Source organism: Telmatherina bonti (assembly GCF_933228915.1).
Source record: "Telmatherina bonti genome assembly, chromosome: 5".
Classification (NCBI taxonomy): Eukaryota; Metazoa; Chordata; class Actinopteri; order Atheriniformes; family Telmatherinidae; genus Telmatherina; species Telmatherina bonti.
In genome coordinates this window covers 17,811,740-17,873,603 of record NC_136623.1, presented here as the reverse complement: position 1 = coordinate 17,873,603, position 61,864 = coordinate 17,811,740, and the positions used below count along the sequence as shown (strand labels likewise).

Sequence of the window (61,864 nt, the reverse complement as noted above, 5' to 3'; positions counted from 1 at the left end):
TGTAACGAGTGTGTGTGTAACATTGGGATTGCGAGTAGGAGGGGGGGTTTGATGGCTTGTGTCCAAACAGTTCCAGGTGATCTAATCTGAGTGACCCTGACTTAGCCCAGTATGAGGATGACAAATTGAGGCTGTGAGAGGGGGGTGAACCAGAAGCTGTTACTGGATCTGACCCAGACCTCCTCCACAAATACAGTACATGCATAATTCACACACACACATATGCACACGCATAAGACAGGGAGTGATCCAGTAACCTGATCTAATTCTGGACTTGCCATGACACATAAGGATGAATGAAAAGAGGCGAGAGGATTATTTGTGGTGCACGGAGGTGAAAGTTGATGTAGTTATAAACTATTGTGTTAAATAAATGTATGTTTTACTTATCCTTTAATGCTCATTTCTGTTTTTTAAACTGAGGTCTAATGAGCAGCTTCAAAACAGAAACGTTAATTTGTTCAAAGAAATTCCTAACTTGTTCAAGCTCCACAAATTCAAACATCCCATTTTAAAATAAGCATTTCACATCACCAGTCATGTCTAAATACTCTCTCCCTACTACCATGCTCATCTTTCTCATCACTTTTGCTTTCCTGTGGTAATTTGTGTGGAAGTAACGGATACTGAAGACAGCTACACTAAAATTGTATCTAAACATTTACTATATCTGATCTTTAAGCTGCTGAGAAGCCATTTTCATTCATAAATTCATGAGAGTGCCTGAACTGGCGTCTGGAGATGGGAGAAATGTGCACAACAGAAATCCCAACTTATCTGTCTGCTGAAGAGCAATGATGCCAAACAAGCATCAGCAGCCTGCTAAATGTATTTCATCAAATCTACAATATTGGCAATGCTTACCTGCAAGCTGAACAAAGCATGCATTGTCACCGGCATCCTTTCATTCTTTAGCTGCACCATGCCTTATGGACTGTCCGGGTGTTGTCCAGCTTGTGGTTGGTCTGATGGAGACTTTGCAACTTGTTCAGGTAATGTCTTGCATATAAAGGCTGCAGTCAGCGTGGAAATACTACAGTGTTCTCTAACTTTCTTACTGACATGACAAAGATTTTAGTTGAAAGCTGCAAATTTGAAAATCCAGTAAACACAGAGGGAAAAAGTCTTTATTTGGAGCAGTGCATTTGTGCAGATTACACCAGTTTAATTAGGAAGTATAACAATAAATCATTACTCTCCTTTCAGCTCTGATTACTTTTAAATGTGTCGTTCTTTATCCTCTGAATACTTCAAAGCTTGGTCTGCTGGTAGAGCACAATTTTAAAGAAGTGTACAAAACTCTCCCAATCCTTCAGTTCGTTTATTTGGAGTGTTTTGTGTTGTTTGCAGAGGATGTCGAACAATACCCTTGTTTGTTTTTATTAATATAACTGTTATAGTCAAATAAAACATGACTTAAATCAGTCTGACTTAATCATTCAACATATTTTGTAATTACCTTTTATCTTCTCCAGTATGATAGTTAACAAAATAAAAAAATAAGGCTTGGCAAACATGTCCTCTACCAAGCACCACTTAATTGTAGTTTATAGGATTATAGCTGCCTTGCACTCATGCAAATAAAGGATAACTGAACTCAACTGACAAAACGGGTAAAGGAAACTTTTGTGTATGCTGAGCTGAAGTGTTAAAGGTGACTGCACTGGGTGGGAACAGATGATAGTAAGACAGATGCAGTAGGGAGACAAAGATAAGGGAGGAAAATAGAGGGGATGTGTGGAGACGGGTAGATTGCACTTTGCTCACTGAGGATTGCAAAGCAGTAAAGAGAGGAAGAGGAAGTGCTGTACTGTGCCAATAGGAAGAGTTTGTTCCTCAGTGAGATACAGGAGACAGTGTCAACACACACGCTGTGCTCAATATAGCTACTGTCACACGGCCAGGCATACCTCTGTCTCCTTTCCAACCTGACACCTGCACCTTCCTTAACACCCCTACTGCCTCACTTACGTTCTTCTGTGTCCCCCCCCCCCATATATATACAAGTTGCATTCTTCCTCTCTTTTCCTCCAGTCCTCCCTCACCACCACGTCCATCAATGTCACGTCCTCAGAGCTAAATTAACTGATCTCCTTTCTTATGCTCTTTCTCCCCTTCACTCTCCTCTCCCTCATCATACTGTATATATTACAGACTTGACACCATGCCAGACATGGGTTTAATATAACACTTTCTCTGTGCCTCCCACCCGCTCCCACATTACCCTCTCTTTCCAACTCCCACCACCCTGCTTTCATATGGGCACTGGCCACTTGCTTTTTCCATACTTTACCCACCGCAAAAGGAGCTTTTTGTTCTTGAATAGCTCCCTCATTGCCATGGTAATCCAGCAGAAAGAGTGTGTGGTTTCTCTGTCTAGGGCCTCTCAGATGAAAATAGTAAGTCACGATGGTTTTCTTTTAGTGGCCCTGAATCTAAGAAATCAGTTAGTACAGTTCTGGAGCTGGAAACCATTCATACATGTGTTTATAGTTTTTAAATATTCTAGTTTAGCAACATCAAACTATTTCCTCTTGTTATCTTCTCCCTCTTCTTGTGGGTGCACCTCTTGCTCCAGTGTCAGCCCTCCTGTGGATCCCCCTCTTCCTCTGTCTCTCTTGTCCTCCAACATCATGCTCCCCCTTTCCTTCCCTCCAGCATCACCTCACCGCTCACTGTGGTAATCCCATTACTCATGTGCGAATACCAGCTGGGGGAGAGGGGGAAAGAGGGAGGGAGCATGTGCACAGAGGATAACTGTGTGGAGGCCTCACATCTCAGCAAGACCGTTGGATCCCAAGCATTTCTTTTTTTTTCAAAAGCTCATCCAGTGAGAAGAAGACATTTTTTCCTGACATTGTAGATTGTTTCATTTTAATTCTGATATTTAGATCTTTACACCATTTCTAAACTTTTTTAGATATCATCACAGAAAGCAATACATGCAAAGAAATAAAAGAATATGAAATAAACAAATGTGGTCATGAGGAAAGTGGTCATATATCAATAATCATTTTCAGTTTCACAGGAGTTTGCAAATCAGTCTTCAGATCCTCAGAAATCAATGGATTTGTGTACATGGTAGTTAATTACTGATGGAAAAAGTTAATTTTTTTGGAATTAAAGGTAATGATGGTCAACCAAAGGACATTATTTCTCATCCTGTTTGAAAATATTTAGTTTAAATTTGTCACTTAAGGCTCAAACGTCTTATGAAGTTAGTCAACCTTAGGCATTAAAACTACTGGCACCTCTGAACTTGAGCAGATTTTCACACTGATAGCACAAGCTAACAAAGCTAATTTAGTAACTGTCCTGCATCCTGTCTCCTCTCTGAGCTCTGTCCAGCCATTAAAAATCAGTCTGATATTATCTTTTGACTTATCCCTAGCTCTGTCATTTATCTCTTTCTCATCCTTGCTTCCTTCAGTAATGTCTTCGTGTTTACTGAATTATCCATGGTGCTTGTTCACAATGGTAAGTGATATCTTAATATTTACTTTTTGGTGCCATAAAGTGAAACAGCTGTCAAGTGATGCATTAGGCTAAAAAAAGTGCAGTTTCTTGTCCTTGGGATACTGCAGGGCAATAATAGCTACAGGAATGCGCATAGTGAGTGCAGTGCGCCATCAAAATGAGACTGATGTAGTTTTAAGATTGACACCTATGTAGTATTGCTTTAAAGCAGACCCTGTAACAACATTTATTGCTTGTTAGAAATCTTCATTCACTATTTGACTGACAGACACAAATGTGGAGGGAGGATGAAAGAAATTGTACACCGAGTGCCTGGCCTTGTGCCGGGTTTCACAAAAGGATGTTGGATCATACATTTTGGTCGTCTAGACAAATAAAATCTGCAGCACTTTTCTTATGCTTTAAGATGGGAATGGCCCATTGTCCCCCAATGTCATTACTCACTGAGACGAGGGGATTTTTTAAGTGCCAAAAAAGCACAATTTCAGGAATTTGTCTTGAAATGCTTTTTGCTATCTATATTTTAAGCAAAAGAGGTGAAGCACACCAGTGATGAACTTCCAAATAAAAGCTTGCTCACAAGGAAAAGCTGGGAAGCACAGTCTCATGTCAAAGCCATCTAATTGTAAAATGTATATTTGTGCCTGAGAAGTGTGTGATTTTCAACAGTAGGTGAGGACATAGGGAAACAGCTACTGAATGTAAAGATACTGCAAACTGAGCTAATGATCTCAACTGGACTAATCAGAACTTGTCTATTGTCCAGTCCATCTGCCCTGTGGATACAGTTTTTGACCTGTAAAATGCAATAAATGATATGTGACTTTCTGAGGTAATGCTTTGACTGTGGGAGTTATTTATATACATAAAAAAGTAATTAAAAAGCCAAAAGTCTAAAAATCTTAAGAACATTTGCTGAAAAACACAGTTTGTGCATCGTAAGTCTCAGGAAAGTGGGAACATAAGAATTAACAAATTTACTTTTGTGTCTTAAAGTGTAAACCAACAGTGTTTAAGTCTGGCTATGAGGCTGCAAAAAGGAAAATGTTTTCAGCAGGTGTTGTTCAATCTGAGTTAAGTCACAAACGCCAATATAGTCAGACTATCTGTTATGTTTTGGTCTTTGCAAATCAGACCCATCACATGACCTGATTGTGAAACTTTCTTTTATTATTTTTGCATTGGTTTTTTTTTTGTTTTTTCTCCAGGCATTTGTGGCATTTCTGCATTTGTACAAATGATCCTATCAGGGAAGGAAAGCGGGACGGACGCATGGAATGATATGTGGCTGTGTCTCCTGACTGTTGGACTTACAAGCTTGAAAATAAACAAGTTCTTTGAAGACAAAGAGCCCATTGACTCCCTTATTCCGTCTCACTCTCCCACTCCTTGTTCTCTGCAGCTTTGCTCTTTTTTCCTGCCTCTCCCTCTCTGTCTTTTCTTGCTCTTGCCATTTCGAAGTGATGAAGTTAGGGCGGGTAGGCGGGGTATTAACCGACACCCTGCCGCACTTGTCCACTCAGCTGCCGGCTCTTTCTCTGTTTTCTTTTATCCGGTCTGTCCTCGCCCTACATGCCTTTTAGTCTAACAGCTCATCTTCTGTTTGCTCTTTGCTGTCACACAAAAAATGAAACCTTATTTGACTCACTATAAGTTCTAAGCTCACTCTAAATTCTTTCTAATGCTGATTATGTTGGATCATTTCCTGGAAATCAAGCCAAAAACTCTATAAAAAAAGAAGAATGCAAAACACAAACTAACAAGAAAGTAGAGCATGAGTGTCCATGTGTTCCTGTGCGTCACAAGTATGAATCACCAGATACTCTATGCATATACTGTATTGCACCTCTGTTGGCTGTTTAACACCCCGTCCAGGAATTATAATCCTGCCTGGCTTCCTCTGGTTGTTGAAACCAGGTTGTGCGTGCACATGCATTGCATATGTGAGTCTTTGTGAATGTTTGTGTATCTCCACTGCCTGCGGTGGCACTGGTTAGTGGGCTACCACACCCATTGTCCATGGTAATTACACAGACTCAAGCCATCTGTGTTGTAGTGCCACAGTCTAGAGGAAAGCAGTGTGAGTGTTAGGGCCAACTGGATGGTACCAGTGATGTGTGATGAATAAAATAAGTAGGTTTTAGGTTCTGTAGTAGTATTAGTAGTATGTAATATATATATATATATATATATATATATATATATATATATATATATATATATATATATATATATATATATATATATATATATATATATATATATATATATATATATATATATATATATATATATGTATATATATATATATGTATAAAAAACCAACTCCTCCCTCACCCATCTTCCAGGGTAGGGCAGGTGACTGTTCATCTCTATAGTTTACCAGAGTCCTGGGAGCTTGAGGTTCCTACGCAATATCTTAGCTATTAGTAGGACTGCACTTTTCTGGGCGGAGATGATGTTTCACCAGGTATCTGTTGGAGCCACTTCTTCAATGTGGGGGACACGGCCCCCAATGCTCCGATTACTATAGGTACTACTGTCTCTTTCACCCTCCAGGCCTTGGTACTTCTCCAGTTTCTCATGCTCCTTTTTCCTGATACTTCCATCATTGGGGATGAATACATCGATCACTACGGCTTTCTTCTGCTGCTTATCCATGATCACTATGTCCGGTTGGTTGGCCACCACCATTTTATCTGTCTGGATCTGGAAGTTCCAGAGGATCTTAGCCCTCCCATTTTCAACCACCTGGGGGGAGTTTCCTACTCGGACTTATGAGTCTCCAGTCCATATTTGTAGATGTTCCTGTACACTTTACCGCTACTTGGTTATGTATTCTTTGCCTGCCAGCATCTTGCACCCTGCTGTGAGGTGCTGGATTGTTTAGGGGGCTTATATATACACATATATATATATATATATATATATATATATGTATATATATATATATATATATATATATATGTTGGGTCTTTCATACAGTATAACTAGTTCACTTCACTTCTTAAGATGAAGAGTGAAATGGGGGTGGGGGGGTAATGGTATGAATCTTCAGGAGAGGTGTCTTGAGATCTTCACACCCACCCCACTGTGAGCATTCACATACGCACAAACACTCCAGTGACAAAATCTTGGCTCTCCCTTTCATTCTTCCTGTCTTTCTCTGCGGAGCGTCTGTCTGTCATTTTGATTAGGAACGGACAGAGTCACATAAAGCTGAGAGAGGATAAAAAAAAGGCGGGATAGGAGATAGAGGGAGTTACAGATGATGTGGAACCAATGAGACAAGGCTCTGCTGTGATACGCTGTTTGTCAAGCACATTATCAACTTCACTTCCCAGCATTTAATCTAATAGTTTGCCAGTTTTCATTGTGGATGGAAAAAAAAACATGTCCCCCCCCACACACCACAAACAACTTTTCATACTTCTTTCTGTCTAGCTTTAGACATTTTTAACCAATGCAATTGTATTTTGTTGACTTGTAGGTCCATGTTAATTCAACATTTGTACATAAAACTGTTTATGTTCTACTAACCTTATAGTTCAATCTTATGTTAATGAAATATCAAAACATTTAAAAAGATTTTAATAATACAATTTTTCCTGTTCTTCCTTAATCTGGGATTCCAGCTTCAGGACCCCTTTTTATGTTTGTTTTTTTTTCATATTTTTTTGCCAAATGTTTTTAATAGGTAAGTAGCAGCTTAGTTTAGCAACTCTTTTACTGCAGCCATACTCTTGAGTCATATGTAGTCACAATATGGAAACTTCTATCATTTATTACAATCAAGTCATCAGGCTAAAGAGTTGCGACACAGAGATGGTTTGTGATGAAAACATTTTTTCATTTAACCTTAACTCAGTATTTCATTTCTTAACCTTGACCAATTGGCTTTCGTGCATGTACATAATGTAACAACTGTGCATAAATGAGACAAAAAAAATTTTTTTTCAGCAGGACTTTTAGTGAGGTAGTGGTCTTTTCTCCAAGTGTTTTCACCAAATAAGATGTCCTCATTAAGTTGACAGTGTTCTCCTTTGGTCAGTCACATGCACTAAACAGAAGTGGCCTCTTAAGCTTGTTACATACTCCATGAGAAGTGGGAACTTTGTTCTTGAGGCTGTTAAAAGAAGAAAAATATATCATTCTGGGCTGATCAATTCAACCTCTACAAAAATCTTCATCTGCGACAGGGATTTGATGTTATTTTGTTCTTGTGGCCTTGAGAACAACAAAAAACGTTCTCTCTTCTCGTAGAATATCTAACAGTAGACCTTAGTGTGTGTGTGTGCTTATACGGCAAACCAGTGTTAAGTGCTAATAAATAACTTCACTGAGAGTAATCGTGGTGTGTTCCTCCATTCTAACCGGCTCTTACCTGTACAAGTAAATTTGGTTTTCAGAGGCAAGACTCACATGTGCTTTTTCCAGCTATCATTTGTTGGGTCTGTTACTTCACCATGTGAATGTAACTTGTGGTTTGTAGTAATAGTACAGTTCAACCCATGAAGTATAGAGTCTGCCACTCAAATGAACTGATGGATAAAAGATATAATTTTCTAGAGAGTAGTTTCTAATACTGTTTAAAATAACAGACACCCATCACTGAGCATTATGTGAATCTTGCTAAATTAGTCTACGTTGCCATCTCCAAGATGTACCCCCTGCCCCCCAGACCCAATTCACCCAATCTCTTACTTAGTCTGTACTTACATGCTTCTTTTATGCAGTCTATGGTACTTACACAATGGTACTTGTTTACTGGCTCACTAAGACACATTTACTAAATTAATGCTGATCAGCATGTGTTCCAAAACGTGATTATTCAGAGATTTTGCCCCACATTGACATTATAGCATCAAACAGTTGCTACAAATATGTCAGCTACACATCTATGATGAAAATCTCCAGTTCCTATACATCTCAACAATGCGCTGTTGGATTGGGTTCTGGTGACTGTAGAAGCCATTGGAGTACAGTGAACTAATTGTCATATTCAAAAAACCAGTGTGAGATGATTTAAGCTGTGTGACATGGTGCATTATCCAGGTGGAGGCAGCTATCAGATGATGAGTACACTGTGGTCATATATGGATGGACATGTCACATACAATACTCAGGTAGGCCATGGTGTTTAAATGATCGCTAACTAGCACTAAGGGGGTCCAAAGTATGTCAAGAATATGTCATCCACACTGTTACTGAACCAGCAGCAGTTTACCTGAATCACTGGGCGGGATGGAGCCATGCTTTCATGCCATTTTCACCAAATTCAGGTCACCATGTCAGTGTTGCAGCTGAAGTAAACACTCACCAGACCAGACAGCACTTTTCATCCTTCTGCTGTCCAATTTTAGTGAATCTGTGTGAATTATACTCCATTTTCCTGTTCTTAGCTGAGAAGAATGGTACCCGGTGTGGTCCTTTGTTGTTGTAGCCAATTTGCATTAAAGTTGGATGTGTTGTGTCTTCTGTGATGTTACTCTTCATTCCTTGGTTGTAACCAGTGGTTATCTGGGTTACTATTTCATTTCTAATATCTCCAACCAGTCTGCCCATTCTCCTCTGACCAGATGAAGGCATTTTCATCTGGATAAATGCTGGATATTTTCTCTTTTCAGAGAAATGAGAATAAAAATCCCAGCACATCAGAAGTTTCTGAGACCAGCTCATCTGGCAACAACAACCATGCTATGTTCAAAGTCACTTAAATCTCCTTTCTTCCCTATTCTGGGGTTTAGTTTGAACTTCATCAAGTCGTCTTGACCATGATTCATGCCTCAATGCAGTTTGTACCAGTCATGTGATTAGCTCTTTCTATTAACACAACTGAACACCTACTACAGAGCTCATATACAATGCGTCATTAAGCTTTATTGATCTTGTTTCACATATTGGTTAGTTGTCGAACTAATGCTGATGACAAGTAGGATGCTCTATCGTTCACAATAAGTTAATCTGGATGTAATACTTGTTGCTTACTAAATATGTTATTGCTTACAAAATAAAGTTTTATAGGGTAACAATATTGTAATAGTTTTGAGGCATTTTCCACTCAAAACTCCCCAAAGAAATTAGAAAAAGGTCTTCCCAATGTTATTATTAATAAAACTCTAAACTTATCATTCAATTTTCATGCAATTTGATGTCATAAACCAGAATATTTTATGTTAAATCTTATAACCTCCCGATTGGACTCCTAAAAATTAACTTATTAAGGATAAATGTTCCCAAAAGGCCATCTTTTATAAAGGAAATTAAGAAAAGCACTAAAGGAACATACTGTGTGCGTCATTTTGCCTAATTACTCTATCGGAGGATAATAATTTCTCATTGATGCCTGATTACATTTGCAATTACGAGCTGAAAATTCACACAATTGCTGCGATTCAAAAAGTCTTTTGATTGAGCAAAAACCTACACAAAATGTCCAAGCGTGTGACTGGAACAACGACTGAAGGAGAAAAGGTGGGAGATGATGTGAGGAAGGGAAAGAGATGGAGGCACAGAGAGGTGGCAGAGACTGGAGAGGGAGGAAGAAAAGAAGAGGTGTGAGAATGATGGAGGTTGGACTGATAGACACATGTATGAATGGGTGGTAAAAGATGACAGAACAATGTAAAGCAGGAATGGGGGAGAGAAAACAGGAACAGGCAGAGTGCATGAGGAGGAGATTGAGGAGGAGGAGATCATGAGAGGGACGGTGTTGAGTGAAGTACTGTGTTTATCTGCATTCAGAATGTACTGTGCTGTAGATTTGTCTGTAAATGTCATCTCCTGTGCTTGAGTTACAATGCAGCAGGCATACGGAGGCACACTCACTTAAAGATATACACACGAGAAACACAGGACAAGCAAAGCAATTTCTATTAACTGAATCACTCTTATTTGGTGGTTAGTTCTTCCAACCATCTCCCTCTGGGATGTTTCCTCTTGTCCTTTTTATTTCTCTTCCTTCATCCCTCCTTCTGTGTAAACAATGAACAGCAAATTAATTATTCTTTGACTGAAGGAGGTACCATTAATATTATTATTCGAGTATGTCTACGAGAAAGATAAAACATCTAAAAAAAATCTTCAAAAGGAAGAAAAGGTGATGTACTGCCACGCTTTAGTCCCCAGCTGACTGCCCTATTGTCAGCTGCAGTGTGAGAAAATTTCACACAAGTCTGTCCATGTGGTCTTCCTGCCCCTGAAGAAGACAGGACAGGATGGCAGTCCCTGAACCGAAAGGTTCAGTGTCCAATTTAATAGTTTTCTCTTTTAGTCCAGTTTCTTATCAGGCTGAGCAGAGTCAGTTTCCTGTGCTTGTCAAAGAATGGGCAGCGAAGGGAGGAGAAATCCTGTTTGTAAATCACACCACAGGGACACTGCTGGTGTCAAGGGACTCTGTTTACTTTGTTTTACTACCACTGTCTTATCCTGTTGACGAGGTAGAGCAGTGGTGCATATCGCTGATGTAACAGTCTGGTTAAAAATGCACCAAAACACACATTAAGCCTCCATCCTGTGCACCAGGTGCCAGTGTACAAGAAGGCAAAAAGGGAGATGCACTTCACCTCCCATGTTTGACGCCTCACCCACTCACTATCAGCTCAGGAGGAAGCAGAAGGTCAGTGTGTTCGAGGTTACAGGAAATGAGCCTGGGCATGACTACATTTTTTTTTTTTTTTAATCGAACAGGTCATCCTGATCATTTGATCTTGTGAGAGAGTTCATAAATTACATATAGCTGGATATCTCTGCTTTGACGAAACTTACTCACATTTAGCATGGTAAGGCACACTCTGGGCTACTGAGTTCAAGATAGGCTGTTTTTTTGGCTGCATCTTTAAGTGTTAAAAGAAGTTCACTTGAGAAATCAGCAGCTGAGAAGGATGCAGGTTAATTTGCATATTAACCACAAGTTTATGTTCTCTTTTAAAAACTATTATTGATTGAACGTGAAAGTGGTTTAGTTGAAATTCAAATAAGGGGGATTGTGGTTGCTGCTCTGGGCATTAAGATCAAAACAATACTTTCTGTGGCGAAGGTAAAAAAGCACATATTGTACAACTAAATTCACTCAGGTATTTCTTCAAAATTTCCCTTTTAGGGTTTTACACTGTACACATTTAAATGAATTAATTTAGTACAATAAAATGAATGAATTTGATTGTAGAAAAATATAAGAAATTATACATTTAAAAGTTTAAGCACATGGCACATAATGCTTCCTGTTTCCCTAACAGGTATGTTCTTAGTCACATGGTTCAGGCTACAACTGACCTTCAAGTCATTGTTTATAAAATAAAACCTTGATATTTAATTCATGTTTTTAACGTGGACACAACAATTTCTATTTACATGAATGTGATACAAACCTTGATCCAAATATCTACTGTACATATACAAAATACAGGGTAGAAGTCACGCTGAAATGTAGTTTGGTGTGCAGTGAGTAAATGTTTCTATGCAAAATGATAAATATGCATTCTGCCATGTTGAAAAGATGTCTCTTTATATATGAGGTGCACAGTAATGCTGATTAAAAAATAAATTCCGAATAAATTACATTTTTCATTAAATTCTTAGTGTCAGAAGTGGAATTATTATGATATAAAAAGGCCTAATTATCCTAGATTGACGTAAACGGACTCCGCAAGACGAGCTCTTCTCGCGCCTCTCTAGATTCGGAGGATTCGAATGTGATGTCAGCACGGCAGCGCGCTGTGACGGTCTCCCCGGCAACGCCGCGTGCAGCAGTGACGCCAGTCCAGGCCCCGGCTCGTGGTGAGTGGGCGTGACTCGCCACGTTAGCCCCCTCCCTCCCCTGTCTCCCGTCAGTGTGGGCGGGGCCCAGTCAGAAGAGAGCGAGCGAAACACGACACCCCGAGGACTGAGAGAGAGGCGCGGGGGGGAGGAGAGACTCGCGCTGAGTTGTGTGAGAGTGAGTGGAAGACTAAAAAGTCTGAGAAGAAAGACAGGCTGCTTTCTAACGTTCATTTCTGTCAGATAAGTCGGAGCTTTGCGGCGGATAGATGCCAAACAGTGACGAAGATGCGGCTGAGACGGAGTGAGCAGCTACCGGACAGTTAACGAAACAACTTGGAGAGGAGAGACAGAGAAAGGCTTTCCGGCTGGCTCGAGTCGGGACGGTCGGCCGTCCCCCCCCCTAGCAAGTTGAGCAGACCTACACGCTGCGAGGTACGGACTGGAGAGGCGAGGACCAACGAGGTCTCAGCGGAAAACCGGTTCTTGGTGCCGTTTTGCCGGCGGGCAGAGCCGAGGAAGCGGAGGGAGAGCGCGCGGCGGCTGGAGAGACGACAGAGCCTCTGAAGTAGCAGATACAAAGAAAGACAAAAAAAAAGTTTGCCTTTTATTTTCTCCTAGTTTTCCCAGACTGGAAACCAGAGCGGGAGGAAGAGGCCGAGAGACTTGACTTTTCTCTCCACCAGAAACTTCGTGGAATTCTTCCAGTTTTAGTTTTCCAGTCCTGTCCTGCTCAGAAACTAAAGCAGAAAGAATGAAAACACCTGGAGACACTGGTGAGTTTGCGAGTGTTCTGGTTGTTTTCCAACCATTGTATTTCGTGTTTATTTGCAAGCAGCTTTAACAGAATCTACACTCCTGACTGAGCCAGATAAGAAACTCGCAACACCAAACCTGTTGCTCGTAGGTGCTCTTTGGAGTGTAACAGACGCGGTTTCCCTTGATAAGTAACTAAATCTGGTGCAGGTTTGGTACTGTACTCCTGTTAAAGAGGAAGTGGTTAAACTACTGTATCGTTGTTAAAGCGACATCCGCTGTGACAGTGTGACAACATTATTTCACCATCCAGCAACTTTCAGACTGAAGAGCTTGCAAGTACTGGGTGCTGGTTATCGACGGAATAGCGTTTCATAGTTTACTGGAAGACGTCTCTTCCAAGCAGCGATGTCCAGATGATAGGATCTAGGCAGGTAAACACGGAGTGAAGCTGATATTAACCTAGTAACTGTGCACACATTTGTCAGGTACTTGGCCTGTCAGCGTATTGAAGTAAGGAGGGGGGATTCCCAGCAGTCAGCTGAGGTCTGCATGTGTGTCTCTTTGTCCAATTCCTGAAATGCTTGCATAAGTTTTTTTTCTTGCTCCTTTCTCTTGAGTCCAGTGCAAGTTTTTTTTCTCCGAAAAGAAGGAAGTGGAAGTACTGTCATGTGTGCCATCTATGCAGTTTATTATTCTCTTTGCTAGTCTTTGACTTGTTTCAGTCAGCATACACTAAAACCTGATTGTATGTAGATAACTCACACGTAACAGCATATATGCATGTTTAATTACTCCTTTTTTTCACCTGAAAACACAAATTTATTACTTTTCAAGTAGTTACTAGTAGTTACTTTTCAAGTAGTTACTAGTAAGCATTTGGCACAGGGCCATGTGTGTGTGCATGACTATGACAAACTGTGCAGGACCCTTTCTATTTAGGATGGTCCCCTCCCTTCCCCCACCCTGTCCCCTCCTGACTCTGGCTGCACCCGGCCTCATCCCCTCAGTCCTCCACATTCCTGCGCACACACCCACACTTCACAGCAGCCCCGAGGAGGCTGCCATGACATCACACCACATCCCATCACTTCTATTTGCTCTTAAACTATAAGGAACTTTGTGTTTTTGTGGCAGCAGATAGCTGGGGCCCCTCTGGGAAGGCATTAAAATGAATTGTGTTCAGGGTTTGATGCCTGCAGTTGTTTTAAGTAGTTGTGTGGCATATTTATTCCTAATTAGCTCAGTTAAGAGTTAAGTTTTACCTTTGATACCCTGATTTGTTTAAAACTCATGCTCACATGTAATAACTAAGCATTTATTTGCTCCAAAGGAGAAAGATATTGACTTGTTAATTTTTTGTGTGTTATTAATAAGCTAAGACTAAGGCCTGACCTTGTGATGTTTTTTTATGATGGGGAGAGGTAGCTAAACCTAATTGTTGAATAAGTTAGAAAGTTATTTTAAATTTCTAATTGTGAAGTGGCAAACTTTTTCTGTGGGGAGTAGCATTAGTTATATGTGTTAGTCAATTAATTTTTCAGCACTAGTTGATAAGTATGAAAGTCTGGCTTGAATTATATATATATATATATATATTTTTATATATATATATATATATATATATATATATATATATATATATATATATATATATATATATATATATATATATATATATATATATAATTTTAACAGCAGATTAAATTAATTTAATTAATCTGTGGTGTTTTCACAATCGCTCTGATCTCCTGCTGCTGTTCCTGCTTTTGCAATTACACATGGGCCTTAACCCCTGAGTGTTTCCTATTATTTGGACTGAATACAACCGTTGCATGCTAAAGGATAGTCTGTGAATACGTACAGGATAAAAAAATGTAATCATTATTTCCTGGAATGTTTGATCTAGGATTATGCCTCATAGCATAAGCTGCTGCTTTTAGTGAGTCCAACTCCTTTCCTTCTCAGCAGTGTACACTTCCTCTATCCCTCCTTTCTTTCCATATGATTTATTAGCCAAAAATACATTCTTGGATTTCTGGTCCAGATAGATTTGAGTTTGTATTGTGTTGGTTGAGTTGAATTTAATTTCAGTGTCAATCTAATCACTGTTGTTTACCTGCTCTTTGTTCATGATTGATGACATCTCAGAGACTAGTTTGAAGCAAAGTATTCCACAAGTGGTATTAGTCAGCAGACAAGCAGTATGTATTGTCTACACTGGCATAGTCGTATATCCACCTTTGTGTGTGCCTTAAAGGCTGTGCTAATGATTGATTAAGTTCTGGTGATAAGGACTTGCATAAACACAATAAAAAACTGTTATCAATGTGTACACATACACTGCTTTCCAGATTAGCATTTCATTCCTTTTTCTTCATCCATCTTTAAGGGGTACAGTTCTTTATCCTGCCACCTCCATCTTTCTTTTTTCTCTCTGATGGGATAAGGACGGGTGTGTGTCTTTGTGTGATGGAATTGCACAGTGGGACCTCTGGCTCTAGAGTGGCTATTGTGTGTATGTGTGTGTGTGCAGTGTGGGACAATGGCTGGAGTGGGGCAGGGCCTGGGACTGATTGTATGTGGACTTGTGGGGCCAGGGACCTCTCATTGTGGTAATAATAGTGCGAAGTAGCTCATAGTTTGGTGAATCTTTTGACACTTGAAGAGACCCCACTTCTGTCTGGTTGTGTGTGTGTGTTTGAGTCTTAGGTGGAGAGACTGTAATAAAACAGTTTAAATAACTGAATGCTTTGCTATTTTCTTACTAAGTGAAAAAGACAAAGCTTGAACAATTATTTTTCACTTTTCTCTGCTTGTTAATTGTGATTAATGTGTCAAAAAGTTGTCTCATCATTACACACACACACACACACACACACACTTGACAAAAGCAAAAGGGTTACTTGTGAGCAAGTTTTCCACCTTTTCCCTGTGTGGGTTTATGCATGCAATAGCGAGTATATACTTTCAATCTCAACAACTGCTATAATGATAAGCACAGCGATTAGCTTTATCTGTGAAAACTCCCTTCCAGCGCTGATCACAGCAAAACCACTACCTCATACTTTCCAAATACAGTTTTATTACTAGGTTTATGGGACAATGTTGTGCTGTGATCAGGCTCAGCCAACATACTTAAAGCCTAAAACCATAATGTAACGCAGCATATCTGGCTATGTTTTAAAAGGCTGCCAAGTTTTGCTCTGAACTAAGAGCTTACTGTGTGTTTGAACATATAGAAGTGTGGAGCAGATTAAATCCAGCCCCCTTTTCACTTTTCTATACAGGGTTACTCTTGTGAGAACATCTTTCTCAATGCAATCTGTTACATGTAGTACAACACAGATTTTTTTTTTCTAGAACTTACCAAGTGAGGATTTACATGTTTTCTCGTCAGAACGGTTCTTCATAAAAGTTTTGATGCTTAGATGACAAATGACTTTTGGTTGCAGGGATGGCCTCAGTTGTGGAAATGTACGCATTTAGCCAGGAATGTGACCAAAGGGAACAATGTGCTCAGCCAGTCGACAATAATGGACCTCCCTACCATTAGTCCTGTGTCGCCCTTGACCAAAGAGACCACTGCCAGCAAGGCAGCATTACCCTTGACGGCGCGGATGATCCAGACTGCTCTCCAATGCTGGTGCTGGCCGTTCACCCCTCCCCAAGCCCACAAGTTCACACATTAACCTCAGATCGGCAGATCTAGCCCAATAGATTATCAGCCTCTAAGCCTCATTTGATCGGCTGCATAGCCATGAGTTTTGACACTAAATAACTTGATTTAAAATGAGCGTTTTATCCTGTTAAGCCAGCAGGAAAAGGTACACATGTACTCAGACATGTATGTGAAAATGAAAAATGTTACTGTAAAAATACTTAGTCCAGCCAGCATGACCCATATTGATTTTATTGGTTATTGTTCAGGGATAGTAATGGGGTGGGTTGTCGGCATGGCCGAATGGGATGGACTGTTAACAGATAGCCATAGCAGTTTTGACAAACACATGTGAGCTTACGCATACACACAACACACATGCACACACTGCTGCTTTTTATTGGAATTCTTGGACCTCCCACATTCCTGCTTAGAAGGTTAATAGTTGCCGGCTGTGTTTCATTACACACGAGGGAAAAACACAACAGTTAGTATCTCTTCAAGTCCTTTTTGAAAAATTGTCACAGTCATATGAGAAGGCCTATTATCTCTCATACTGATTTGTTTTTGGTAAATTATGTGGATAAAAAGATCGTAATTTTAAAAAAGTCTTTTTTTCTAAAGAGTTGAGAAGTTGTATTATGTTTTAAAGCTAATGGCGTCAGAATGCACACGACTCTAGCACACACACACATTTGGGTTTCTTTTCAAATGGGTATCAAAATTCATGTTGAGAATGCAGTGGGGTGTGTTGGTGTGCATGGATTGACCTGTACTGTTCTGCAGCTGTTTGTGTTTGTGCATGCATGTGCATTGTAATATAATATGGGGAGTTTACAGAGCTTCACTGTTCATTCTTCAGTAGAGGTGACTCAGTGTGAGGCGTGGAGTGGCATGTTGTACTGAAACAATATGAAGTGTGTGTATCTGCAGAAGGCAGAGTTTTATGGGTGGGCAGCTCTGTAAAGGTAGTACTTGTAAACAAAGCCTGTACGTCCGTACCTGTGGGTGTAGGTAACACAGCTTCTTGTTGACGGTGGCGCCAGTGAAACTGATCGGCGTCTGACAACATACACACACACACACACACACACACACACGTGAAGATCAGGTAACCCTGTTATTCTGATCCTTATAGATGAGAGGTTTTATTTTGGATCCTGACAACACAACGACCTGTCCTTTAGGTTAGAGTCTGGACTGTCACCTTGCTGCTGGTTACAATACAATCAGGTTGTAAACAGTCAAGACCACGGTGGCGCATAGCTGGACATCCCTGTATTCCTGGGCCATCACCGCACCCACCCAAACCATTGCAAACTAACAGCGGGGGCTCTACACATGTATATTCACATTGAAGATTTGTTTTAATCTTCTGTTGATGGTGCTGCACCCAATGGTTTCTGTTTTTGTTAATGGCAGGGCCTGGCCTGAGTGGTGTTGTAAGCTATACTTCTAATCTTCTTAGATCAACCCCAATAATACTGGTCATGCTGAGGGCATCTTTACAGTAAGGGATCAACACCTGCTGTGGCTACCCATGTACATATCAGGATCAGTACAACAGGAGCGGATCTTCTTGGAATGATTTATTTTTAGTAAAAGTTAAATTGTTTATCTACTTTTTCACAGTCTTGCATTTTGCAAATTTGCTTTTTCTATGCATGATATGTATTATACACGAACTCTTGTGTTCTTTGCTTCTCTGAGTCATTATGCAGATAATCTGATTTACATTAAAATTATATTTCTGACATAATTATTAGCAGTTTTTTTCATGTAAAGAAATTCAAACAAAACATTTATTCTTGTTTTTTTTGTTTTTTTTTTTTTTTTAATCTTTTATTATGTTTGCAAGTGTGGAGAAAGCCAGCCTGTTCCCTTGTCCCAAGCTTTCTGATTTAGGGAGGTGGTGAGTGGAGCTCCTAACCCCTCTCTAACCTCTTAAGTCCAGTACAGTCAGCAGACACTCCCAACAGAAAGGCAACAGTGTTTGAATAGTTCCTCTGGCTATTTTTATCTGGGAATCTGCCTCTGTGTTGGACCCAGGGAGTAGGGGTGGAGGGCAAATATCTAATCTAATTTTGGATGATGGGAAGTCACCAAAAGGACTTCTGTGCCACTTGTAGTGTCGATATTTGGTGTGTGTGTCTCTGTGGTTGGCTGTCGGGTCTTGAAATGCTGTCTGGCGCCAAGTTAAACTTTCTCGCTTGTCACCCCCCCCCCACTCTCCTCTTTCCCATCCCCCATTCCTCCCTCCCTTTTCCTCATTTCTCTCCTTCCCTTCACCCCATGTAAGGAATGCAAAATCACGTTTAGGTTTCTTTTCAAACGGTTATTGCTCTTTCTCGGCCTGCCTGTCTTTCACTGTGCTGCCTCTCTGTCTCTGTCTTTATCTCGTTCCTCTCCCGGTCCATGTTCAAACCTGTTCTCTTTTGTGCATAAGAGATCATTTTAAACTTTGAGCTAACTCTTCCCTGCTGATATGTCAGTAAAAAAGTTATGTGCTTTGGGAAAGCAGGATTTTAGGCTGGAATGCCTTGTTGAAGACAAAAAGTTTCTTCATGGGAACAAAGTGTTCCAAACTATTGTTAATGAAGTCACAGGAATTTTGATCTATATTTTGAATGTCACCTAATGACACATATATGGAAAGACACCTCTTACAAGTCTTTCTACATTTTAGCACAAGCAAATGGAGCAAATTAACAGCTGGAGTGTTAGCAGGTGTTCACATACAGATGCCATATGATTGCTAACAAAATGGCATTCTGTCCAGTGGGTGGGAAAGAGGACATCCTTTGTTTTTTTTATCAGCCGTGACTGCTTGATCTAATTTAATCTTTCTAGACAACCTCATACTCAAGGGCTGTCTGTAAGATTTAGAAGCACAAATGCAGTCTCAGACAAAATTAGGCCAATAATTGCTAATATACCTTTTGCTGAAATCAAAGGCCTGTTGCTGAATGCTGCTCTTTAGCAGACTTCTGACTTTTCAGCCAGATGGGGCCATTCTGTGAAGTGTGTGTATATCTGTGTAGAAGAGAGACAGTGTGTTTTTAATTCAAACAGAGTCTCGTGTGTTTGCCTGCACACAGATGCACATGTCCCTGTAGGGGAGTGAAACCTTTTTAAGTATCAATTGACCCTCCCATCCCATCATCCTCTCCTCCCTCACACTATCATTTCTCTGTCACCAATCTATGAACCAATACCCCAGTGGCAGCTCTTCTTCCATTATCCTTCCCCACTCTCCTGCTTCATGACACCCTACTCCTTCTTTTTCTTTCACTGCACTTGCTGGTTTTCTAGCCAAAGTAACTCTGTAGATACTTCATAGCTGTCTGCTAACATGGCTTTAATAGTATAAAAAAAGTAACTTGTCAATCACTGTCACATCACATCAGCAATAGATGATGGCATGCATTAGTACTAACCTCAAAGTCAAATATGCCCAAAACAAGAGAAAGTGCATGTGACAATTTAAACACGCATGGATACAAATATATAATATTATATGGGTATAATAAAGTTTGATTTTTTCCCTCTCAGCAGGATAAACATTTAACTTTACTTTGGCTCATCGGCCCTTCTGGGCTTAAATGTTCAAGACTTCCTCTCTCCAGGACACTGGCATTTTCTCAGTTCTCCAGGTGTGTGTTTTATGTGTGCATCTTTTTCTGCTTGTGTATCTTTGTATATGCTGGCTTAAGAGAAGCTGAATAATGCATTGGATCATTGGAAAGGTATTTATAGGAAAGCACAGTGATAAAACTTTAATGAGAAAGATGGTCATCAGTGCTGCACATCACATAGCATATCTTTTTCCTCCATGCACACACACTGCTGGTAACCTGTTCAAATCATCTCATATTCCTCAGTGTTTTCCAAAAATGAGTGTGTTTGCCCGTTTTATATGTTCTACCACTTTCAGTCTCTTGACCTAAACGTGTACTCTTTTAGTTATACTAATGGTAATTCGTTGATGTGCAAATAAATAATTTATGCCAGGGAAGTGTTATAGTTACTCAAGGACAGTGATTTTTGAGGATCTCTCTGTACTCTTTGCAGTCATTGAACAGTAACAGTTCTTTGTGGTTGTTTATTTTTATTAATTTCCATTCTGTTTGTCTCCTGAATGAAGAGAATTTTTCTGACTTAAGTACTGTAGCAAAATTTACCATTTTGATTTGTTAAACCCACTTGACTATATCTTACTTTCATATTTATTGACATGATTTGAGTGTTTAATTTACTTGAATTATACTTAAAAGATATTTATGTTGTATGAGTACATTTTCTTGTTTCTAGTCTCTTTTTTTTTAAGTCCAGTGTTAAGCAGTTTGACCAGCCCCAAGCGTCTGCTGGATGCACTCTGCCCCTGTACAGTGAGCCTGGCCACAGCTACAATGGTTTTATCCATGTCCATTTTTAGCATCAGATGTGGCCCTGTGATATTACGTAACCAGGCAGTTGAATCTGGGTGGGTGCATACATATACCGTACAAATGTGCACAGTGATTGTTTTTTTTTAGGAGATTAAAGCTTTTGACAACAGTGAGCTAGATCCCCTGACCAGTCACAGGGTAAGAGGGAAAAGGAAAGGTTTGGGGGGAGTGGATCAAGATCAGAGAGGACTTTTAAAGCTGCAAGGCAACAAATTTAACAGGGAGAGCCACAAGTTAGTGGTGGAAGAGGAAAAACAGAATATAGCTGGTCATATGGTGGGATAAGAGACAATTAAAAAAATTTACTAATGATTTGTGATTTTGAATTATAACCTGACACGGGTAGCATCAGTACATCACATGAGTAGTGACACTTGAGCTAAATTTTGACATGGCAATGCTGTTATTTCATTATGTTGTGGCTGTTGTCAAAGCAGATTGTGGGAAAAAAACACCCAATCTGCTTTGACATGGTGGGTCTGGTTTTCAGTTGACATCTTGAGCAATTGTGGTAAACAGTAAGATTTTGTATACATGTTGCCCTGGAAACAAGACCTAAGTGCATCATCAAGAACCTGCCAGTAGATGCCAATCAAAATATTACACCCTTGGCTTCAAGCTGCAGAATTAAATGAATTAGAAGTGCTGTAACCATAATTTAGTGAATTGCCTTTTCCCATACACACACTAATATAGACAGGGTCTTTGTTGTCTTTCACACAAGCTCTTTTGCTGGCCTCCGGCTAGTATCGTCACTGTGTGTGTGGGTGTTGTATTAGAGGGATTATTATGCTTGTCTGGCCTAAGAATTAGCCACGTTCTGGGCAAAGGTACACCCTTTCCCTGAGGTTAGTTCTAAGAGGGGGGCAGAGTGTAGAGGTTTCCATGTCAGATGTGTGTGTGTGCGTTTGACTCATCATACCAAAAACTTGACTTTTAAACACAAATGAGAAATGTGGATCCTTTTATTTTTATATATATATATATATATATATATATATATATATATATATATATATATATATATATATATATATATATATATATATATATATATATATATATATATTTAATATAAATAATATAAATAATATAATAATATAAATAAAAGGATCCACATTTCTCATTTGTGTTTAAAAGTCAAGTTTTTGGTATGATGAGTCAAACGCACACACACATCTGACATGGAAACCTCTACACTCTGCCCCCACGTATATCCACGTGTATATATATATATATATATATATATATATATTATACACATATATATATATATATACATATACATATACACATATATATATATATATATACATATACACATATACGTGTATGTATATATATATATATATATATATATATATGTATATATATATATATATATATATATATATATATATATATATATATACGTGTATATATATATATATATATATATATATATATACGTGTATATATATATATGTATATATATGTATAATATATATGTATATATATAATATATATGTATATATGTATGTGTGTGTGTGTGTGAGAGAGAGATACTCACACAGCTTTCTCACACTTTAAACTTAAACACTGGAGGGGAAAGTATTTATATGAACTCCAGCAAAAAGAATCCATACTTACCTATTTATTTAATAGGAAAATTAATATCCAGAAGATTTCGCACAGAATTTGGCTTGCTAAATTTATATAGTTTACACAGACACACACACACCTCCCCAGCGCTATTGCCTAGGGGAAACATAATATATGTCACAAAAATTTCAGTCTTATGCTGCTATTGATCAGGGTTTATGTGTATTCAGTTGGATCTGTTGTCTAAAAGGAGGTGTAACTACAAGCTGTTGCAGCTGTCACCTAATGGGGATCCCCCTGCTACCTTATACCCAGGATTTCTGATTTGAGCTGCTTGAATCAGCTTGTAGGACAATAGTTTGTATGTATGATGTCTGTTCACTCTTTGTGCATGAATTGTAAACCGATAGGTATCACCATTCTGTGTTCATATACATGTACCCACATACCCACCCACTGACATGCACACACGACACACACAAACTGTGAGCGAATGCCTCATGTTATGAGTTCCACCAAGCGGGGGTAATTTGTGTGTGTGTGTATACTCAGCTCTTATATAACACCACCCAAGCAGTATACTGATGGAGGGGAGAAAGTTCATCGCTCTCACGTCTCTGCCAGTCAGTTTTTTTTATCTCAGTGATCTTGTTTCCTTTCCCGTTGCTCATTCATTCCTTCATTTTACTTCCTTTTTTGTTTTTTTCTTTCTATTTTTACACTTGGTACTTTTGTTTTTGACTTTATATTCATCTCGTTCACCATCCAAAAATATACTTATATTGCTTATATATTGTTATGCAAAGTATTATGCTGAGGTGATTTTAAAAGTAGAAGAAGCATTTGAAATGATTAATCTTAATCTCCATCTCAATGTTAATTATTTAAAGTTAGTTCTTTAAGAGAATATGAATAAAAGCATTTTTACCAGAAGACTGCCAAGTTTTATTCCTCCCCCAGCACCATACATTACAGGGCAGGCAAGTGGAATCCGTACTTGGACTTTTTGTCTTTTAAGTTTCATGTTGAAAATCATGAACCAAAATTTAAATTAAAATTCAGTTTTTATTTTATTTTTTTGTTTGTTTTTGTGGCAATCTTTAGATTAAGTGATATTCAGGAATAAATAGCCAAAAACAACTAAAACCCCAAACCTATCTCAACCAACATTAGCCTTTTGGTAAAATGAAGTAGATAGTATAATGTAACAACAGTCTACTCAATGTTTTCAGACTGACATCTCCTTAAATTTCTCTGTCTACTCTGAATGAGGAGGTATTTTTCATTACTCATCTGGATTAAATTAGCAAATATTCAGACTCAGTGAAATAATAACTCATGACTCATTACTTTACATTTAACTTAGATATAGGCTTAATGTACATGGTGTAAATCTCTACCTTAAAATCATTCATCCATTAATTCATTCATACATAATCTGAACTGCTGAATCCAATCAAAGGTTGCAGGGGAGCTGGAGCCTATCCCAGCAGCCTTTGGGCGAGACAGGTCGCCAGTCCAACGCAGAACCTTAAAATCAGCTCTGTTGAATCATCAAATCAAACTTTATATTGCACTTTTCATGCACCAAAACTGCAACACAAAGTGCTTCTAAAGATAAAATATAATATAAAACAGAATCACAGCAAATGCTGAAATCCCTCACACCCCCATAAAGACACACACACACACACACACATATGCACATAAGTGAGATGGTAGGTCACTGAGGATACGGATGAGGAAAAACTTACCTATAGATGGCCATCCGCACTGATAGATATCATAGTCAGCGGCCACAGGAAGCACTACCACAGAAATCACCATGACCTGACCTGGGGGAGCCTTAAGATAACATCCCTCTGGGCAGACTAGACACAACTCCCAGTATGGAGGGCCTCCATGAGGAAGCACTGGAGCAAAAAGCTAAAAGATTAAAAGACAGTAAGAAATGATAAAAAGCAAGTAATCGATACCTTAATGAAATAAAAATTAAATTTTGGGTTGAAAGATAAAAATTTAAAGATCGAATGATAATAATAAGACAGACAAAGACTAATGATGAAAATTAAGTGTAATACCGTAAAAGAAGTAAAAGAGTTAATGAAGTTGGTTAAAAGCCAGGGTAAAAAAAGAAGATGGATCTTGGGTTTCCTTTGAAAAATATGAACAGTGTCTGTGAGCCTTGATGTTCTTTGGCAGGCTGTTCAATAGATGGGGGCCATAATAACCGAAACCAGCCTCCCCATGGGTTGAGATTGCCCAAGACCGTTAAGACATTTAAGAAGAAAAGAAAATCTTAAAATTGATCCTGAAACATACAGGGAGCCAACGCAGTGGTCTTAAAACCGATGTAATGTCTGTTCGCCCTCTGGTCGTCGCCGGCACACGTGCAGCCAAGTTCAAAGTAACTGCAAGTCACAGAGGGACGTTTTGGGAAGGCCAGAAAATAAGGCAATACAATAGTCAAACGACTAGAGATGAAAGCATGCACCAGCATCTCCTCCAAGTTACGTATGCATAAACACTAGCTGTAACAAGTAACCTACCTGCTACACTATTAGAGTGGGAATATGGCGCATGTCACTTAAAAATTGGCTCATTTAAACATTATGTGACAACTAGACTTAACTGTGAGGTTGCATTTCACATGAATATTTAACATAATTGCAGGTCACTAGTCCACAAATGACCAAAAATGAGTGATTTTAAAACAATAAATGAATTTTCTTTAAATTGTGTTGACATTGTTAAAACTTATAAAACACATTGGATCCATTTTAAAATGAGATACGACTCAGAAATTAAAACAGTGACTGAAGATTCAGCTTGTGAATCTGTGTACATTCATGACATGGACATGAAGTTGTTGCTGTAACATCAGAGCAGGAGAAATACTCAGTCTGGTTTTTGCTGAAGCACAACTGTTTCCTGTCTTCAATTTAAAAACACCTATGTCTGAATATTATGTCTGAATCTGTGGTGCTTGGAGTTTATTCTGTGACGCTGCATCTTTGTGTGGTAATCCCTTAACAAAGTGAAAATCACTAAAGTCCTAGATGTATATTTTATCTGTGCAGAATCTAACTAAACACAGAACGCATACTGTATAATCAATTCTTTTGTTAAAACTTAAAGCATAGCGATTGTGTTGTTTCTTCTGCTTTCTTTGCCAAGTAGCTCAGTCAGAGCCACTTCGTTGGTTTATTCAGCAACACTGCCTCATATATGTAACACAGGAAGACCATAATTAAACTAGGTATAACAGCAAGATTGCCTTTTCATTATGTAATCTGGTTTGTGTGTGGCAGAGGCAAGGATGCAAGAGACTGAGGAGGGCTGGTTTCTGCCAGTGCAGGGCAGCTTTGTGGTCACAGCTGAGCTCATTGCCTAGCAATGCAGATCAGCTGCCTTTGTTTAGATGGGTGGCTGGAACCGTATCGGACCGTTAGGCGCATCTAGCAAACTGCAGTGAAGCACAGTCTTCTGCGGCTTGACACACACCTCTGTAGCTCCTCTCTGCTCATCTTACTTTTTCTTGCTTTTTTTCTATCCATTTTGCTCTTCTCTAAAGTTACATCATCAGCCATTCTCTCTTCCTCCCGCTACCCGGCTCTTGCATAACGCTCAGCTTTATTTGCTCCAGCTGAGGATTCTAATCTTTCCCACGAGGCAGTGTGCGAGAGCAAACCAGGAGAGGAAAGACGAGGCGCGAGGCAAACCGACCTTTCTAACCTGCCTGCGTGCATTGCTTCGTTAGCTCAATCACTCTACCATTTAATTCAGTGCAGGGCAGCTTTTTTTAAGGCACAGCCGACAATGTTTAAGTAAACGAGTCTGTGTGCACTCATGGTTATAAAGATTGTTTTCTCATAATTAATGCCTCCAGTCTGTTGTATTTACTGGCATATGCGTCCCAACCCCACTTGGCAGCTTTATGCTAACTGGGGGATCGGTAGTGATTAACTACACATCACGCAGCAAGAGTGGATGCACATACATGCAGACTCATACATTTGTAAACATCTGGGTAGATGGGTGATGTGCACAATCCACCCCTGTCCAAATATGCTTATGTCAACAACACAAAGCACCAACTTAAGTTAAACTTAAGGATACAATGTTGCAATGATACATGTGCACAAGCTCAAGTTTGTTTCATCAGAAATTACTTAATGGAGAGCAGTATTCATTTAAGCAAAGTTTCCTCTTCTGATTTCTATAAATCATTTGCGCACACCCACGAGGCATAAAAGCAGTCTGCTGGCTGGCAGCGACGTCCGTACGAGGTGTTACGTAAGGCTGATCAACACTACTTAATCAGCTTTAGCAGACATGCTTAACAAGCTGACCAAGTGGGGCTGGGGTTAAAATAAGGAAAGGGAGACTGGGAGGACGCGAAGGGACGTAGAACAAGGGCAAGGGTGCAAGAAAAAAAGGGCTTGCTGGAAGACTTGTGGAAAGTGGGTGAAGAGTGGAACAGTGGGGGGGAAAGAAGAAAGTGGTGACAGGAGGTGACACGGCATGTGTCTGTTGTCCCTGTTTACGATGGGATAAACACACACACATAAACATGCTGTGCTCTGCCCTCTGTGTCCCCCTCATAGCCCACTGTGACGCACAGTGGTGATTGCCAGAATCCTGTTTATGAGCGCAGTCGGCATTTCCATGCCTGTGTGCACGTGTGTGTGCTCTTTTTCTGGACATTTGCTCCATCCGTTTTAGGTGCTGTGGATGACCCTGTCACACCACGCTAGTGAAAACAATGCAAGTCTTTGTTGGGACAGAAAATGCACATAACCATCCATGGACAGAAACCTGACAATTGCAGTCTTCCATGATATCATTATGAATGTTGAATCGACTGAAAAGTATGCTGTTATCCTTCCCCTCATCTTGACTGTTAATGGCCTAGTTGACATGTTGAGGGAAAAAAATAACTACTTTAAAAAAAAAAAAAAAAAAAATTATTTATTCACTTGTCGGAGCCAAAGTTGCACATTTTAGTCTGTTATGTATTTTGCTTAAAATGTTATTGAAATGTAGTTAATCCTCGTTTAGTGTTTTCAAGTGCTTTTTTTTTTGTCTGCTTTTGTGGTAAAGCTGCTCTAGATCACCATGTTTTGCTTACTTCACATTCTCTTTACTCATAATGGCAGTAAGTTGTGCCTGTGGTTCACCGCTACCATGTAAATGTAGAGGAAAGCTGTCCAAAACTAAATAATAGTAGTTCAGTCATTATAAACATTTATTGAGGTTGTGACAGTTGCTGTCTTTATCCTGCTTGTTTTATGCGTTTCCTTTTATTTGCTCCTCTGCACTCAACTCATCACCCCTCCCTTTCTTCTTCTTCACTCTCCTGATGCTTTTCCAGTTTCCCTTCTCTCCTATTTCAGTCTCAATTCTGCACTCACACACAGACACACAGAAATGTAGACTCAAACACATAGAAGAATGACTAGCAGATGTTAACCAAGCTTTTTCCTCCATCTAAAATTAGCTGCAATAGAAGAATGACAGGAAAGCACACAAGGCTGGACTGCCAAAAGGGAGGGGTTCTATGACTGAAGGGAGAGGGGACTAGACTTAAGTGGAGGAAGGAATCATTTGGGGTACAGTACTTCAATGGGATACATTGAAGTACTATTTATTTTTGGTGGTGTTCACACAATGATGACGCACAGGAATCAGTAAGGAGTCTGCTGGTATCTTGCACTTTATTTATTAAAATATTGCTGTGTATTGTTCTGAGGCTGCACAATTAATTGAATGTTTTCATCTTGTCTACAGTTTTGACTTCCCAGATTTAAATAAGCTTAATTTAGTTAAAGCAATGTCAGTATTTATTATTATTATATATTTTTTAATTTATTGGGTCATGTCTAAGCCACTTAGTAACATTTAAATATCAGAAACATTGTCATTATAACAAGTAATTCAGGGCAAAAATGCATTTCATGTACTGACAAGGCCATGAATAGGTGTGTAAAGAGATGCGGACTGCTCAAACTCTTAGTCTTAGTCTTTGGATCCTCTTTAAAGGAGCAAATTTTGATGGCAACTAAACCTTAGCGTTGGCAGTGATTTATTCAATTCATGCTTTAGACATCAAGCATCACTATACATCTTAGTTGACCCCAAAGTCTGAAGGCAGTACACAATATACAACCAATGGTATTTTATTTTTATCAAGATAATATGAAGTCCTCAACATACTTCGCTCCTGTGTTGTGTTCTGCATTCAAACACAAAAATTTCTTTAAAAAGCTGTTCAGTTTTTGTTTTATAGTTTCCTAAAGTAAAAATATAACAAAAAAAAGTTTCTTTGTACCTCACTACTCACTGTGAAGAATGCTTTGTGAATACGAGCCATCATCAGTACAGTTAGCAGTAGCAGAGCAGTGAGGTAAACATAAATCCCTCGGGCCTATCACATATTCCACTCTCACCTCTTATCTGAACAACATGCAGCTCATAACAAACACTCACATATAAAGTATACCTACAGGCTTCCCATGTAACTCTTTAAAGATGAGTGGGAAGATTTTTTTCCCTTTGTCTCAATCCTTTTTTACTATTAAAGAGTAAAGTTGGGAAATAGTTTTGTATGCATGAATAGTTTGGAGAAATTACAAGAATGATTTTGGGATAAACATAGCTTTAAGTAGGCATTAATTGTCATTTAAAATATCCATTAAAGATAAAGATACTCCAGCAGATGACTGTTTGAATAGATATTTATTGTGTGGTATTGTGGTTTTAAATTAATTTAAATTTAACACTACAAGAGAGCAGCTCATTGGCTACCGTTACATGATGTTTTTTTAATTTGGAATTATTTATTCTAACTTAGATAACTCCAAATAAAAGTATTTTCCTTAATTTGCTTTAGATCAGGGGTTGAAAAGTGTTCTGATTGGACAGGAGGCAGATGCGGCATAATAACATAAATTGGAAATAAACAAACTCCACTTCCTGCTTCTCGTCTTTTTGGCTTGAACATGGAAAACCAGGTAGTGAAAACATTTCATTCGTCTATTTTCTTAACTGCTGAGTCCCAGTAGGGGCTGAAGCCTATCCCAGCAATCATCGGGCAAGAGGCAGGGTACACCCTGGACAGGTTGCCAGTCTATTGCAGGGCTAATAGAAACCATTTTCGTTTTGATTCTGATTATAATTTTGAAGAACCAGCTCAACAGGAGCATACTATTTCACTTTTTTTCAGCAGCTGAGGAGCAGAAGAACGATAATGTACTGGAGACGGGAGGCAGAGACTGTGCTGAATATGCGACGGGACAAGATAACAAGTCAAAACAAGTGTAACAAATGTTTACATGATAGAGGAATGAATCAGTTTGGATTTAAAATAGAAATAAACCAGCCACTTGAGAATCAAGTTTAATTCCAAACCCATCTTTTTCATTCCGAATTAGGTATTTACTAGGTAATTTTTTAACTTTTTAAAACGGATTTAACTTTTATTCAGAATTAGAGAGGAACTCTCAGTAGGCTGATCAGAATCTCAGAGGAATCCACAAGCTTAGGGCTGATGTCTTTGGAAAAATACCATTGGTTATACATTGTGTGCTACCTTCAGACTTTGGGGTGAACTAAGATGTACAGTGATGCTTGGTGTCTAAAACATGAACTGGATAAATCCATGCTAACCCTAAGGTCTAGTTTCCATCAAAATTTGCACCTTCAAAGTGGATCTGAAGTCTAAGACTATTTGTGAAAATAAAAATAAAAAATAGATACAAAGTTCTCTGAATACTTAATGGTTTTAGGTTTTACCACTTGGCGGACATCAGCTGTCATCTAAAAAACTGTAAAAATTAAAGTAACTGGACACACAGTTCTCTGCATTGCTCTTGTTGCTCCATGAAGCCATTTGAAATGTGCTGAGCCTCTCGAAAGGACAGCTTTATCTGTAATATAGCTAAATCTTTCTTATGAATAACTTTATATTTAAGACCCTGATGTCCCTAGGAGCACACTTCAGACACTTCTACAAAGATGGGTAATTTTTCCATTGACATAAAAAGCATACAAGAGCAGAGATGCAGTAGTTGAAATTATTTTGGTGTGACAAAGTTTTCAGATCTCAGTGAAGCTGCAAGTACACTTTCACTTGCTTAATGTTGCTTCCTTTGGGTAAACAATCTAAGATAAATATGTAAACAATCTGCTATTGCTCTTAATGGATGTACAACTGCTTTGCAGTGCACTGAAGTATTAAGAATAAGTCAGGTTATCCTGCACATCTTTAGCATGTACTATTGCATGTTCTATGATTTTCATGTTTTTTCCTCTTGTTTTTGTCATGTTTGAAAGCTCAACATTTTTCAGAGGACTTTTGGATAGCTAGGGAGGATTTGGTATATACCCATAATCCTTCACTGCATTAGTTCAGGCTTACAGTGGGATACAGACCTGCAACTGAGAATCCTTCTTAAGAAGTATAGCAACCAGTAAATTATCAATCATCATGCTTACCAGTGCCCTTTGAAACAATTCAACTTCATGGCAGGATCAGAAGTAACAACACCATTCAAAGTTTAAGTGTTCCTTTTATCAATTAAAAAAAGACACTTTACAGTAGAAACCACATTTACTCATGAAACGATTTAAAAGAAGAAAAACTTCCCATAACTTGTGAGACATCTGGTGTGTTGCTCAGGTGTATCGCGGCTTTGTCTCAAACTTGCCATCACACATCCAGAATATTAAATCACTGAGGAACGTGTCTCAAACTGCTAGACGGCAGACCTCTTTGTATGTGTGTGTCCATGACTCAGTTGTCTTTTACTTTGTTTCATAACAATGTTTATTTCATGCTAAGGGAAGAGGAGAATAACTCACAATATAAGTATTCACAGCCAAAAAGAGATGCCTTTCTAAACCTTTAGATGTGCAGCACACTAGTTGCTGCACACAGGCTGTGTGTACACCCACAGATTGTTTTCTATGTAAGTATGCACATTTCATTGGCTGCTGCTCGCTGCCACTTTGACATGCACCATTGTCAGATTTTAATGAGATTGAACTCTAAGCAAGGCACTGTACAATGATTTAATCTTCCACCTGTCATGATGACGCATTTTCTCATATCACCTCATAAAAGTTGACGTGACGTGAGAAATTTCACATCAAACAACATTTGAGATGAAAACTTCCTTTGTAATATTAAGAAATCTCAAGCAGAACCAGACTGCTGTGGGACAGGAGAACAGTGTAGTCAGTTTTCATTTGTAAACACAGTCCTACAGAAATTGGCATCAAACCTGAGTCAGTAGAAACAATGTTCTCCAAATAATTTTGTCGCAGCAATATTAGTGTTTATTAATCCACCAAGAAGGTGGTGATTATGTCTATTTGTTTTTTTTTTAGTTTAGCAAGTTCATACAAAAACTACTTGATAGATTTTCATGATTTTTTTCTTTTTCTGAGAATAGTTCTTGGTCTAATTTAAATTTTGGGAGTCATCAGGAATTTTTAGAAAGATTCTCTATCATTTCAAGATAGCATGCACATAACTCCAAAATAAACGGTCAGGGTACTTGGCCCCTTTTATATTTTCTTCTTCTTATTATTATTATTTATTTGTTTATTTATTTATTTTTTGCCATTTCTTTGAGCCTTCTACTACTATGGTGTAAAACTGAGAGCAAGAGTCTCGCATCAAAAACAGAAGTGTTTTAAATCATTGTGATAATTCCAGTAGGTAAGTGGCTGCAGACTTCTGCATTGCAGGGGTTTAGGATTATGCAGTACCTTCGCTACAAATGTTTCTATTAACCAATACAAATGTTAGGCTTTAAAAATACTTCATTATGAGTAACAAGAAAGCTTTTTTTTGTAAGTAAAATCTGCAGCTGACTGTCATTGCTGAAGGTTACACAAGCTTTATTCGTGCTGTTTCTTGTGTACGTTACAGGTGTAATGTGACACAGTGTGACTAACTTGTGTTCCTTTTTATTTTCCTTAAGCTCTTTTACTGCAGATGTTTTATTTCAGCCATTTGCAGGACTGTTTGGCTCCTTTACACTAGAGTTTATGTTTGCCTTGAGCAGCTACAGCATACATTCACTGACATGTAGTGCAGAACTCTGTCTCCAGACAACTACTTGTTGCTGGCAGATTCAATTCCCACTCTTTTTTCTCTCTCTCTCTTTATCTGCCACTGCCTTGTTCCTACCATGCTCTTTCCTCTCTAATACCTGGTCTATTTGAGTTGGTGTTCTAGGCTTGAAAGGATTAATTGCCGTTTATGCTTTATTTTTTTGTTCTGTTCGTTTCTGGGGGGTTATTTTTAGGCCTTAAGTGTCTGGTTGCTAGGAGACACAGAGAGAGAGCAAAAGCAAGGCAATAGAATGGAGGAGAGTTTGCGTTGTGAAGGCTGAATTACAAACACATTCACGCACTGAGTCAGCACTGACGCACAGTCACACACGCTGGGTGTCTTAGACTGTAGCTGTTATTGTGGATTTGTTTTTCTGGTTTTATTTATCTGTTTGTCCCTGGCTGTCATTTATGTTTGAGTCCAACATTCTTTGCAGTCCCCACTGTCACATGCAAACAAGAATGTGCCTTTACATGTATGTTTGTTAAGGTACAAATAGGTGACCAAAAATGGGAATAAATAAAACCCTTGGCATACATATTGATGGTTTAGTGGCTATGATGATGATTTTTCTGGTATGATTTAGATCTACTCGTCCTGTCCCAGGGAGAGTCCACTGCAAATCAATATAAAGTTGTCCTGGAAGATGATTTTCTGCTGAATACACAATGAGAGTTTCTTCGAGGAAGACTGTATCCCATTTCATCAAGCAGAAGGAGTAACTGAATGGATTGCTTATGGAATGATGTCAATCTGCATGCTATGGTCGTGGCAATCACCAGATTGCAACTTAATAGGACATTTTATACCAAAGTGTTAAGACGGTAGTGTCAATCAAATGGAGAAATATCTTTTGTTCAAATGGTGTCCCATTGAGTTCCAGAGACTTGAAGAAAGCAGTACTTTAACTACGGTAATGTATTTCAAAAGTTTTTGTCTGTATGTGGCCACCCAAGACACAGCTAAAAGACTTGTAGTCCAGTTTTAGAAACTTATAGAGGATGGTGGTCACAGTCAAACTTACTCCTTGTTCATTTGCTTTAAATGTGAATTTTATACATGTGTGCATAGTAGTTGATTTTCTGTATAAACATTTATGAATGTTTATCGTTGCCATTATAAAAAAATATGAAAAAGAAAAACATAATCCAGGTTATTTCCAGCAGATTCACAGATTGTGTAATCTTGTATGTAGCAGAGTTTTATTCCTGCCAGATTTCATTGTGTATCAGAAATGGCACACATACGCACAGGAAGCAGCCCTGTTGTTGTGGTGCACATACAACAGTTGCTAACATCCTGTCCCACTATAGTGACACATTCCTGGAAACCACCCTCTAAAAGTGCCACCTACCCCTTAGACGCACACAAACCACTCTTCACCTGGTAAATATATAGTTTGATTGAGCCACATCTAATTTACTCCTGTGTGGCAAAGTCTTTAACCCACTGACCTTACAGAAATGAGCCATTTTCACACATGACCAGCATGTTTCTCTGAAGTTTCCTGTTCACACATGGACTTCATGGTGGGAGACTCATGACTATAAATACTACACAGTGGTGCTTGGGTAGAACACTCAGGAGTCTGGACATAAAAAATTTTTTAAAAAGTGATTCGAATTCAAATGAAATCAAGTTGATATTGTAATGATGCTAAATTGTCTCATGCAGCGCTAATTACTGCAGCCTGCGTTTAGCCATATATCATTCACTAAAATGTATGAAACATTAATTGTTTAGAGCATTAATAGTTGCCTGCGTATGTTCTGCTTTGCTTTTCTACTGTGCATGATCATATTTATTGATTTGCAGTATTTATGTGCAAATGAGCAATATGTTACTAAAATTTAGTTGCAAAAAGTGAGGGAAAAATGTATTAGGAAAAAAAGAACAATTGGCATAAGTCTATGTTTTATAATAATTACTCTATGTCTCCAATTAAAACAGTGGAAAAAAACATAACATGTTGAAAACATTTTTCACTTAGAAAAAGACTTGATAAAAAGTTGGACCCACAACTCTGCTTTTGCTTAAAATGTTGGAAAGGCTAATTTTTACTACTGATGTACTGATGAGTAGTTACCCAGCGCATGCACATGGCAGTGGTAGAAACCAGTTATTGTATTAGTCTGACTGAAATTATTAAAGCATGTAAATGCATTAGTCTGGCCAAAATAGTGATAAATTAAGGTTCTCAGAACCACACTAAAGACTTATTAGTATTTTTGCTAAATACAGACAAAAACAGAGCCTTTCATCTCCCTTCTGCCTTCTTGAGGATGTACATTATCATGATCTTCTCCACCATTCCCATGTTTGTTATTGTCTGAAACTGATGTCGGGACTTGGAGGTGAACTCTAAACTCTGCACTTCCCTCTGGTGGAATTATTACCTAACAACCATGCCATGTAACAATGCATGGGAGTGTGTAGACAGTGACATTTCATAGCATTTGACATGCGTGTACCTTCTTACATACTTAAAGAGAACATAAGGCCCATTCAATACACCAAAACAATGCCTCTGGAGGTCAATTCCCAGCTAAGTGCATACTAGACTAGACTAAGCTCAGATGGGCCGTGGCACTCTACAAAACCCCAAAGTTACATTTTTTTCAATTGAAGTGGTTAATTGTAAGTAAGCTAGATGTTTGCAGCTGCAGGATGTTTTACCTGCAGTAAACAGCGTCAACATACTGAATACAAGCTTACTGCTGCACAGGATCAGGAGCAAGATCAGTTTTTCCTTTTATGCCTTTTGTGCTTGCTTTTTGATTAAACTTTTTGAGCTAAATATTTAACTTGTCTCATTGCATGTACTGGATTTTGTAAACACAAGGTAATGTGATTTAACCGAAAGTGCTTCGAATATTTTAGATATTTAAAAAAAAAAAAAAAAAGACAGCTCAGTGTACTAATATATTCTGTGCCAAACAAATTAGACTTTTCACTGTTTTGAACAATTCATATAATAGAAATACTGATATGTCCCTGTGATAATTTTTATGTATAATCCGCTGATCTCAAAAACTCCTACATGCAAAGGTGTGCATACAGTATTACAGGCTTAAGTGACGAGTGAGTGTAGGCAGTGTGTTGTTGAACCAGAGGTGAAATGTCAACTGGCAGCTCTCTGCCAAGCTGTTGGCTGGAGAAGTACATTAACACCAGGCTGCAAGGTAGGTAGACTGAGTGAAGGAAAGGAGAGGCGCCTGTGGGCAGTAGCATGGTTGTGTGAGGGTGTAACAGCTTCAAAAAGAAATAACTTTGAAGGAAACCATTAGTTTAATGTGAGGAAATTGCCATATATTTTAAATAAATTGCACTTGTATATATTATTTGGTCTCTTTTGAGTTATGTACATCCTTACTGCTGCAGAACTCTGTATCAGATGCAATTCCCTCCAAATTTACTTGTGAGGTTACTGCAGGCTGTATTTGACATTTTAATCTTTTATATATAAAATGGAATTTTTGGTTTACAATTTATTTAATTTCTCTTTACATTTTGTTGAACATGTGTATGACCAATTGAACAAGAAGTGACAAGACATATGAAAGTTGCAGGCTCATTGAGAGGGATGTAAATAAGGAAAAAAAAAAAACAATAAGAAAAAAAAAAAACAATAGTTGCTTCAATACCTGATGTAAAGATACAATTACCAGCAGTGTGAACAGATCTGAGTGTTAGAAACTTTCACATGATGTTGTGTTTACTACAATATTCCCAGAATGAGTTTGACAGTGCATGTGCTGGTTTTTCTCTCTTCTCCATCATGGCATGTTTTGTCATACCTGTTGACTTTTGTAAAAATGAAACTTCAGATGTTTTACTTTTCTCCTTCCCATGGTAAAACATTAAGAGTGATTTATATTTACATATATTTACATAGTTTAGAAAGTTTCATTTGTTTGAAACAATAGCACAGAAACATTAAACCTTATCTTTGATTATCAAACATTGAATTTTGTCTGAAGTTCATTACACACCAAACACAATAGTTGCTATTGTTGGGGTTGAATGCTATCTGACAAAAAAAAACAGTTATTTGTTTTGGAAAGCCAACTTTTGTTTATAGACAGACTTTTTTGGGGGTGAAAAAGAGCATTAATTCTAGTACTACTGTAGACTTGGTGGTGATTTCTGGAGTCACAACAGTTTTAACAGAACAAGGCATCTCCATTTCTAATGCAAAACTGGCAGGTCAGGATCTTTTACTTAATCTCCTTTGTAACTATGTACTCAAAGTGCAAAAAAGCTTAACCTTTTTAGCTTTGAGTTAAAATGAATTGTTTTGATTTGAGATTTTGAGAGGATTTGCTTGCTGGATTTACAATAAATGAAAGGGTCCAGTTTGATGTGAAATTCACTAAAATGTTTAAAAATGTTTGCACTTGATCCACTGTATCACCATCTGAAATCATAAAATACAGATGCAGTTGCAAGTTTTGACCCTGGCACCTTGGCGGTTGTGCCAATTAGGTTCATAGTAGCTGTGTGCATGTTGTGTGCTTTGATGTCCAAGGAGAGAACTTAATGTCCTGGGAGCAGTGTGTCACTTTGGTGAGAGTAAATATACCTAACAGTGCCTTGAGAGCAACAAGACTCTCCTCCCGGTGACATAATATTATTCTGCTGTTCTCAACACTCTGGAGAATACGCATAAACACACACACACACACACACACACACACACACACACACACACACTTTCTCTCCCACCAGGCTTATTTATGTGTGTGATTACAAAGGGAGAGGTCCGGTTTTCCAGCCCACCTGAGAGTGTGTTCGGTGCAGTGCCTCAGTGCTTTGAGTGATTGTGCACAGACAGAGCTCTATATATTTTTGTGCACAAGGTGCTTGTTCTGCATTCTTCTGTGTAATTCTCATGTGGGAAATCCAGATTGGTTTGTGCCACCATGTTACAGGAGGAGCTGTGCACGTGTTGCTAGTTTTGTGCTCTCTGTAGTGTAATTGTCCCATGGTTTTATTTTGCATCGCTTACCTGGCTTTAACTCAGTCTCTCACCCATTTATGTAGCCTCTTTAGATACCAGAAGACCCCTCTCTAATGATCAGATATTTACTGCACTACTTCTACTGGTAGTTAAGTTCAGGGGCAGAACATGTTCTGAAAGTTACAATCCCTGCAAATCTACATTTTACCTTCCTGTCAATCATTTTAGTACACTTTTTAAAAAATGGACTTCCTTCAGACAACAACATGTTGTTTATTTCAAACTTTCTTTTCAGCATGTTTTGTCATTGCCAAGTATCACATCTGCCAGTGTAATCATTTTCTTCCATGCACACCATCATGACATTGTATTAAACCATCACTGGTGGAACTAATGAATCATGATCATGTTGTGAATAAAAGAGCCCTGCACAGGGATTTGCTGTCCGGCAGGCCAACTGGATGCGGAGGGCGTTAAGAGAGGATATTGTTCTGGGATTGAGGATCCCTGTGGACGTTTCTCCCATATTTTTTTGTCTTGCTCCTCCCCACAGTTTCCTGGAAAAGTCATCTGTCTGTTTGCTGTAAGACAGCACTGAGCCGAGCGAAGCTGAGAGACCAAATTGTTAATCTTACATCATGTCCTTCTCATTCTCTATCCCACTTATGCCCCCATCTCCTCCTCTTCTTCCTCCCTCAGCTCTTCTGTACTTTCCCTCTTCTCCCTCTCCATATTGTGTGTGTGTGTGTGTGTGTTCTCACTCTCTGCGGTGAACAATAACCCTAGTGTGTGTAAGCGTGCGTGTGTGTTGCTCTATTTTTGGCCTGTCCAAGGCCACAAAGCACTCTCCTCTCTTTTGCTCTTTCTCCCCTTTTCTCTGTTTCTCGCTCTCTGTGTCTGAATGAGAACCTATACAAATTGTAGGCAGTAGTGACCTCCAAGAATACTTGAACAGCCTCCTTACATGTTTTTGTGTGTGATGTGTGTTTAACCCTTCATAGCACTCAGGTGAAGCTCAGGGCGTGAATGTTGTTGGCTCAGCTAGGACCTCCAGCAAGAACAAGTCCTCCAAGGCAAATGATCCCGCCCGGATTATTCACAGCATGATGCTTTTTCCCTGGAAGATTTGTTCATGTTTACTAAAATTTCCTCTGCATGTTGCTGTAAAATTGTGCTGATCATGAGGTTTTATGATTACAAACAACATCAAACTTGAAAACTGTTGAATATAAATGAAGACTTATAAATAAACGAATAAATAAGTAAATAAATCTAATGGCCAATCTCCTTCGAGATCTAGGTTAGTCTTGACATTTGTCCAAAAACACCATTTCTCTCTTGTAGTTTTGTTAAAATCTGTCTTTAGAGGACCAAGTCTGCAAATATTTATGGTAAATTAAAAAAAAAATAAATAAATAAATAAATAATTACATTCAGGGTTAAAATGTCGTAGGGCCTTGAGTACCATTATTTTTAGAACTTTTTAAAATAATACATTCATTGTTTATATATTTAAAAACGAACAAATAAGCCCTTTTGTCCAGTCTGTCAACAACAACGACTCTATATAACTTTTTCTGTTCAACTTTTTTCTTGGCTGTCACTTTTCCATGTCTTTGTTTTCCACTGTCTTCCACTAGTATTGGCCTAATGAATTTTTAATGGACTTGGTGGGAAGAGTCCAGACACTTTGGGATTTAGGCATATAGGCTCTGATTACCCTCCTCATCTTCATCCTCCTGCAGAACCCATCCTCGTCTCTGTCTCCCCCTTTTCACTCTCATTTTCTGTCTCAACCTGTTAGTCTTTTATTGTCCCTCCATCCCACCCATCCAGCACTTTGTCTTGATTTTCTGTGTTTTCTCTTTGCCCCACTCAATGCTTCAGGCTGCTTCATTCATCAAAGAAGCAGTGACAAAGACAAGGCAGAGTAAGCTTGTGTATGAATGTGCTTTAGGCAAATATGGACTTCTCTTAACTTTTAGTACTTTTACAGACTCTTGGAGCAGACAGTGACCTCACCTCTTGTGTTTGCACATACGCATGCAGGCACACTTGCAGTGTTCATTTCCCACTTCCACGCCAAAGCTGCACAAGGTTAAACTAGTACAGTGCCAGCCGATTCTCACTAATGGCTGTTCAGAGGCCCTGGCCCTGTATAAAAACACTGAGTCTGCAACTCTGCTGTTAGTTTGGCACAGGTCTGTCAGTTGATTTGCTGCTGAGTCGAGCTCTCAGCTCTGGGAATCTCTTCTTCTCATCTCTCTTCTCACTCTAATGCTTTGACTGACTGCCCGTTTGTCTCTGCCTCCTTCCCATCAGCTCTTGCCCATCTTGGCACTTCAGTGGCAGGTTGGTAATCCAGCCAGTTTGAGGCAGCTGTAGATATCAAGTGAACAGTTTTTAACACATGTTGGCTTTTATGTGTTAGAAAACAGTTGATAAAAATGCTTTTTTTTTCCAATATCTTCATGATCCAGAGCTGGCCAAAAAGTTGTCCAGGTCACAAAGTCTTTAAACTTGTCAATGATGTCTGATGATATATGGAGCTGACTTGTAAAGGCAGTTTAATATAAGCAGATATATAAAGCCCTTTTTTTTTTTTTTAAAGGGTATTCAATTCAGTCTACAAGTTTAGCTTTTTCTGCCATGATTTTAATATCAGCTAAACACTAATCTCCTTTATCCTCATGTTTATTGCTTCCTTCATGTCTGGTAATTCTTTACAGTCTGACTTTGATAGTGTGAAACCCTCCAGTAATTGATGTAATACACTGGCAAGATTTACCTCCTTTTTTAAACCAAGCTAGTTCTCATGTGGTTCAGGCTGCAGTGTCGCATTCGTATGTGAATCAGTACTTGAATACTCATAAGTACCTGTACCTTTATGCTTCAGTATTACAAGCAAGCCAGAGACTATAGCAACTATATCATTTTATATGCCCCCTTCCCATAAGCAATATGTAGTGTAAACATGCCATACATGGTAGTTTTAACACCAGCCTCCTAACTTCTTTGACTCATTTCCTTTCATACCCAGTGCCCTGTTCCTGTTGCACTGGTGAGAAGCACCCTGGAATAGCAGCAGCATTTGAAGTCTGCTTGAGGCCTGCCTCCGAGATCACACAGAGGAAAGAGTTATCCGCTCTACTACAGAGAAGTGGAAGAGTAGTGGGAATGAGAGAAGCATGGAGTAAGGGAGGGGGTGCTAAGCAATCTGACCTGGATGACAACAGACTACCAGATGAGCTATGATCTCATCACTCCCTTAATCCCCCTCCACCTCCCTCTTCCTTCCTTCCGTCCATCCACCCTCTCTCTTCTCCCACACCACCCATTGTCTCTCATTCTCTTTACTCTCTTTCTCTTCCCACTCTTGTTCCCCAGCTCTCCCTCCCCCATCTCTAATTCTCCCACTTTCTTTTCTCTGTTGTTAACTTGTCCTAAAGCTCACCCCATCTCATCTTGCCGTCTTCTCTTTCACTTTAACCCCCCCTGTTTCTCCATACTCCTCTTCACTTTCTTTGCATTACTTTCTGCCACCTGCTCCTCACTTGTCCCAACTCACAATGCGCACCCACTGAAACACTCTCTCTCTTTCTCTCTCTCACACACACACACTTTTTGATGTACTTGCACTCTCTCTGCTGTCCCAGGGCAGAGATTAGGCACACCCCTATCGTCAACCCTCCACACCAGTTTCTACATTATTGATGCAGACTCCATACTTATGTCTGTGTGTGTGAGTGAGACTTGTGCATTTGTGTTGTAATGGCTATCTGGTGTCTCCCCAGGGAGGGAGGGAAGGGGGGATGAGGGAGCCAAATAGAGGGAGAGTGGAGGTCAGAGAGGTTAAGTGTGGTGGTGGGGGTTATGTCATGCTCTGCAGGCTCTTCTCCACTGCTGTCGTTCTCCTCTCCAGCTTTCACACAGATTGAATTCTTGACACAAACGTAGATTCCAGAAATTCTCCACTGAAAGTCTCTTATCGGCCAATGAAACAGCTCAGTGTGTGTGTGTGTTATATGTGATAGCTGATCCAGTGTGTGTAAGGACAATCCAGACTGGGTTGGACTCGGGGTGGATCGAAGGACAAAGACACTTGTTCTTTCTCTCAGCATTCCTTCAAACAAAATCCTTACCGTCTGTCACACACACACTGGGTGTACACAGAAGTCCCGTTTCACTACAGTTCCTGTTTAATGAAAGAATAGTTGTTCCTAACACATGAAAAAATAAAAAACAGAATTTATTTCCCTTTCTTTATTTGTGCAACAATAAGTCTCAGCCTCTAGGCGCTTAGAAATATTGTGGATTTTAAGACGCATTACATAACTTTTTGACCTTAAAATTCCTCGTCCCGGACTTGTTCAATGATACAGTGACATCTATCATGTGTATTTCTAGAACTACTCAGTAGTGTCCCGAGGCTGAGAAACTGCAATATACAACTTTTACATGACATTTCACTTATATATAGTATAATAAAGAATTGGCTGTTTTGAACACTCATCGTCACTGATTCAGCAAAAAAGTAAGATTAAAGGAGAGAAAGTGACAAAACAAGAGTTATTGTAAGGTCGTCTTTTGCAGGCTGGAGAGAGCTAACAGGTCAGGTAGAAGAAAAGATGGATGCCGAATTAGTCGTCGATAGGGGGTGGGGAGCATGACAGGAAAAATGGCAAAAGTTCTGTAGTACTGTAGTACTAGATCATTGGCTTCATTTTTCAGCCCTGAAGATTTTCTATTTTTGAGTATATGATCAGATGGAAGTGAACTATTTATGCCTTACCATAAAACCGCTCACACTTATAATGTGAGCTGTGTCATTTATTACTTATGATTTATACAAAGTTCCCAATGCTCTGCCACTTGTTTGTTCAGTTTGCATAGATGCAGACACCTGTGCAATCTAATTGTAACTGCTTTAGACAAACACTAAAAACAAAATCATCAGGGCTTTAGTTTATGTTTACTGATGCTAAATGACAGATATGAATGAGACAATGTTATCATTCCATTTAAGTAGCATTATTTTAAAACATGAAACAAAGCATTTACTGACTTATTGAGAAGATTTCTTACCAACAAGTGGTTGTTTTGAACTTTAAGTGTATGTGCTATTATAAAAGCACATATACTTTAAGTACATACACTTAAAAGCACATACACTTAAAGTGAATGTGCTTTTATTATCCAGATCTGAGTTTATTTATTTACATAAGAGTGGTCTCGAGATGTTTTAAAGTTATTAAGGTGATATAAAGTAGTCAAAATATTCTGACACTCATAAGGTTAAGAAAAAGTGGCAGTTTAAATAGATCATACATTGTTTCATCCAAACTTTCTGGTAGAAAATGACGTCTTGCCACATAGTGAAGCCACCAGTCCTCCAGATATTTTTAAGGGATCAGTTTGATTCAGTTATTTAAAGGCTGATGTGTGTATCTTTATTGAAAACTGATCTAGATCTAGACATCTGGTTAAGTTTGAGTTTCCTTCTAGGGGTTGAGCTTTGGCTAATTTTTAACGTCGTAGTATTTTATGGGCAGACAGTTGCACCAGACACACAGGCATCTAAAGTTGGCCAATGAGCTTCACTTCAGTGAAGCAGCTGTTTTGTTTGAAGTCACACACCAGAGTTGATGGTTAAGATGTGTCAGCATTATTCATTTATACATTTCACCCAGATGTATTTTGACCATCTCAGCATCTCAGCCTGACTTGCTCCGACACAATCAGTGTCATCATCTGTTAAAAACTAACTCGTTCGCAGTACAAGTGTACGCTTAAGAAGAGAGACGCCGTTTCCCAGCTTTTGATCCCATTTTTATAGTGTACTTTGTGTATCGCAAAAAAATATCTTGAATGTTTGCAAGAGCGAGAAGTAGAAGAGTGTTAAGAGAAACGGAAACAACGTGACATTGCCATTTGCATCATAACAGCCTCCTACACATGGCTGGAAAATCTGACAAAATACTGACACAGTTTGTCATTTCTTGCTGTTTCTACACTCATGGTCATTTCAGATATTGTGATGCTTGTCAAAGTGAGCAGTTTGTAGCCTGAATCAAGTAGCACCCTGAACATCTTCTGCAGGCCTCCTACTGTCTGAATAACATGTAGTTGGAAAACGTGTAGGCATCACAAACATAGTTTAGCAATATTAAGGAATCTTTATTTTCTATAGCAAAATGACTTGAGTAGGTTGAGATGATTCATTGACCATGCCTTACAAATGCATCACAATGGAGAAAATAGCTGGTAGCCTGCATTTGATGAGTAGGAAGACTCGAAGGAGTACAATTTTCTTTTCAGCTCATTTTCACTAAAAACTGGAAGCTTTAATGAGATTTTATCCAGCTTGATAAAAGTCTGCAGTAGCAATACTTATAGCATTTATAAATGTCTGGCCTGTGTCCCATTAGCATTATTCAGTGTTATGCAATACTGGCGACATGGTGAGGTCATTGCAGAAGAGATTATGAGTGCTATCCATCTCTGTTTCAAGCTGTCATCCAGGGAATCTGTTGACATGCCCCGACATCCATAATCTAATGTTTTTGACCCCTTGGTTACCCAGTCTCAAGCCCAGCCTGTCTCACTCTTTCTACACTGTTGCATGTGTTGTTACACATGGCAAACAGGGAGTTTGTTCTGGCTATATATGTTTCAATGTCTTTACAAAATAAAAAAAGGGGAAAGGAAAAAAAAAGCGCAAACTGGGTGTAAAAATAGACGTGTGTATTGTGTGACAATAACTTGTAATAAATAAATAGTGCCAAAGCGTTGAGTGAAGTGTTGATTTAACAGTACAGTGATATTTGAAGTGTACAGTGATATTTTAATATTCTTTTTCCAAATATGTAAATAAAATGAACAGCATTTCAGAAACTATTTATATAAATCCCATTTAAAGATGTGTAGCACACTGTGTGTGTCTTCTTCAGCACTGAGTTACTGTGATTTATTATATAATGGTAGTGTCATTTTCCAAGTCAATTCAGTGTGAAACAATGGTTTGCACCAAAACGGATGGTTCTTACATATCCCACACAATAATATGTAAAGGTGAATGTCTTTATTTTCCTTTTATGTGCCATGTTGTTATTGTTGTTTACACTTTTGTCAGTGTTACCAGGATGACTGTTGATAAAATTAAATCTAGTCGAGGCAAAATTTGGCAAAAGACTAAACTGTAATAGTCTGTTTTTCTCAGTCGTGTCAAATTTATTGACCACCCAGGCAACAGAATGTTGGTGGGAGACTTTCACAAACATTTCCAAACACAGGCACTGGCACACAGACTCTTTCAAGCTCATACATTTGGGCTCACACATGAAAACAGTCATATACCAACACCCACACTCTCATTCTGTATCTTCAACTTTGCATTTCCTTCAAACAGAGGGTGGAGAGAGAGATGGAGGGATAGACAAGAGAGATGACTGGCCATGTTGTTTTCCTCTGGTCAGAGGAAAGAGTGACTGCATGGGAGGGGAAATAGGTGGAGGAGAGGTGGAAAGGTTTTTCACGCACTGAACTGTTCCATGAAGCCCACTTACACTTTGACTTTCAGTTGTAGTTTTTGTGTGTGTGTGCGTTTCCTGTGAAAGATCCATGGTGAGGTGGTGACCTAATGACAGCAGAGGAAAGTAGTTTAAACAAAAGTCTTTGACAGTCAGTGTCATGAGGTTCAACAGATTGAGAGGCAGTTAGAGTGCTTTTAGAAATGTCGTCTTCTGCTGTGCATCACTTAGCTTTTTCTACCCTCTGTCTAACTATTCAGTGAGTCAAACTGTCCATTTCCAAAGGAAATGCCTGAGAATCACCAGATTAATAAATAAGAATAAAGGTAAACTACTGAAAAATGTCAGGGAATGATGAAGACAGCTATCTGCATCACAAAGAGTGAACAAGTACAGTCTGTTCTGTGATTTATACTCTGCCAGAAGCGTGTAATTCTCTCGTCTCTTTTAGAACAGTAACCTGAAATGGCTTTGACCGCTGACGCCTAATTGTAATCTTAATCTATTGCTTTTGAAGTTTCAAATATGCTCTGCGGAGACAGAAGTGACTCATTTGAGTGCTCTTGAGTTGCATGTCCCTCAAGTAGGGGGTCATATACACAAGCTTCATTTGTAAAGCCAACATTTTTGCTTTCACTGGTCCTGGTTGTTTCTTTGACCCCGACTGACCGCCAACTCTCTTCTCTATTTCAGGATTTGCCTTTCCAGAATGGGCTTACAAGCCAGAGTCAAGCCCCGGGTCCAGACAAATCCAGTTGTGGCACTTCATCTTGGAGCTGCTCAGGAAAGAGGAGTATCATGATGTTATCGCATGGCAGGGGGACTATGGCGAGTTTGTCATCAAGGATCCAGATGAAGTGGCCCGGCTTTGGGGGGCCAGAAAGTGTAAACCTCAGATGAACTATGATAAGCTCAGCAGGGCACTTAGGTAAGTGGACAGTGAAACTCACAGAACAAGCTTCAGTTTCAGTGTTTTAGCTGTTTATGGGACTGAGTAATTGTTCATTGTTACTTTCAATACACTATGTACTTATAATACATAATGACCAACTGAATAAAAAGATGAAATGTTTTCCACAAGATCAAATTTTGCTGATCATGAGAATAGTCGGAAGCCTTTAAAGGCTGGTATATTAGTATTGATTTACTGTGGTGTCAGCTTCTTGTTGTGTTTATTGTACACAACTTCTTCTGGTTGTTCTCCATCACCACTGAGAAGCAGTATCTTTGAGGAGTTATCCACAGTGACTGGTTGTCAGTATGTAAATGTCGTCCTTTTGGTGCAGAAGAAGCCCAAAAGAAGACCATTAGCATTATCGAGAAAAATCAACAAAACTTAACACAAATAAAATAGAATAATTAAAGCTGAAGTTCCATTTCCCATTGTCAAGGTTAAGAGACATTTTTAGTGGTTACAGATGCCCCTGCTGTGTTATGTCATTTAATGTTCTTTACAAACTTAAGATTAAGAGTGTTAGATGGAAAAATAACCTACTGTTGACTGGGAAAGTAAAATATCAGAATGAATAATGAAGTGCTCTGAATGAAGGTCAGTTATCAAACTGAGGCTCAATCAGGTTTTGGTCTAAAGATTATTTGTTTGGTACATCCAAGAAGTAAATTATCTCCACAAGTTTATAACAAAGCAATTAAACTTAACAAACTTTTTTTCTGATGACAGTAAGATATTTTTAGGTCATAGTCCTCAATCCATTAAAAAGTATCGTATTTGATCAATCACCGAACGTGGCCTCTCAGGTCAGTAAATGACTTAATACAGTAGTCTACAACCCAAATACTACCCATAAGTTTAATGAGCTCTCTTTTAGCAATAATACTTAACCCCAGGCTCAGCAGAATTTCTGTCCATGTGCAAAATAGTTTGTGTGCACAATCTTATTTATGTGACCTGGACAAGTTTAGCTACTATTATGCTATAAGCAGAGCTAAACACATACCCTTTTGGCAAGTCAAGCCTTTACAAGTTTTATTCTTGGATACCTGTTGCTCCAAGCTCATTAGTGCATTAGTGGTCTGATTTGGTAAGATCTGTTTATTTAGATTCACAAAATGTTATTTTAAACATGAGTCTTATAGTGTGTGTTCCTGACGTTCATCTATAATGTATGTAAATGTATGCTTTTCATTCTTTTACATATTATAAAGGTTTCCCATTTATCAGATAAATTAAATTGGGTGTATTTGCAAACACTGACAAAAGAGAAAATTTAATAATGATTCTAAACCATCACCTGTTTTTATGCTCTGTGTGTGTGTGTGTGTGTGTGTGTGTGTGTGTGTGTGTGTGTGTGTGTGTGACTAATTTAGTATAACAATGGCTTATAGTTAATTTAGTCAATAATAAAACTTTGTAGTAGCTACTTGTAAGCAATTTAACAGCAGTGTGATCTCTGAAATGAAATTGCTTGCAATCGTAACAGAATTGAATATTACAGAAAATGAGAGAGTTCCCATATCCTCGGGGAAGTCCTCTCAGCTGATCCCAGCTGTAAGCTTCATTCACCATGTTTTGTGTTTCCGGCTTACTGTGTACAGACAAAGTGAGCCAAGATTAGGCTAAGCACTTTAAAGAAAGCCATAAAGGCCAGAAAAGGAGGGAAGTGTATTGGACTGTTTAATTTAGCATTGGCAGAGCTTATGTGTGATGGTTTGTTCGTGAGATTAAGATAACTTGGGTTACAGATGGGATCTCATGAGGACAGCAAGCATCAGTGTGGACTACTTATACTTGTCCACATGTAACAACAAAAATATTCAGGCTTGCAATCTGGATTTAGCACTCCTGAATTAGATAGAAAAGAATATATATGGCGTGCTTGTGGCTAGGCTATGTATTTATAGCATTTCCATCCTCTGGTGCTGTGGCAGATTGGAGCTTAGGCTTCAGTTAGTGCTTATATATAGTGGGTCTTAGTGCCGTCTGATGGACCAGTCTTGGAGGCTGATTATCAGCAAGGTTTCTGCACAGGACTGTTCCTGTCAGCTCTTGTTCTCTCATCAACCTTATATCCAGAGTGTCTCTCTCTCTGTCTATGAATTGAGCAGAGTCACTTAAGGATTAGACTGCGGACAGTCAACATCTGACCTGATTTGACACCTGACCTGCCGTCACCCCTTCCCTGCAACAGACACAATAAATGAATCGTCTCAAGACAGAAATAGAAATGTGGCAAGGCGATTATTGACTCTGAAGATTGTTGAAGTTAAAGGAGAGGCACATGATCACACATGTGCATGGTAACAGTCCCCATATGGAGCAAACTGTTGGAGCACAGGCCACCTTGTGCCCCTCATATGGAGAAAACCTGGAGCTTGCTAATAATGGAGACCACAGTCAGCATGTGGCAATTAGCCTACACACACATGCACACCAACATGAAAAGGCGTGCTTGTTTTGAAGTGCTCTTTTTATCACTTAGCCTTTGTAATTATTATTTTTACTCCAATGTTCTTATTCTTTCCTGTCTGCAATGCACATGGTGGAAATTCCCTAATCAGGCCTGCTGTATTGTGAGCGGACATGTGCGTATGTGTTGGCTTTCCATTCAGGGGACACAGCCTCGTCCCCTGCGTCATCCTGGCCTCCCGCTCCCACGGCTGCTGTGAAATTCCCACTCCTGTTGAGAGGATTACACTCATACTGTGCGTGTGTGTGTTTATGTAAAAGAATGTGTACGTGTGGAATGGCGCTAGAGGTTAAGAAGTTAGATCGTCTTGATCTTTGTTTATTCATAAATGTGTTTTAATGTATTGTGTCAGTACGGTTAATAAGATGTAAAAAAGAATAACGAGAGCTGAGGACATTTAATGCTGGTAGCTGTTGTCCAAGCGTGCCAGACAACCCTACCCTTGATGTTTTGCTCCACCAAATTACTCTAATGAGCAAAGGAGGGTGCTAGAAACGAAGCCTGTTGCCAATCATGTATTGCAGAGTTCTGGCCTAATAAGTGTAATCATGCTAAGAGGTCCCAGCTCTTTCAGACCTCCAGGCCTCTGTGCCAGCCAATCATCCGCCAACATCGGCTTTAACACAGTGGTCAGAGGTCAGGGCGACTGCCCGACACAGCTGGCAGAGATTAACAACACAGCACATGTGCTTATTCACATACACAAATGTACCATTGTACAGACTCTTACCCAAGCAGGCTTGCTTACACACATGTTTGCATTTGCTTCAATAGCATTCACTTAATTGTGGGCCACCGTGGCTCAAAATGCTCAGTTGTTTTATTGCCTTTAAAAACATGCTTGAAATCAGGTATTTTATATAATTATTTTATAAACTGGTTGCACCAACGGAGAGTGTGATGGTGCAACAGCACTTGCTCTTTGTGAAGTGACCACACTGAAACTAGTTCTGAAATGTTTTTATTCAGAACCCCGTTGGCCACTTTTACACAGCAGTACCGCGAGTCGACTGTTACTCACCTAGCTGGCTGAGCCTGTTTATAGGTCAGAGGTCATCTGCCTAAAGCAGAACATTGTATGGAAACACCTAGGGCCAAAGAGAAAGTGCAGAGGGAGCACCCAGCGACTGTACCACTGTATGACTTTGTGTCCATCATATGCGTATGGCCATTGTCTTCCTATTGTCTGTAAGTGCAGCATGTATGTGTTCAGCTCCCACGAGTGCTGTGTGCATCTCTTTGTCCCAGAGTGAATGAGGCCTCTGTTTTCTGTGAGGTTGGAAAGAGCATGAGCTTCATACACACCCATACATGTTCACGCAAGCAACACTATGTATTTACACCCCTGGCGCACGTGACTGGCCGCAACACGATACTCATTTTCATGCAGAAACGCAACATTCTCAGAACCATTGTGGACACACATATGCAGAGCATGCAACACCTTTACAAATCAAACCTCAAAAGCCCAACCTGCCCATCCCACGTAAACACATCTAATTCCCTTTTTGACTCTGTAAACACTTGTCAAAGCTGGCCTTTTCCTCAAAGGCTTTTTGCCTATGCACCTTGTCCACATAAACACACCTGAGCATGAGCAGCTGGTGTGTGTTTGTGTGTTGAGGTTGATCTGGCTGGGTTATGTGTGTGACAGCCAGTACTGACGAAAGAAGCAGAAAATAAACACGGGACGCATGGGGAGTATTGTAATCCCAACTTCCTGTCACAGTCAGCCCCTATTTACAGCCCAACAATGGGCAAGGCACAGGCTGTGCACGCACATGCAAGCAGGCTGGCACAGTTCACTTTTACTGCTGATATTTGTGTATGGTACAATACTGGAAAAGATTTGTGAGTTCATACAGATATCATATTAAAGGTTGACTCTAAAAAATGAACTACAGTGGATATATCTTTTAACTCTGAATGTCATGTTTTGAGTTCTTTCATGTTTACTCATAATAACCAAACCACTGTTTACATCAGTACTAATTTATTTATGATTTGACACCAAAGAATCAGAAGCAGCAAAACTTGCTGTATAAGTGGAAGTGGAAGCTTAAATGCCTGCTCAGTATTTTTACCCTGCTGGACTTATTTTTAGCTATATTTGTCATATCTGAGCAATGACATGTTGAGATTGATATCATTTCAGTAAATATGTATGGTCACGGTTACAAGAGTGCTATTTTTACATGTAAATATGTAAAAAGCAGTTTCCCATCAATAAATACTTTACTGTCCTTGTTCTTCCACATTCTTGTTGTACTTGTGAAGAAAGACACACAGAATCAAAAACATATTTAATACTTTTGAATAGATTTTGAAAATCAATTTTTAAGTCCTATATGCAGTTCAGATCCTTTCCTCTCTGCTTTGATCATTACCTCCTGGAACTCAGCATGTCTGTGTAATTGCAGGCTTAATCCCTAGCCTAGAATCTCTCCCAGTAACAGCTGAGTTGATATAAAGCCTCCCCTTTGTCTCACCATAGGCTTTACCTGAATCCACACTTGCACGGACTGTTCAACCTGTGCTTTTTGGTTAAATGGGGAGTGGATTGACATTTAACAAGAAAAGCGAGTGGGGGGTCACATGCACCCATGTTTTTGAGTATATCAGAGTAAGGTGGAATGGGATTGAGTGGCAGTGCATGTGTCTGTGCATGTGATGTGAGTGCGGTGAGCAGCTAAACACAGGCACTCAAAGAATCTCTTTCTTCTCTTTTGAAGTGAGTTCAAATGCTCTTCAAAGACTGTCTGCCCGTATGACGGCGCAGTTGCAGGGGGGGGGGGGGGGGGGGGGGACTGGGTGACCATGTGCCTTAAATATGGTCTCCAGTTGCTGTTAAAGTGTCTGCTAAGTTCGAACTCTGGATTTCAGCTTTTTGAGTTGTAGTTCTGGGTAAATCGCCACAGAACTCCTGAGTCAGTGTAGTAAATTAGATTGAAGACCGTTACGGCATTCTGCTCACTTGCAAATAGCGAGATAGTTATGGAGACAACGTCGTGTACTTTTAGAATTAGGATTCTGTAGTTGCAATTAATTAGGTGACAACAAGTTGGTTTGTTTAGTAACTCTGTGTGCTTCTCTTTCTGTCTGTATTAATATTGGCCATTGTGTGGGCCCTTGCCCAGCTTGTTGACTTTTCTATCATCGATTGCACTCCTGTTGTGGTTTTATTTCTGCTTGACTTCCTGCCTGCCTGTCTCTTTCCCGCCCCTCGCTACCTACTGCCCCTTTCCCCTCCTTCCCAGCCCTGGTGAGTGTCTCCCCTTAAGCAGAAATTACAAGCTGCTTTACGCTTAAACAATGTTTTCATCAGGGCAGGCCTGTCCTGTCTCTTGCTGCTCTCCTTCGCTCTCCCATTGCCTCGGGGTATGAGTGGAGAGAGTTAGGGAGATGGAGAGCAAGCGGAAAAGAGCAACAGTCTATTTCTAGAGTAAAAATGGCCCAACAAGTCTGTGTAATAAGCATAATAAGAGGGGGCATAGGGGGTGACACCTCCATACAACAAACACAGGCACTTGCGTGTGCACACCCCCGCTATCTTTAAGGTGCAATGATAGTCAATGGACTCTGATTAACTTAACAATACCTGCATACCTTGAAGCCCCTATCTTTGCCTATTCTCATCATTTAACATGAGCTAGCAGATAAATACAGGAGGAAAGGAAAAAAAAAGTCAAGAGGTAGATAAACAGCTGAGACAATGGGAGGAGTGCATTCTGCTTACATCTTGAATGTAATTGCCTGAGTATGTTCTCTTCCCTGATTGAAAAAAACACAAATAATTTTTCCTTCTCTGTTGCTGTGGATCTCCTCTTCTTTCCTTCACACGGTGTCTCAGTGTGTGATGGTTGGTAGTGAGGAATATAAAGGTTACATAAAGTAGATGTGGATCTGGGTAAGAAAGCAAAGATGTTACATAAAGAGCTGTAGCTGGACAAAGGTTAATAAAAATGGAGCCTTGTACTGTAGGCAGGAACCATGGGAGAGAGAAAGCTGGGAAAAAAAGAGAGAATGGCCATTACATAAACAGATAAAGATGGGCTGAATTATTGGTCGCTTTGCTTTGCTGTTACATAAAGAGATGGCTCCATCTAGCAAAATGAAAGACAGAATGTGCTGTTAAGTGTGACACCACTGTGATGTCTGATAGTTTTTCATTTAATCCCAGACCCTCTTATACACAGATCGGAAAAATCCCAAATCCCCACACCTGTTAAACATCCACTGCACTCCTCACACACCCTCGTGTCCTGAGAATCCACGCAGGCTTAATATAACCTAACCTTTGGCCGCAGCAGTAACACTGCTTACACTCACCTCTGATCTCTTAATTATTTGCTTATCCCAACACACAGCATCACCGTGCTGCTCCGTTGCTCAGTCCATCCTGCGTCTCTCATCTGTCTCTTTTCTCTCATCTCCCTCTCTTCCCTCCTCCCCCTTCTCCTTTCTGGGTCTGCTTTGTGCAAATGTCATACAACATTTGCACAAAGAGGTGGGGGGCACATGAAAGACTTGTGATTATTAAAGTGTGCGCTTGTGTGTGCAAGCACATCTGTCAAAGTCTCAATGGTTTTAATGAAATTGTCATTTAACATAAAACCCACTTTTTGAGAACTGAAATGAAAAGATCAGTATGTGATCCATATGGTATATAGAATGTCATATATAGAATGGCATCATATTTTCATTTTTCGCATGATGATGCCTTTTATCTGTGTTTTTGTTTTTTTACTTACTGTGTGTGTTTCATGTTTTTTTTTTTCAGATATTACTATAACAAGAGAATCCTTCATAAGACCAAAGGGAAAAGGTTCACCTATAAGTTTAATTTCAACAAACTGGTTTTAGTCAACTACCCCTTCATTGACATGGGCTCTACTGGTAAGTCTGGACAGACGAGCACACTGCATGCTTAAATATCTCATAATCCCAGTAAAGGATGGTATGATTACACAGGATTACACCAAAGAACACTGTATATTATTTCTGAGAATTCTCTTCCTCTCTCTCTTTTCTTCTTGCCTGTCTCTCCATAACATCTCCAGGAAGCAGTGTTCCTCAGAGTGCCCCTCCTGTCCCAACTGGTGCTGGGACCCATTTCCGGTTCCCACCTTCCACACCTTCTGAGGTCCTCTCCCCTAATGAAGACCTGCGCAGCCCCGGGGGCATGTTCAGCTCAGTGGCCCGGCGGATAGGACGCGGCTCTGTCAGTGATTGCAGCGACGGTACCTCTGTGAATTCAGAGATTGAGGAAGGTAACACTGGAGCAGGGGAGGAGAGGGTAGAGAGGGGTGTGACTGGAGGAGGGGGAGGACCTGGTGGTGGAGGAGGATACCGGAGTATCATCCATCCCCGTCTGTCTCATGAGACCCTGTTCCGCATGTATGGAGGGCCAGGTAACCCTGCTGGTCACCCAGGATCCCGTGGCCCTGCAGGACACCGTATCCACCAGGAGCCCCTGTCACCCTTCCCTGTGTCCCCTCTGCCAGGGCCCGGAGGGGCCAGCCTCTTAGCTCCTCCTCTGTCCCCAGCTCTATCCATGACCCCGACGTCTCACCTCCCTTACACTCCCTCGCCCACTCTGTCACCCATGCTAGGCTCACACTTCTCCTTCAACCCAGAAGACATGAAGCGCTACCTGCAGGCTCACACCCAGTCTGTGTACAACTATGGCCTCAGTCCCAGAGCTTTCCTCCAGTACCCCAACATCGTCATCCCTCAGCCCCACCGGCCAACCACAGACAAAGCCGGTCTCACTGCAGATAGAGGCGCTGCCGAGAGAGCTGAACGAGCCGCCACAGCTGGGGGTGGGGAAAGAGGAGGAGAGCGGCATCATCATCATCCATCTCTGACTCACTCTGCTCACCACCATCCACACCCTCCTCATTCTGCACACCCTCACCCCCTTTCCCATCACATGCATCACCCACTTCACCTGGGCGAGGAGCCTCCACATATGTCCCCATTCAAGTTCAAGCTTCAGCCGCCTCCACTGGGAAGAAAGCAGCGAGAGGGACAAAGCCAGAGTAAACCCAGGCAGAGCTCACTGTCCTCAGGCTCAGGATCTGGGTCCATGTCCTCTACCTCTGGCCTGGGCTCCTCGCTGTCATTCGGCAGCGATTTGAGCTCAGCAAGTGGTTCTGGAGTCATCTCTGCCTCCTCCTCAACACAGTCCCTCAATAGTGCAGGACTCCCTAAAATAAAGGTACGCAAATCAAAATCCCTCACAGAGATCTTAGTAGTTTAATTACAATTTTACAATCTTTTTTTATTTATTGTTTCTGTTTTCTATCCAACTGTCCAGGTGGAGCCCATCTCTGATATAGAGTCAGAAGAAGAGGTGGAGGTGACAGACATCAGCGATGAAGACCCAGATGAAAGAGACGATGAGTTGCCGCTGTTCTCCCTTCGCCACCCCAGACGGTTTGACCACCACCACCACCATCACCACCTTGCTAACGGCACAGCCGCCACCCACCATCAGCCCCATCCCGAGGAAGATCTGGACGAGGACGTCTTTAAAGCCCCTGCTCCTCCTCCTCCGGGCCTTACGCCGTTCTTCACCTCACAGCACATACACTCCACTGCGCATCGCGAGCTGCCCATCCTCAAGAGTGAGCCTATAGAGCCAGGAGAGAGCAACGTCCCCCCATCCCAGACGGGCTCCGCAGGATCTACACAGACCAAATGCATCCCCCTCAAACTGCGCTTCAAGAGGCGCTGGAGCGAAGACCAGCGCATGGAAGCCTCGCAGGAGGAGTCAGATGACAAAAAAGTACGACCAGAGGAGGAGAGGGAAAGGGAGAGGCAAAGTAATGGATGCATGGAGATGGAGGAGGATGGGACGGGCAGCAGAGAAGGGGACAGTCCTTCGCCGCTGGTGTACGAGGGCTCTTTAGCAACACCGCTGGCTTCGCATCAGAGGGTGAGCGCTGAGCTGCATCGTGCCACGGCGCAGCTTTCTCTAGAGAATAAAGACTGCTGATGAGAGCCTGAGCTCAAACACTACTGCTCCAGGAGTGAAGTAGGTGGTGCAGGAGTATGTAAATGGTTCCACTGTAATCCCACTCCCACACTGACAAACTAGACTCCTGAAACCTCCAGTGACCCGAGAGCAGAGTCAAACATACACACTCATGAAAATGACAGCCTCACTCTTGTTGTGTCAGACCCACCATCAATCCTGGATCAGGGCTTCTCTGAGAGACATCTGTTGGGAGGAGGTCTTGCTCAGACTGTAAAAATCTCCTCCCACCTGGCCAGTGAAGCTCCAGATTGCCCTTTTCCAGTAGCACAGCTCCCACCGTCAGCAGGATCAGCAAACCAGTCAACACTTTCCTCAGGGGACACACCCCCTGTCAGTCCAGCAACAGATCTGGGACGTTCACGTGGAAGCCCAAACTACTTTTCCCACAGGATGACGGGACTTTAAGTGCCTGTATTTAACCCCAAGAAAGACACGGAAGACTCCGCAGGGAGGAGGAAATGACTATATCAGTCAGAGAAATGAATGAAGGATGAAAAGGAAAGTGTCTCAGTCTGATGAGTGGGGCTGTTTGGGTGTTGTCTGACTCTTAAACCTGACCCACTCCACTCAGGGAAGCCTATTGCTGTATGTTTATTGGATCCATGCACACAGATGCACACGCGCAAAAACAACCCAGCCAACAGTGAATGGGACGTGGGGAAGATGATGGACACTAAACAGTGTTCACTGCTACGCAAGCCCGTGCACATTCACAATCCATAAACACAAACGGACTTTGACTCTCTGGTATACTGACTTTTCTTAACCCCCCCCCCCTCTCTTTCGTCTGTCCTGCCCCTCTTTCTCTTGCGGACCACCTGTGGAAATAACACGTCTCCACTCAGAAATGATTTCACCAGCTAGAGATCCTCTAACAATCATAGTGTTAAACTAAACCAGCAAAAACACACACACACACACTTGCACAGCACTGCCTTCAACTCATAAACGTACTCCCTCTTGACTGTACCTCCAAGTCTGCACACACACACACACACACACACACACACACACAAACACACTGCCGCTGTACGCCTTGCTTTTATAGCCTGCACAACGGTGCAAACTGAGCTCCTATAACATGCAGATTATATCAGATATATTCTAAAATAAAGAAGTAAAAAGAGTTCACTTTAAAAGAACTTTAGCGTTTTAATGATTTGATCAATTCAGGGTTTTTTCCTTTTCGTAAGTGGTTTATTTTGTGTGGTAAGACGTGTCGTGCCACTCACTGTTGTGTTGTGGGTGGGCAGGCAGAGCGAGGAGAGGTGGGAGGGTTCTTGTATACTTGTTTCGGAGATAAACAAACCTCAGGTCAGTCCACCAGAGGAAGACCAGCAAGACAAAGTATTGGGACTCAAACAGACTGCTAATGATTCAGACATGCAGTTCACTCTGCTGCTCACTTCATTTGTAGGAACTCGCCCTTTCAGCATGCAGCACTCTGCTCTTTCCTGTCTGCAGTCTCGCTCAGCTCAGCAGGGTTCTCGCTGGTTTGAGCTGTTCTGGCTCCAGGCCACTTCTCCAGGCAGTCTGTGTGTTTGTGTGTGTGCGCACTCAGTCAGCTCATGGGTTATTCGTGAAGTAGTAATCCTGTACTGTCATAGGCTTGTTAGTGCTCCAAAGTTCAGCACAGCTTGACGAGGAAGCACGGAGAAGGGGTTCATCTGGACTGTGAGACACAGTCTGGAAGAGTTGGACATTTGAGACCCTGTCCTGTAATGGCCCCCTCCATCAATCTATGCACATCCACACACACACATAAACACATGAACGTGTTTGCGACATGTTTTAACATCCTGCAGTCGCAGCTCATTAAGGTCTGATTGGTCAACTGATCTGTGTTGACTGGCGGCTTGTCCCCACCTGGCCAGCGACAAGGCGGATCTAATAGCAGAAAACTGTGGGATAGATGGCCTGCAGGCTGTCTGCGTTGCTCAGCTGATCGAATTTCCTCATCAGACCTCCCCCTCCCCTCCTGTCTGGACCATGGCGTGTCAAAACACGCACACACATAAACGCGCAGTCACACCCACCAGGTCTTGTGTCTGTATTTGAACTGACAGCTGCCTTACTACGACTTTCCATATCTCAGCAGCAGATAAGACAGCAGTCTTAGCTGCTCTGCACTCTCTTTCCTCATACCGCTGAACTTTTCCTCGCTCTCTTTCAAGCGTTTGTCTGTCTGACTTCCTGCTATCTGCAGCGTGATCTGACTCAATCACAATATGGCAGGGTAAAAAGATTAATCAGAGTCAGATTGAAACACAAGCGCTCTCATGCTGTTACAGCTAAAGAAAAAAAAAAACAGACAAGCAGCACAAATTTCTCTATCTAAAGAATAAAGGTTTATTGGTTTATTTTTATGATGTCAATACTGCTATTGATTATTGTTGTTTATATGGTTCTATTGAGTTGTTGACCTCTACACTTGGCATTACCATCTTTATTCCATGGCTGTTCGCTGTTGCTTTTCACATTGTGTACATCAGTTTGGATGATGTGAAATGCCCCCAAACTCCATTCCCTGTTTTAGACCCTCCAAAACCAGAAACCCCTCCCAGTGTGACATAGCTGTAACCTGTAACATTCATTTTGATGCTGACAGAGAAGTAACATCTGGGATTGAGTGGGAAGGGCGTCGGCGGGAGACTTTATTTAGGGTTACAGGGGGAGTGATTTTATTTTATTTTTTCTCTCTCTCTTTTTTTTTTTTTAATTTTGTTTTTGTCCTGTATTGTAATTTTTATTTTATAATTTGACTTCCCCCCCCCCCCCTCTCACTCTTGTATATTATTTCCTTTGTTAATACGAAGACGGTGTATCGTTTTAAAAGAAAAAAAATGTGTTTTACTGTGTAAAGATCTCTCTTCTCCCTCTTTAAGTCTGTTCTTTCACCTCTTCTCCCCTGAGTGTTTACATAACACTTGAGAGGCGAGAGGAAAGTTAATACCATGATGTAACATTGAATTTCTCCACTTCTTTCATGTTTTGTTTTTTTTTCAAACTTGTAATTAAGCTGTAATCAGGGTTATTTAAAACCATTTAAAACCCAATATGAATATCAGTTTGTTTGTGTCTCTTCTTTCTCCACACATCCATATTCATTGATGGCACATAATCAGACATTAGAGTTTTATTACCTGATTATTTGTAAACAAAGAGATTAACTCCTGACATTTTGTTTCAATGATAAGCTTGTGAGGGATTTTGATATTTGAAGATTGAAATGAATGCAGACTTATGCTAAAAACCACATCCAATAAGCAGTCTGCACTGATTGAAGTGAGTTTCTTGAAACACAAGTTAAATAAATTTAGCTTATTTGTATGCTACGGAGAATTGATTAGAAGTAACAGACAACATGCTGAAAATGTCTTATTGTAGCCATGATTAATTAGTCATAAGGAGTGAAGAGGAAAGGCTCTGTTTTCTTCCACAAGGTTTCACAGTAACACTGAGGTACCTGGCAGGAAAGAAGTTAGAATCATGGATGAACTGCAGTGCCCTGGTCTGACTTCATCAGCATGCGACCTAGACCGTGTTTAGGTCACATTATATGATGGCAGAGTGATGATACCCAGAGTTGTTCGTGACCGGGGCCATATTATTTTGGTCAAAATCATGAACAAATTTAGGATTGATAAGATGTTTTTCTGGTTGTACCTTGGAATGGACAATCCTTTGTCAAGGATGTTGTGACATCTAGTAGCTCCACTGCAAATTGCAACTAACTGAGTAGAGTACCCCCAAGTTACTTTGGTCATGAAAAATGCTAAAAGGCCCCTTGATTTTTTATATTTGACTTATGGAAGCAACGCGGTAGAGCAGAGGACAACCCTAATTTCCCCTTAATTAAAACACAGCTGTAGAAGTAAGCGAATCGAAGTCACGGTAAAAAGTATGAAGGAATAAGCAGCCTTTATTCCTTATATATTTACATTATAAACTATAAATGGCATCATCCATTGAATGGTGCATTACCATTTGTGAAGGACTCGAGTTCAATATGTAGCTGCTGCTGTTGTGGGTTTTTGCTGTTCGAAGTGTTGTATGGATGTTACCGAGTGAGAAGCACAGAAACTTTAGTTCTCCTCAGTAACACACCCGTCATTTCAAGTTCATTCATTCATTTCCGGTACTGCTCAGTCTGATTCAGGGTTGTGGGGAAGCTGGAGCGTATCCCAGCCATAAGCAGGTGAGAGTCGGGGGACACCCTGGACAGGTCGCCAGTCCATTGCAGAGCCGTCTCAAATAACCTTTACTTTTTTTTTTGGAGTAAAAGCCTTGTCATCTATATGATTAAAGTCCTATTCACCAAGCAATGTAAAATATTAAGCTCCAGAAACTGAGTCGAAGTTAATTTACACTGGCAATATGTGTATTTTCACACTTGAATGAGACAACCCATCAATCAGCTCGCTAATGTCTGTAAAGCTCGCTAATTATAAAGTTACAGCTCTTTACGTGAGTTAAAAATGAAAGAAATCTGTGTGGAAATCTGAAACACAATCATTGTTGGTGTCTGTTTTCGTCAAATTCCTCCTAGAAATCACTTATAGCTATATTGTGAATGATCCCCGTAGGCCAGGGGTGTCCAGTTCTGGTCCTCGAGGGCAACAATCCTGCAGGTTTTCCATGTATCCCTGCTCCAACACACCAGGCCCTAATGAATGAATCATGTACCAAACTTTATAGACTGCTACATTCATTTAATTTGAGTCAGATGTGTTGAAAGAGGAATACATCAACAACCTGCAGGACCGCAGCCCTCCAGGACCGACTTTGGACACCCCTACTGTCGGTTCTGTGAGGATAGCAATTCCCCCAAGAGTTTTTATAACTCAAACCTAAATACTTTAGCGAATTTCTCATTAAGGATTCTACAAAAATTACCAAAATAGGAAACTCCTTTAATATTTCCTGAAATTCTTTTTAAGGTAGTGTTTTGTTTTTGTTTTTTTCAGGAACCTTCAGATAACCCTCGGGAAACATTCCTTATTGGTTATCCAAAGATCCCACAAGATAACATCTAAATAAATGTTGGCAAACATCCCTGAAAGGAGGAATCTCAAAACTCTACTGCTTGAGTAGAATTGCTGTCGTGCATGTTTCAGATGTTTCCCTGCTTCAACACACCTGATTCAGATGAATGGATTATTATGCAGAATCTGACTACAAGCAGGGGAGCATCTAAAACCTGCAGGATTGTGGCCTTCAAGGACTGGAAACTGAGGTTCCCGTCTTAAAGTTTCCCTGAAAATCTTCTAAAAGGAAAATGTCTTTATTTTATGTAGGAAATGTTCTGTGAAGGTTTCATTGAAAATAACCTGTAAAATGCACCAGAGAAAATATTCGCCTGAGGATCCTTGAATATCTTTTAAAGAAGAATTTACTACTTAGATTTTTTTTAATGGGTTAAACAAAAAGTTCACTCAAGGTTCCCCCAAAATGTTCTGAAGAATCTGCAGAGACCCTGCAGGAAATGTTCTCCAAAGTACACTCTTAATCCATCAGAGCTTCAGAAAACCGCCAGGGAAGTTATTCTCTGAGGACAAAAAAGGTTTAGGCGGTTATTACTCTTTGATTTCCCTTTTTCTCAAAATTACCCTGAAAATGTCGACTTACAGCAACATTCAATGAGGACGTTTTTATTTTTTTTTCTACTGAAAATCTGTAAAAAAAAAAAAAAAAAAAAATTCCCGTGCTTTTTTTAAGATCTTAAAGGTCTTTTAAGATGTCAGAACTTAATCTTTAGAGAACATAGATTTTCCAGTGGTTTCAAACACACACACACACCTACGCACACTTTAGGAAACATTTCTAGGAAGTTCTTTATAGGTCCCAAATGCCAGGACAAGATTCCTTAAGGTTGAGTCACTTCCCAAGATGTCTAATTTTTTTAAATTATTACTTAACATCCATCCGTGTACCCAACGTATTCCAGTGCAGGGTCCGAGAAGAGGTCTGAAAACTGTCCCAGCTGCTACTAGGCGAGAAGTACAGGACATCTTGGACAGATCCTACTGGACATTATTGTCACATAATTCATTTCTTCTTCAAATTCCTCTTTTAGGAAGCTTCTTGTTAAATCACTCATTA

At 40.0% G+C, this 61,864-nt stretch overlaps 1 protein-coding gene across 1 annotated transcript; it reads left to right on the top strand.

Annotated features, from left to right (window-relative positions):
* The first annotated feature begins 12,424 nt into the window (after positions 1–12,424).
* On the top strand, positions 12,425–58,829 carry erfl3 (Ets2 repressor factor like 3). The gene is made up of 5 exons (XM_079241229.1): positions 12,425–13,010; positions 45,986–46,220; positions 53,501–53,616; positions 53,781–54,940; positions 55,040–58,829. The coding sequence occupies exons 1-5, from the start codon at positions 12,989–12,991 to the stop codon at positions 55,718–55,720; spliced, it is 2,214 nt and encodes a 737-aa protein (XP_079097355.1). The 5' UTR covers positions 12,425–12,988; the 3' UTR covers positions 55,721–58,829.
* Positions 58,830–61,864: the final 3,035 nt, after the last annotated feature.

Bases quoted from the DNA above. Each gene is read 5' to 3' on its own strand.
- erfl3 (XM_079241229.1), top strand. From the start codon at position 12,989: ATGAAAACACCTGGAGACACTG. The intron at 13,011-45,985 runs GTGAGTTTGCGA...TCTCTATTTCAG, and splicing joins GAAAACACCTGGAGACACTG to GATTTGCCTTTCCAGAATGG. The intron at 54,941-55,039 runs GTACGCAAATCA...CCAACTGTCCAG, and splicing joins CAGGACTCCCTAAAATAAAG to GTGGAGCCCATCTCTGATAT.